Source organism: Balaenoptera acutorostrata, chromosome 13 (assembly GCF_949987535.1).
Source record: "Balaenoptera acutorostrata chromosome 13, mBalAcu1.1, whole genome shotgun sequence".
Classification (NCBI taxonomy): Eukaryota; Metazoa; Chordata; class Mammalia; order Artiodactyla; family Balaenopteridae; genus Balaenoptera; species Balaenoptera acutorostrata.
This window is the reverse complement of record NC_080076.1, coordinates 2,841,523-2,913,611: the sequence shown is the minus strand read 5'-3', so window position 1 is coordinate 2,913,611 and position 72,089 is coordinate 2,841,523. Positions and strand designations below refer to the sequence as shown.

At 45.5% G+C, this 72,089-nt stretch overlaps 1 long non-coding RNA gene across 3 annotated transcripts; it reads left to right on the top strand.

Moving 5' to 3' along the window:
* Positions 1–32,084: 32,084 nt before the first annotated feature.
* Positions 32,085–66,205, top strand: LOC130704676 (uncharacterized). Of its 3 annotated transcripts, XR_009005131.1 has the most exons (5): positions 32,854–33,693; positions 34,700–34,770; positions 36,586–36,697; positions 63,219–63,906; positions 64,038–66,205. It is a non-coding gene; the product is annotated as an uncharacterized LOC130704676 (long non-coding RNA). The 3 variants fall into 3 exon arrangements; XR_009005132.1 differs by lacking the exons at positions 32,854–33,693; positions 63,219–63,906; positions 64,038–66,205 and adding exons at positions 32,085–32,297; positions 60,858–61,411; XR_009005130.1 differs by lacking the exons at positions 63,219–63,906; positions 64,038–66,205 and adding an exon at positions 60,858–61,411.
* Positions 66,206–72,089: the final 5,884 nt, after the last annotated feature.

Sequence of the window (72,089 nt, the reverse complement as noted above, 5' to 3'; positions counted from 1 at the left end):
CCGTCTTGCTTCCAGAGCAGACGTGAGGAGCCGTGGCACGGATGATGCCCGGTGGGTCCTTCCAACCACGCGATTCCACGCGCGGAGGCTGAGCTGAGCCCCCGGCCCAGCGGCTCCTGCTGGTAAAGTCGTGCTTCAGTGGAACCTTTCAACTTTTCTCCCAACAGGGTAACTGCCCGAGTCATGTTCTAAATACACCCTCTTCCCGGGGAGACTTCGAGGTGTCAGGACGTCTCCCCTGGCACCTGAAGACTGTGCAGAGCAGGCCCTCCAGCTGGACCTGGGGGCTGGACTCTGGGATTTGGAATCAGGAGCTTCCCGCGGGACCCGTGCTGGGCAGGGTGCTGGTGGCCGGCCCGGGGCTCGGGACACACGCGGTTGGTCTGGCCACCCCGTCCGGGGTCTGCTGCAGGGCGGTGGGTGCAGGTGAGGGCACTGACGGGCACACACCCCCCTCCCCCTCCCGTGGGATGGTCCGCAGATGCTCACAAAGCACAACGGTCCCACCTGGGACTGGGGGGCGACCAGGGGTTGAAGGGCAGCTGGATGGCCATGTGCGAACTGTGACCCGGAAAGGACACGGCCAGGCGAACGCAGCAGGGAGTCCCGCCAGGCGGCGCGGTCCTCTGTGGTCACCAAGAGCTTCACGTGGACGGTGGGCCTGGCGGAGAGAGACCCCGGGCACAGGGGTCCTACCTGTCTTCTCTGTTTACATCCCAGAGCCCAGTGGGCCAGTGAGCCCAGGGCCAGGGCCCTGGGCCAGGGCCCGAGTGCAGGAGCTTCAGCGGGTAACCTTTCAGGTTAGTTACAAATGTCCTCATTCACACGGCGGGGTTGGGGGTGGGGGTGGGGTAGGGGGCTTTAGTCTTCAGTGGACTCTGGAAAGTTTGGACAACGGACTAGATCAGTGGAGACAGTTTTCACTCCTTTCATTTGTCTCATTTAACACTGAGTATCTCTTCTGCAAAAACGCTAAGACATGTTATCCTTGTGACGGTCGTGCACACGGATGCCCCCTTGCATTTATCCATTGGCTAGCTGGTCATTTGCGTTTGTTACCGGGCTGCCAAACGTGGGAATTTCCACCTTTGGAAGAGGCTGTGGACTTTTAGAAAGTCTAAGATTAGGGACAATGGTGGTGTCCCTAGAAACTGGGATACACGCGGTTTAAGGAAACACACAGTTCCTTAAACATTGATCCTGTGCAGTGCACTCTGCACCTCGTCTCGGGGATACAGCCTGGGCTCCCCCTGGCAGGTCTCCTTAGACGTGGGCGGGAGCTGAGGAGTGCTTGCATTTTGCCACTTTCTGCCTCTTCTTCCTCGGGCAAACCCTCTTTTCTCTGTGCTCCTCCCTGCGTTTGGTTTTTCTTGCTGTCTCTTTCTTCTCAGTGTACCTGCGAGGACAGGGTGGAAACCACAGAAGAGAGATGCAGCCTTTGATCACCAGCAGGAGGCAGTCCCTCAGACTAGGTGTGATTTCTTCTTTTTCTGTCAAGAGAGCACAGGACAATTCAGAGATGGCATTGAAGGTGGAGCTAAGACTGGCCTCCTGCAGGGAGCCCTCCATGATTACTCCCAGCTCACTATCGTCAACGTTCTGTTATCTGTGCTCTTACACCTACAGGATTCAATTTGTGTATTTGGTGCTTCGTAGGTTGTCAATGGAAATATGAGTTCACATCCTGAGTTTCACTTTTTTTTTTTGGCCGTGCCGCGCAGCTTTCAGGATCTCAGTTCCCCGACCAGGGACTGAACCCGGGCCACGGCAGTGAAAGCCCGGAATCCTAACCACTGGGCCACCAGAGAACTCCCCACATTCTGGGTTTCAAAACCAAAATGTCACACACTTTCTTAAAGGTAGAATGAATAGTTCTGAGGACCTGGATGCTTGATTGATCCCCTACCACCTTCCCTTTTCATTCCAGGAACCCCTCAGAAGTTACTGAGTCCACTTGAAAATCAATTTCAAACCATTTCATGTATGTCTGTATTCATGTATTTCATTCTTTCTAAATCGACCACTCCTAACTCCCAACTTGAAGGCAGAAATTATTCACATATTTTTATGTCATCCCCCCATATTGCTGGTGAAATGCATAGAACTCTGGACAGAAATAAACTTCATTAAGACAGATTCCTGGAAATGGGAAATTAGTTTTGTCTCTTCTGATAACCAATAATAATAATTGGAATAATAATTATAATAATATAATAATAATAAAATAATAATATAATAATATATAAGATTATTATATAATCTTATTATAATAATAATAACAGCTGGAGGTGTTCTTAGATTCTTTATTAAGTTAGAAGGAATTTGTTAAGGATGCCTGAAAACAACTCACAAGACTCATATGTAGGTAGTCAGACATATTTATATAAGACAAATAATAAAATACATAGACTCATTAGGAAAACAGTGATAAGTGGTCTGGAATTAGTTACCTGGGTCCTGACCTTGTCTCTGCCGGTCACTAGCTTAGCTGATCAGGAATGTCACTTTTTGGCCTTCAGTTTCCTCATCCTTCAAAGAAGGGCATAGACGTAGGAAGGCTTGGTCCAATGAAATAAACCTCACACTTAGAATCATAGCAGGTTCTCAGTAAGTATTTGTGGAATAAGGGAATGAGTTTAGGTTTGAGTCTCTGTGTGTCTTACAAGGAGTGAGAAGCACATGACTTAGTTCCTCAAGAATCTCAGCTTCTCCTCTACCCAGTGGAAACAATACCTCCTGCTTATAAGGCGCTGGGAAATGTTATAAGGGGTGGGAGATGAGAGAGCAGATGAGAGCTGTCTGTGATATAGTACATAGTGGGTGTTCAATCAATGATAACGATGGATTGATGTATCAGTACCAAAATTCTAAATATCTGTTGATGGCTTACAGATACTGGCCCTTAGTAGATTCTCGGGAGATGGTCGCTGAGGTGGGGGTGTGGGGATATTGTAGATGTGACAGACCATCTCCAGGAAGCCAGTACACTCATGGGGGGCAGGGGGCAGCTCTAGATGTCACCCTGTGGACAATCAGAGCTCATTCTAAGACATCTGAAGTGTCACCCAACTTCCTGAAATGCTTGTCTGCCATCGGGTGTGATGTCGCTTCATTCCCAGAGCAGTGGAGGCCATCGGGAGTATCTCTTATTTGCCGAAAGTCTCCAAATATGGCGGCCCTGAGGATTTAGGGTCCAGCTCCCTTTGCTTAAGATCACCGCACTGACTCAGCCTCGATGTCTCCATGCTCCCACAGGGGCCCTGCCCCTGCCCTGTGATGGGCCTCAGGCACGCACACCTCTGCTTCCATCTCCAGTCTGGTTCCAGGCGAAAGGGAAGACGCTGTCTCTGAAGCTGAAAGGCCAACTTCAGAGACAGGATGGAGGTACTCTGATGCCCAGATTAGAGAAGATCCTAATTTTGTGTGTATTTGTTCAAGTCGAAGATGTGGAAAACCAGAAAGTGGAACTTGCAGGAGTATATAAATGGATATAAGTTAGAGGTGGATTTGATGTCACAGAAAAAGACAAGAATCATTTCGTTAGGAGGTATTGGGTTGGCCAAAAAGTTCGTTCGGGTTTTTCCCTAAGCTGTAACTTACATATTTTCATGTATGCCTGTTCTAAAAGCAATTTTATAGCAGCGTGGGTCTTTTTTTTGGCTAATATGATGCTCGTCTACTGTTTTGCATGTCATAGAATCTCTGCACCTTGTACGGTTATCAAATTTCTTTCCAATCTGTCTGCTTAGCTAATGACCATGCATCTTTTGCTGAGATCACAGGACCTCTCTCTGACGATCGGCAAGACAGACCCATCTCCCATTCCCGTGGCCGTGCCGTGCTTCTCTAACAAACTGGAACTAGCTTCCCTTTTCCTCTTCCATCCGTCAGGTACATACTGTGCTTCTCTACATTGTATTTCTATTTGGAGAGTTTTCAGTTAAGCTAATGAATATTTTTTCACAGTTCCTGTTGGTAACACATATTGTTAGTCACCTCCACCCAGGGCCACTTGCTGTCAGTGACAGTTCTCAGGCCTGAAAGAACCGGGCCCCGTGTACACCTAGCAGCCCCAGAGGGAGTAAGGCACCATCTCATCACCCATCCACTAAGCAGGAGACTCACGGCCACCACTTAGCGCCCAGGGGTGCGTGTTCAGGGCAGCTCTGGCAGAGGCAAGGGGGCTGGTGGTTGAGGCAAAGTTGGGGTCTTGCAAGGGGTGCAGTCAGCACTCCCCAGACACGCCTCTGTTATATCACAGAAATGTTTCGTGATTCCTCCTTGAAGTAGCAGAGTTTCCTAATACGTGCTCAGGGCCCCTCCACCTGTGACACTCGGGTCAATGTATCTTCTCATCCTTTCCTGTTTCCAACTGATTTCAAAGGCCCCCTTCTAGTCAGAGAAATAAAAGCACTGTCGAATCACATTTTGCCCCTGTGTAACGTAACCCTACATGTTACAAAACAGCTTTGGATTGGGAGTCAGGAACTGGGAGCCCCACCCTGGGCTCTGTGGAGAAGGGCTGTTAGCCCCCTGCCCAAGTTCGTTTACATTCTCTGAATCTCGCTTTTATGCTCTTCAAAGGTGATAGAAATGCCCGATTTTCCTACCACCTGAGGTTATTGTAAGGGTCAAGATAAAAAAAAGTGAGGGGTTCCACATATAAGTGATATCACATGGTATTTGTCTTTCTCTGACTTACTTCACATAGTATAATCATCTCTAGGTCCATCCATATTGCTGCAAATGGCATTATTTCATTCTTTTTGACGAAACAAAAACAAACTCACAGATACTGAGAACAGACTTGTGGTTGCCAAGGGGTAGGGGGGTAGGGGAGGGAAGGATTGGGAGTTTGGGGTTAGCAGATGCAAACTGTTATATAGAGAATGGATAAACAACAAGATCCTACTGTATAGCACAGGGAACTATATTCAATATCCTGTGACAAACCATAATGGAAGAGAATATAAAAAGGAGTGTATGTACATGTATAACTGAATCACTTCGCTGTACAGAAGAAATTAACACAACATCGTAAATCAGATATACTTCAATAAAAATTTTTTAAAGGCAAAAAAAAAAAAAAAAAAAAAAAAAAAGGGGGGGCTTCCCTGGTGGCGCAGTGGTTGAGAATCTGCCTGCTAATGCAGGGGACACGGGTTCGAGCCCTGGTCTGGGAAGATCCCACATGCCACGGAGCAGCTGGGCCCGTGAGCCACAATTGCTGAGCCTGCGCGTCTGGAGCCTGTGCCCCGCGACGGGAGGGGCCGCGATAGAGAAAGGCCCGCGCACCGCGATGAAGAGTGGTCCCCGCACCGCGATGAAGAGTGGCCCCCGCTTGCCGCAACTGGAGAAAGCCCTCGCACGAACCGAAGACCCAACACAGCCAAAAATAAATAAATAAATAAATAAATAAATAAGAAAATCCTTTAAAAAAAAAAAAAAAAAAAGGGGGAAAAGTGCTTTGTAAAGTTTACAAGCCATGTAAAATATAAAGTATTATCTCCTTTTTTTATATCGGCTTATACTGAAATTTCTACTTCTACTTTTTAATTGGAGAAGTCTCAGAAACGGATCGAATTTTATTTATGTGGCAAATGAAGTTTCATTTTATGCAATCACAGGGGGAGCGCCGGCCGACTGCTTCTCCTAGGATGTTTACTTACCTGGCTGGCATTTGCATCCCAGATAATCTGGGGCAAATGCTTTTCTTGTTCTGCCATATAGAGGCCTCCCTGGGAAAGGTTATATATGGACCTGAAGGCCATTAGCGTCAATTATACTTATTTGGGGTTCACTGAGCCATTAGTTAATCTGCTCTGGTTCATCCTTCTGAGCAGAGAATCTGAAATGCTTCTGCTTGGGCTCTGAAGCTGGCCTTCTCTAACAAAATCGTTATGACGTGGGACAGAGGCTAATCAAAAAAAGCCACTTGTTCACAAAACAAATTGTTTTCAATGAAGCTGTAAGTTTTGTTTACTTTTAGCAAACAAGTACCATATTTCTTTTCTGCATCGAACTATATAGTTTTGTTTTGGGGTTTTTTGGGGGAGTAGTTCTGTTCAGGCAAGTTAGCTGTTAATATCTGACCACTTATACTGTCTATATCTACATACAGGTTTGAATAAGTTTTTTTGTTGCTGTTTAAAATAACATTTGGTTATCTCTAGTTTCTCTAAATATTTTACTTTACAAACTGTTTTTCTTAAGATTGTTCGTGAAAAAATTGTACATGTGCCAATCTTACAAGTATTGAGTGACATGAACCTCTCTTTTCCAACTGTGAAGATGTATATTGTGTTTTTCTTTTAACTAAACTCAAGCTACTTGGGAAGGAGAAGGATTCTTTGCTTATTTTAACCTAAATGCTCTTATTTAAGAGCATCTGACCATATGATATTTGTATTGGTCAGCGTTCTCCAGAGAAACATACAAACAGAGACACAGACAGGTTTAAGGGATTGGCTCACAAGATGGTGTGGGGCTGAAGTCTTTGGAATCTGTGCAGGCTGGCAGGCTGGAGCCCAGTGGAGACTGCAGTCCTGAGTCTGAATTCCACAGGGCAGCAGCCTGCAAACTCAGGAAGGGTTTCTGTGTTGGAGTGTTGAGAATTCATTCTTTGGGAGACCTCTGTCTGGGCTCTTAAGCCCTTCAACTGATTAGACGAGGCCCCACTACGGAGAGTGATCGGCTTTACCCAGACTACTGATTTCATGTTAATCACACCTAAGAACACACCTTCACGGGAACATCTAGACTGCTGTTTGGCCAAGAAACTGGGCGTGACAGCCTAGACAAGTTGACACACAAAATTAACCAGCACAAATTCTAAAACAGCTCTTAAAAAACTTGATCACAGGGCTTCCCTGGTGGCGCAGTGGTTGAGAACCCGCCTGCCAATGCAGGGGACACGGGTTCAAGCCCTGGTCTGGGAAGATCCCACATGCCACGGAGCGGCTGGGCCTGTAAGCCACAACTACTGAGCCTGCGCATCTGGAGCCTGTGCTCCGCAACAAGAGGAGCCGCGATAGTGAGAGGCCCGTGCACCGCGATGAAGAGTGACCCCCCCACTTGCCGCAACTAGAGAAAGCCCTTGCACAGAAACGAAGACCCAACACAGCCAAAAATAAATTAATTAATAAATAAAAATTTAAAAAAAAAAACAAAAAAAAAAACAAAAAATACTTGATCACATAAACCAGACTCTCCATGACTAAAGGTCTAAAGGGCATCTTCATTACAAGACAACTACCTGTTTGTTTGTCCCCAAAGGAAAAAAAAAAATCACATTGTGCTTGTATGTGCCAGTAACAACTTGAACTGGCTCCCCATAATCTCATTTTGGAGGACTTGCTGAGGTCACGTACTAGGCTTATGCAATGAAGCACTGACTGTCATTTTAGAGCCTGAAATAAATGCTTTTATTGTCCTTTTTTTACTTTAATTATGTGCAACACAAGCATCTTGTGCATGTAGAAGCTTCATGAATAATGAATAGCCCCATCACTAATGAAAACGAAAAGTCTCTCAACCCAGAACTAGTTCACTTCCCCCCAAATGTCAGGCTGCTTTTAGGAAACTATAAAAATGAAACAAAATACCCTGAAACCCCAAACCGAAAAAACTCCCAAATCTAATCAAAATGTTTTATCTGTAAAAATCTTGTCAAAATATTAAACTGGCCAATTCTAAAATCCAGCCAAACTTTCGAACCAGTTCTGGGAGATTTGGACAGTTGCAGCCGTACGTTCTGATCTTGCCAAGGGGTTTATGCTTGGATGGTCGCTGAGTGCTAATGGAACCTAAGGGAATAAGTCCTCCCCCGTTGAGATAGGGTTACACAGATAAGGATCAAAACAGAACCCTATCTGGGAACACTTTGGATTTACTCAAAGAGCCCCCTCTTTGTCCTCAGGGGCGGTCTCACACACAAATCCTTCCCCATCAAGATAAGGAGCTGCCCCTAGAAACCCCAGGCTGGTGGGAAGCTGTAGGGTCCTTCACGGGCGCAGAAAAGGCTTAAGTCTAAGGAGGAGTCTTGGGCTTGAAAACAGTCTGCGGAAGCAGCTGAGGCATCGCAGTAAGAGTGACCATCCCCGGGCTCAGCTGCCACGCTGGTATGAAACGGAGTTGGCCAGGGAAAAGGGACAGTGGGGCTTGGGAGTCTCTGCGGCTTCCCGTCCTAATCCCACTTTATGGACATTAAGGACCCAGGGCTCCCACCGCCTGCTTCCGGCCGGCCGCTGACTCCCAGGACACGGGGAGAATCTGAGACAACAAATGTGCACAGAGCCAGCGACCGAATTTGAAATGATTTCCTTATTCTTCTCTAAAAATGATCCCTGTCTCCAAGTTTTATGCAGTTAAATCTTTTAAAATGACCCAAAGGCGTGTGATTGATTGCCTGTGTGAACTCTGTGAAAGCAACAATTGCTTGAAACTGTTACCCCGGGAGGTGTGTGTCTTTCCTAAAATCACCAGTTTTGTGAAACATGTGCTTTCTCCCTACTTCGGCCTCTCTCCAGCCGTGCACTGAATACAAGAAACAAAGAATCCTCTATGATCTGTCCCTGAATTTCACCACGCTTTTTTTTTTTTTTTCAAATCCTGCAACTAAATTGGTTTCCAACTACCTAATAATCAAAATTTATGTCTTAACATGCGGCTGGTACCATGTTAGGGTGTAGTGTGGAAAGAAGAGGAAAGTATGGGGAAATTATAAAGTACAGTTTTCCTCTCTCGAAGAGTATATAATATTATAGTTTAGATCGGGAGATGGGGGAGGGAAGCCACACACACACACACACACACACACACACGAGACAATTAGGGAACAAAGTAAGAGAACAGTAATTATGCGCTAAACTGTGTGGCACAGATTATTCGTGCTTTAAAGGGTTCAGAGAAAAAAGGGCTCAGTGTGGGCTAAAGCCATGTGAGATGATTTCATCGTGGCCTCAGAGCCATTTTTAAATGCAAATAATAAACTGGTAAGAAGTGCTCTCTTGAGGGTTCGGCCTCAGAAGGAGCTGTGTTGGGGAGGAAAAGGAATGCTAACAGTTACGGGGACGGTCACCCCCCAATGGGAGCCAAGGAAAGGTCAAGCTCTGGTAAAATAAGAAACTTCCTTTAGGTGGGGCTTAGTTTGCAAATTTCAGCAAGGACACAGTGCTCCCAGGATTGGAGCCTGCAAGGTGTTTACCACCACGCAAGCCCCATTCCGAATCTCTTTCCTTTGCTCCTTGAGGCATATTAATTCCTTTCTAAAGCTATTAAAAGGGGTCTGTTGAGCTTCTTAGGAAGACTCACAACCACCAGTCTTATAAATAGCAGAGCTTCTGGCAAGCTCCATCACGCTCACCCGGTCCTTCCTTTTCCAGCGCTGCCCAGCAAAGCCAGGATCCCGCAAGCAGTCTCCCCAGAACTTACATTTACTAGAGGAGGAATAGACTCGAATAATTCGGTCCAGGAAAAGTGCTGAAATCGTGAGCAGTAAAATGCAGTGGGAAACCCTCAGGCCCTAACGCCCTGGTTCCTGCCGCCAGGATAGACCTGCCCAGCCCCCGAGGCCGTGGTGCAGCTGGGCACTGGGAGGGGCTTCCATAACATCCCCAGGGCGCACGCGCATCTCCAGGGCGCACGCTTCTATGGGCTGACCCCCAAACTCTAATTGCTCCAGTAGCACATCCTTGATTTCTTCCCGCCTCGTTCTTTTTAAGCTTGTCTTTAAATTTAATTTAGAGCAGGTTGCAGTCACGGCCTCCTGGTGGAATCTTCTCGGAGACCCGGCTGCCCCATCTGTCTCCACAGGCAGGTCTTTCCCAAGGCCCAGCGGTCCCCACTTCCCTCCAGACGGCAGGGCCTTTCCCAGGGCAGGATGGCTGGGCGATGGGGCATTTGCATTCTAGTGGTCAGGGTGCAGCAAGGTCCGGAACCCCCCAGGAACCCCCCAGGGAGCCCCGCGCATCCTGAGGCCAAGGATCTTACTCTCCTGCGGCGGGCTCGTTGAGGGCAAGCCCATCAGATGGCAGGATGGAGGTTCAGAGCATGGGGTCCGGGGTCAGATTCCTGTGGCCTGTTCACTTGACCTCCTCACCGGGAAGACGGGGCTGCCTGGAGACTTTCTGAAAACAGTGATACACATGAAATCCCCAACACGTGACCTAAATACTCACAGTGACATTCTTCTCAACGGCCGAAAGGGGGCGACAACCCAAACGTCCACCAGCAGACGATGGAAAAACAAAATGTGTTGCAGCCACACAGTGGAATATTATTGGGTCGTAAAAAGGACTAAAGTTCTGAGGCGCGTTGCACCATGAATGAGCTTTGTTGAAAGCATTCTAAGTAAAAGAAGCCAGTCACAAAAGGCAACAGACTATATGAGATCATTTCTCTGATATCCAGAATAGAGACGGAAAGTAGATGTGAGGTTCCAGGGGGTGGGGGGAGGTTGGGGGGGCGACTGCTTAGCGGCCTAGGGTGCTTTTAATGGGGTGACAAAGAAGTTCCAGAAAGAGATAGTGTGACGGCTGCACAACGTCATGAATGGACCAAAGGCCACTGAATTGTTTGCTTTAAAATGGTTAATTTTGTGTTATGCCAGTTTTATCTCAATTTAAAAAATTGAAAAAACCCCACGTTTGGCAGGCTGTGTGGCGTAGGTTAAGAGCTCAGGGAATGAGAGCTGAAGATACTTCTGATTTCTGCAGCTCCTTGGGCGTCTACATATAACCACTGTCGCTTTTCTCCACCTTCCCCCATGAAGCATCAAGAACAGAATCACAGGGAAACACGACTGTCAGGCCTATTTTTAAACCGCTTCTCCATTAACCTCTCAGCGGCAGCCAGTACCCTCCGACTGCACGGAGCTGCGAGGCGCTTGGATTCCTGCCCCTTTGAGACAAGGCCAGTTGGTGCTGTTTTTTGCATCGCCCCCTTTCTTCCTTCCGGGCCCCTGTCGTCTCTTCGCAGCTCCCTACCAGCTATTCTGGGGGCCACTGTGCCTGCCTCGGTTCCCCCCGCCCAAGCCCGGCCGTGGGACTAGCCTTCTGGACATAGTGACCCTGTTTTCATTGCCTGGATCTCGGGGATCCCCACTGCTCTACAGAAAGCCCCGAGGCCTCCATGCAAGACCCACCTCCCTGAGAACCTGGCCTGGCGTTCTTGGGGTTTGCTTTTCACCCTTGACTCAGAACTCAAAACTGTGAGGAATTTTATAGAGAATTGGTTTCCGATGCCTCATTTCCCAAAGGTGGGAATTGTGTCCCAGAGAAATGTTACCAGGCCCCAGAGGCCCCGGGAGGGCGCAGCCCCGTGGGTTGGCGTGAGCGCCCCAAGGCCCCGCGGCTGGCACGTTCCGTGCCGACTGGGCCGGTTTCCTGCAGCTCCCCACTCTGGGCTTGTTTGCCGTCAGCTTCAGGCCTCCACCTGGATGAGGTCTGGCGTCCCAGCTGCGAGGGCTGTTTCCTACCGGAGCTACGAGTGCTCAGCCATCAACCTCATCTCTAAATCAATCAAAGCTCCGTACAGAGACCAGCCACCAGAGCAACTTATTCTGAGAGGAGAAACCTGCCCCCGCTCAACGCCAGGCTACCAAATGCAAGGAACACACCTTCTGGTACCTTCAGCCTTTTCCAAGCCCCTTTTGACCACACCCTCCCAAGGGCCCATGTCCTCTCTGATGACCAGAGCCACCGTGGTGAATCCTTTCTGTCCCCCAAATTCCACGGGTGGTCTGGAATTTATTCGTAATTTTAGTTTGGTTCACCTACTGTGTTCTGCAAAGTGCCTTGGACTGAGAGCTGGTAGAAGTTAAAGATCCTGCTTTCAGCCTTGCTACCACATCCTGTATCAGGAGGATGGCCACCGTCTTTATCCAGCTCTTCCATGTGTGCTCGTTTCTTTGTCTGTAAATAGGAACGGCCCGTTTGTTCTCCGAGCTATCTTGAGGATTAACTTAATGAAACCTGCAAGGAGGGTGGACAGACTGTAGGAAGACGGGCATCATTAGGGTTTTCTCACAGAGGTTTGCCTTTTCCCCTGCAAAACCATTAGGTAAACAGGAAATGAGCTGCAAGACAAAGCAGTTCCCGCATCTCACAGAGGCAGCCCTGGGGGCTCAGAGGGTGACGTCTGGGCCCCGGTTGGTGTTAATTCCCAGGCAAGATAAGAACAAACCACCTTCAAGTCCCCAGTGCAGGAGACCCGCGCATCCAGAGAGAGAGAGCTTTCTGCCCCCAGGTGAGGGCCACGGGATGCAATCACCGCAGAACCTCTGTTTGTCCAGAAGTCCTGGCAGCTGGAGACCCGTGGGCCAGGAATACTGCGCTTTGTCCACACAGAAATCACCAACACAGCCAAAGACTGTGTTTACCTCCCATCTGACTCTGTGGCCCCTGGAACATTCCGGACTGTTGCCAAATGAAAATGCTTGGGAGCTCTGTCCCCTGATTTAATGGTCCAAATTGCCATAAAACTGTTTGCCCTGATTGTCAGACTATTTGCTCTCTGCTCCAGGAAGGGAGCATTTTTCCCCCCATCGAGATGGTGAAATACACAGAAAGGAAAGATGCAGCCTGTTTGGGAGCAGAATGGAGAAACGGTGCAGCTTCAGCTCTGGGGACACGGAGGACTGACTGATGGTGGAAGCCCATTTGCTCATTTCTACCGAGACTTGCCTTTTAAAGGAAATGGAGACCCATTTCCTCTTCTCGGTCACCACAAATCTTTTTCCTGTCATCTGCTCCCTTCCATACTTTTCCAGAGTCCGGGCTCTTGTGCAAATGTTTTCTGGTTTAAAGAAGATACTTTCTTTGAAAAAGAGGTCCTCTTGTTTCTTAAATGAAATCTTATCAGCTCAGATTTGCCACCTCGATCTTATCTTTTAGCATTTTTCTTCTTGTTTTAGTTCAGGAATCGCAAGATGCAATTATTGGAGCAGGTGTTTTTATGGGATGCGTTTGAGGAAGAAAATAATTAACATTGTTTTGTCCTTTAATATTTTTAATAAAACTGGGAAATACCTAACATAGTATTTGCCACCTGCCAGAGACTTTTTTGTGTTTATATGATTATATTAGGATGTTTGATCCTTACAGCTGATAAGTGGGAACCCTGAGGCACAGAGAGGTTGTGGGATTTGGCCATGGTCACAAGCCTGCAGCCGGAATAAGAACTGGGCCGCCCACTCTCACATCCCTACACTGTTTTATGGGAAGCTTGGAAAATGAAAAGGAAGCAGACAGCCTATAATTCCAAGAGATCATGTCATGGACGCCCTTCTTTTTCACACTTGCCTTGTTTACAGGATTAAAATTATAACACACATTCACCTTTGTGTCCTGAATCCTCTGTTTTAGCATGTAGTTTACATGCTTGACAATAGCTGCATGGTCCTCTCGCAAACAACCCAGGTCATTTATAGAGCGATTCACCTATTGTTGGTTATTGAGGTTGCTTTCAATTTTTCACTAATAGAAATAATGCTTCAATGAACAGCTTTGCGGTGTGTATTTTCCTATTATTTCTATAGGATAAATGGGAAAATTACTGAAAGCCATACAAAATGAAAAAATTATCAAAGATCTACCTAGTAGTTTTTTAAAGGAAAATTCTATTATATAAACCCAAGGAACAGGGATTTCCTCGGTTATTTAAATAATCTCAGAGCAGGACAATTCATTACAAGTACATACCATATAAAGACATTTCAAACAGAGATTAAAGTGAACAAACAACAAACAGAGAGAACACTTCAGATCAATATCTCTTATGAAAATTAATGTAAAAATTTTAATTTAAAATATGAGCCAAACAAATCTGCAATGTATTTAAAAAAACAATATCCCATAACCAAGGCGGTTTCATTCTTGGAAAGCAATAGTAATTCACTACATATATAGATTAAAGGAAATAAATGTTATGATCCTTTAGATAGATGTTAAAATAACAATTAAAAATTTCACAGCCATTCCTGATGAAGACCTTTATTCATTAAAATTAGAAAGAAATTTCTAGAAAGTGATTGAAGAGTCAAGAGAGAAACAGACAACAGAGCCTAGCAGTATTATTTTGATCTGTTTTGGAGGTTCAGTTATGATGACAAGAAAAAAATAATGTGAAAATACTGAAAATTAAAAGTTAATATTATCTTTTTGAGTAGATTATATGGTTGTAGACTTAGGAAAGGCCAAAAATTTAGTCAAAATATAATATTAAGTGTTTAGAAAAGTGGCTAAAGTATATAAAAATTATCTTTTTTTACATACATATAAACACATAAAATTCTATCGTATTTTTTATATATAATGATTCACAAGAGCGGTAAGGACTACGTCACAGCTGACATTGAATATAATAAGAAATGTATATGCCATAAACTAAATGATTACACTGGAAAATAAAAGCCTGAAAAAAATGAAGAGTTCTAGCTTGTGCTTACATGAGAAAATTCAATATTTTGAAAAGTCCATTCTCCCCAAATTAACCTCTAACTGCAAGTTCAATTCAAATCTCATTTTTGTGTTGAAAAGTCCTCAGTCAATTTGAAAGTGAGAATGTCCTGCAGCTAAGACAAGTGTGAGAGCAAAAGGTATGCAGGCCTTGGGAAGCCCAGCTCCAGGGGGCCAGCTGTGACAGAGCCGCTCCAACGGAAAAAGAGACAGATGATTCAGGGAACAAAATAAATGGTATAGAAATAAGCCCATGCACATTTTTAGGTTCTATAACTACATGGTAAGAATTAGATTTCAAATCAAAGGAGTGAAGCTTGATTAATAAACAGTAAAAGATATTGGATAATCTTTAGGGGAAGAGGAAAACGTTGGCTTACTACCTTACAACACTCAAAAGAAATTATATATATATTTTTTATTTTTATTATTATTTTTTTATTTTTGGCTGCGTTGGGTCTTCGTCGCTGCGCGCGGGCTTTCTCTAGTTGAGGCAAGGGGGGGCTACTCTTCGCTGCAGTGCGCGGGCCTCTCATTGCGGTGGCTTCTCTTGTTGCCGAGCAAGGGCTCTAGGCGTGCGGGCTTCAGTAGTTGTGGCACGCAGGCTCAGTAGTTGTGGCTCGTGGGCTCTTGTGGTGCACGGGCTTAATTGCTCTGCAGCATGTGAGATCTTCCTGGACCAGGGATCGAGCCCGTGTCCCCTGCATTGGCAGGCGGATTCTTAACCACTGCGCCACCAGGGAAGTCCCAAGAATTTATATTGATAGGTTAATATATATTAGAAAATAAAAATGTAAAGTAGAGGAGAATACCTTAATTTGACGGGTGGAGAAGGTTTTATTGCTGTTGTTTGAAGCAAGACCAAGAAAATATAAAGGAAAAAATAATTAATTTGGCCAAAGATATCATAAAAAACAAATGGGAAAAAATGTGTAATTTATCCAGATAAAGTATTAATCTCTCTAATATGTAAAGGTCAAAAGATTAAGAAGAAAAAGGCAACTTGAGAGAGAGATGCAAAACACACCAACAACTAGTCCCTAGAAATAGACACTCAAATCACCAATGAGGTTTAAGGACAATGAAAGAAATACAAAGTAAGAGAACTGGATATTAATTTTCACGTGTCAGACTGGCAAAGACTAAAACAATAATACGACTTTTTGATGAACATGTAAATAAGAACATGTAAACATGTAGTGTATGTGACACTACACTTCTGGGAGGAAAACTAACAATATCTATCAGAATGTTAAATATGCACACCTTTGATTTGGCAATTCCACTTTCAGGAACTTATTTTTAAAAACACTCAACACATGACAAGAGTCTTATTTTCATTACATGTATGTCTAATAACATCTCTTGCAGAATTTTTTTAACAGTACAGTTTTTGAAAAATGTCTAAATTTCCATCAGAAAGAAGTTAGATAAATAAACTATACTATTGTCATAGAGTGAAATTTTATGCAATGTTGCAAATAGAGGTGAGGTGGTTCTGTGCTGTACTGACACACACGAGTGTCCATAACATATTTGTAAGTCACAGAGCAGAATGTAGACGAACCCTTTTCCATTTGAATAAGACACTACATGTGTAAGTATCACACATACCTCCATATACTATTAGACACATGCACGTGATACACTATTAGCCATACAAACGTATATACGTACTTAAACACGCAAAGAGTTGTTGAGGACATACAAAAACTTGTTAACTGTGAATCCATGGGAATTAGAGAAAGCTTCACTTTCATTTTCTACTCTTTTTACTTTTGCATTGTTTGAAATATTTACAGGTATTCAATAGATATACCTCTTATAATGCGCAAATATATATAATGTGCAAACTGTGTAGATATTTAAAAGTTAAGATGAGAAGGCCCAAGGAACTGAACGTTTTTTATGGCATGGGCACATGGGGCCAAATTGCTTCCAAACGTGTGGGACCAGTTCGCTGAACCAGAGTTCCACACCGACCACAGCCCCTCATCCTCTTATGAGGCTCACCTCCAGGGCTGGAGTTCTCAGGACACGGCAGGGTAGTAGCTCGGTGTGCAAAGTGAGCCTCTCAATCTGTGATTTACCCTGAATTCTTTCTCCTCTTTGCCTGCTGTCTACTGAAACCCGTGTTGACCTACAGCAAGTGCATGGGAAGAAAACCCAACAGCAACAAAACCCAATAGCAACAAATCCACCGGATAAGCTTTGCTCTTTATTTGGGCCGCTCTTAGTAAGTTTAGTGACAGAGTGTTGAGACCAATGACTAGCATCAATCAAGGGAAGTGTGAAAGTTCTAGGGGTTCCGAATCCATAGAATTCCCTGCAAGAGGACCCACGGAGTCCTCATCCTCTCCATCCATCCGCCCTACCTGTCATGCCTTCTCCACACCTGCACCCCTGCGCACTGGTTCCTCCTTCATTCCTTTCTCACGGCTCTTATAACACAATGTAGTTTACTTGTTCTCTACAACTACTGAGCATCGTCTACGTCCTCCTATTAGGATGTAAGACCCACAAGATCGAGGATGTTTGTCTGTTCTGTTCACAGATGTAATCCAAGCGGCCAGAACAACGTACGGCACATAGTAGGTCCTTGGTAACTATCTAATGGATGAATGCACAGCTACTTTTCTCCCCGCGGTAAAATGATTGATGGCCATCAGTCTTTCCAAATGGCCACCCTTAACTCAAGAGCCAACGTGAAACTTTTAATGGACAGCAGGTCTTGGGCGTAAGATATCAAGTTGATAAGATTAGCATCTTTCTTTGCTCACAGTTCAGATTCCTGGGATCTCAAGATTGGGAGCCCAAGTAACCCAAACATAGATCAAAGGCTTTCCTGTGCTCTGCAGCCTTGTCAAGTACTCCCCGGCCTGGACTTAATCAAGTCCAGTGACAGAACTCTCCAGGCCACTGGAAACAAGCTTCAACTTAAAAGTCTTTCTTTTTAAAAATTTGAACATACGTTAATCTGAAACCAACCTCACCGTGACTTCCATCCATATCCTCATCCTTCTTCCCCAGCCCCCAGGCCAGAGCTTGTATAATAAGTCAGATTTCCTTCCCATGTGGAGGGATGACCTCGAATTTGCCATCGCAATGCCCCTCAGACCTTTCCCTTTCCAGGCTGACCACCTTCAGACCTTCAGGTCGTGTGCTGTGCTCGTCACCTTTTCCAGATCTTCCTCCATCTTCGTCTCTGACTTCTGGAAACGGTCCAGCTTGCTGACGCCCAGGTCTCATCCCAAGGTGAGAGCTCTCAGATGCGCCCCCTTCTATAAACGCAGTCACAGGTGACACCCCTTTTAGTTTTGTCTGTCGTTTGTCACTGACTTCATGACACTCTTCACTCATTCTCAATGTGAAAATAACCGTTTTCACGATAGCCCGGGCATGAGCGCTAGCTTGGAAAGGCTTTCTTTTTCTCACCTTTGATGCCAGAGGGAGTCTTGATGTGGAGGAGACTGACTGACATTTAAAGAGGGAGACAGCGCTTGAGCCCTCCCATGAAATGGGTGGGGACTCCAAGGTTGTGAGCGAAGGGTACGGTGGAGGGCTTGAGTGAGAGAAACTCAGGCTCTAACCCACGCTGCCCCTTGTGAGGTGAGGGCACCTGCATCCCACTTCTTCATCTTTAAAGTTGAGTTGATATGACGTGATAATATCATTTAAGGGCTTAATTTATAAGTCCTCCAATTTATTGAACAATGTCTTATTCAATAGATAATGGTTACAATGATTTCGTTTGATTTAAACAAGTGTCTGAGATAGGCATGTTGATATTCAAAATATTTAATAACCTGTACAGGTAACAACGAACCAGAATAATATGGATATGGACGATGGACGTGGGCATGGACACAGCAGCCGCAGGCCAGGTGAATAGCCATCAGCCTTGGAAGTAGGGATTATTGCCATTTTACAAACAGGGAAATAGACTCAGAGAGTTAATTGTGCCAAATAAATTTTCATGTATCTGAAATATGAGGACAGTTTGAGCGTTTGGGAGAGATGGAATTTCGTTCACTGTCTGTGCGCTGGATATTTGTGTTGGCGTACCGTGTTGAAAATTTTCCACGTCCAATGCACCCGTCTTTTAATCTTTGAAAAGGTTCAGTGTGAAGTCTATCTCTTAACAGGCTTTAAGGAGCAGCATCGCATTTTCTAAATGTGCATGTGCCTTGTGATCTGCAACATTGCGTAACAAAAAAATACCTGACCCTCCGTATTGTCACCACTGACACACTATTTCAGCAGGGTCGGACGTGACTGCCGTTTAGGCTGAGCAAGAGAGGACATGAAGACCATGAGGACAGACGGAAGTGTAATAAACGCATGCCCGACACCATGCCTGTCTCATGGAGAATGACCCAGAGAAGATGCTGAAAATATACTGTGCATCCATGAATGTTTCGAGGATAAATGTTGAAGCTATAGCTTGAATCATACACGCTGGTGTTCAAGTCATCAGCTTCAGGGAATATGTTTCTGAAATGCACAGAATTCATAAGCTACCCTGTAATTCTAGGGATTCATATTGAACGTACACCTATGCGTTTTGTAAATTTAAATGTACAAAATGTGCTGAGCCCCTAGGCATTTGTATCGAAATACATTTCTGTTCTCCTGACATGCATGCCCTCACTATTACTGATGGAAACAGACTATGGGATTTCTGAGTAATTTCCATTCATATTGTATTAAAATGTTCAAGATGCTTTTTCTGTCAAAGAAAGTATCATTTCATAAAATTATTCACTCTTCCTCCATATGGAAATGTCAGACATTGCTAATATAATCCTCAAATTATTGCAGAGAGTGTCTTTAGGCTAAGAGACGTATTTCCTACGCTGTGGTACAGAATGCCTTGTTCAGTCTACTCTTGGGTAACCAGTCTGAGTTTTGTTTGTTTTCGGTCCATGCTTATCTGATGTCATCCCTAGTGAGAGACTTCTTCCTTTTTCTGTTTCTCTTAGTTACCCTATGGCATAGAAATCAAAAACATAATAAAAATATAGAAGATGTCTTATTTCCTTTATATTGTAACACTACTCATGAGTGATTTTCAACTTTGCTATGCATAGAGAGCTTCTGAAAATGCACATTCCTGGACCCTGTTGTACAATTCTAACTTAGAAGAGTATCCCAGGAGTCTGCATTTTGACAAATGCCCCAATCTTTTTTTACATACGTAGTGTATAGGTCATGCTTTGAGAACTGTTAAGTACATTGAGTAACTCTATATTCAATGTAAATTTCCTTTCCATTTGTAAGCTGCCACTGATCAATCAAGTCTGACAGGTTTCATTCCTCTTCCAACCTGTCCCAGTGCATCCATCCATCCCTCCATCCATTTACCCATCCATCCCTCCACCCATCCATCCATCTATCCATCCATACATCCTTTTGTTCATCCATCCATCCATCCATATTTTAAACGTTTTTGAAGGGTCATCCTGTATCTTGGGATTTGGGATAAAGGAAAGACACAAGCCTTGTCTTGAAGGGGCTCACAGACTTAAAAATAATTCATAATTACCCATCTTGTTTTCTCCTCTGATCTATTACTGAAACTCTAACGCGTGCTCTGAAAGGCCCCCATGCAGCCCAAGGCTTGCACTAATAAACCACAACATCGTACCCCCAATCACCTTCTTTGTTTTATCATCTTGGGATAGATAAATCTAGTTTGGTAAGGAATTTGTGCAAAATAGCTTACATAGAGTATCAATTTTAATGTTAAAGTCAAGTATATGCATCTTTTTTTTGCATGTGGATAAACAAGAATATATCTTTTAATTAGGAAAGATAAAGCCTAAAAAAATATTTTAACAAAAATAATAAGCCTGGATCCATTAATACTTTGAAAAGCTTAACTACATGGGAATTCATTTGTGTCTAATAGAGTTTTAATTCTACCATTTGCATAACAACTTTTGTCTTCAAAGTAACTTCTTATATATTAAATTGCTATAAGTGCATCTGAAGAGTTAAAATATATTCAGTTATTACATATAATTTCTAAGGAGGTCTAAAATCTACATTTCCCCCCTAAATCAGGAAGTTAAATAAAGTTGACCACAAAAGCAGATTTTAGATGTGATTTTGGAAAAGATTTCTACTTTCTTAAAATGTTGCTTTTTTGCAAGTTCTCCCAAATCACAAAATACATCAGGAAACTGCTGTTGGAATGCCTCCCCACTAGATCCAACGTGGTATATATGTATATTTTTTCCATTGTTACCATTGTTATGTAGTACTGATTGAATTCTTGTGAACTGTTTAAAAGATGAAGAAATGGCCTGTTTTGAAAAAACTACAAATACAATTAGTTACATTCCTTAAAAAGCTCAACGTCTACCGAGCTGTCCTTGGGCATCCATCCATTTATCTGTCCACCCATCCATCCATCCTCCCATCCATCTGTCCATATTTTAACCATTTTTTGCAATTCCTAATAGCAGGACAAATGGCCATTAACCATGAAACACCCTTTCCTGGTCTTGGTTAGCGTCGGTGTTGAACTGCCGTTTGAAAACCAAAGGTGGATTTCTTTTTCACCCATCAGGTTACATCGCTGCACACAGTGGGTGGTGTACAGCCACAGCAAGGCGTTAACGCGGGTGGATTTTGTTTTCCAAGCAAATTCTGTGTTTTTTAAAATCCTCATGCATACACCCAATGGAAGGAAGGATTGGTCCCATTTTCGCCTTTTCAGTAATGTCCACATACACAAATAGCAGTCACATTCGCAAGGAGCATCTTTAATATAAACTCGTAGAAAAAGCCTCCGTAAACGCCCAGGAATGTGAAGCGGAGAATTATAATCAGTACAATCTCTCCTCTGTTCAGATGTTCATCTTCATTTCCTTCACTAGTAATGGAGACTTTGCCAGGATCTATGGAGAATGTCATGGTATCTAGTAGAATATTTCAATTATGTAAGTTTAAACATCTAAGCACTCTTAGCAAACTCTTTTTCTCCTTCTTGTTGGAAGAGAGATGGTGGAAGGAGTGAAAATAGATCTCTGATATTCTACGCAGATCTCAGAGAGACGCCGGTCGAGGTATACAGACCATGTATCGGATCCCCAGCCGCTCTGGGGGAAGCAAAGTGTCCGCACAACCCCACTTCCCAATCCTGTCTTTTTAGGACCCTTCGAAGCAATACTGACCAGGTTCAGACACAACTGGCCTTTATTAAGGGCAGCTGTGGGTCACCTGGATGGCATCCTTCAAAGAGAGCGGCACTAGCTGCCCAGGTGATGGGGCAGGTGGAGTCATCCCCCAGGGACTGGGGCCAAACACCTGAAACCTTGAGCATCCCTGCCCCAGGGCCACTGGGCAACACAGCCTCACAGACCTTAAAACACAGCAGAAAGAGAAGCACCCTCCACTGGGCAGATACTGCCTTCTGTTGTTTGCTTCCAACCGTGGCACTCAAAGGGCAACTTAGGTTTGTTTGTTTAGGTAAATCAATTCATTTTATTCTTGAATTGTTCTGGGCAAAATAAAGTGATCTCTGTTACGTGCATCTAACAAAATACATGCTAACCAACCATGGCATTCAGGTTTCCTTTTCTGTTTCTAATTTCAGTTAAGCAAAAAAAAATACATTTTTTTCGATCTCTGGGTGGCTACTTAAAATATTTTTTCTAGGGTGGCAAGACATATAAACATAAAAGGTGCCATTTTACCTTTTTTTTTTTTTTTAAAGATTTATTTATTGACTGATTGATTGATTGCTATGTTGGGTCTTCGTTTCTGTGCGAGGGCTTTCTCTAGTTGCGGCGAGCGGGGGCCACTCTTCATCGCGGTGCGCGGGCCTCTCACTGTCGCGGCCTCTCTTGTTGCGGAGCACAGGCTCCAGACGCGCAGGCTCAGTAGTTGTGGCTCACGGGCCCAGTTGCTCCGCGGCATGTGGGATCTTCCCAGACCAGGGCTCGAACCCGTGTCCCCTGCATTGGCAGGCAGATTCTCAACCACTGCGCCACCAGGGAAGCCCCATTTTACCTTTTTTAAGTGTACAGTCAGTAACATTCATTACATTCACAACGTTGTGCAACCATCCGCACTACCCTTTTCCAAAACTTTTTCATCACTTCAAAGGGCAAATTTGAACGCCACGAATACGTAGTCCTAGACTTAATTAAGCAGATAAAAGAATAAGAAGCAAGCTGTAATGGGTGATCAACATGATACATTTATTACGAACACGAAACTCTTGGGTTTTTGAACTAAGTGACAAAGCTCACAGCTCAAAGCAAAACCCAGAATTAGAGCTTGGGGTCCATGTTCACCTGGACCCACCGACTTCTGAATTTGCCCTATTCTTCTGAATGCTTTTCTATTCATTTGGTCACATCATCTGGAAGCCTTGGCTATTCCGCTTGTATTTAATTCCAGAGGGTCTTAACTTGCCCAGTGTTTGTTGTTTTGTTCTGTTCTGAAATGACTTTTTTCCCAGAGAATACGATACGTTGAATACAGAACGACAAGAGTCAGTACCGTGTTACAGCCACGGTGGTGCATTATTTCAAGTCTTAAAAACCACGGCTGCTTTTGCCTTTGGAGGGGAGCACAAGACCGGCCGAGCGAGGGCTTGCCCGTTGAGCAGAGCCTGGGGGCGGGGGGCATGCCCTGGTTCGAGTCGGGGTCAATTCCTCTGAGTGTGTCACTTTTGCCAACCTCGTACGAGTCCACATTTGCAAGTCCCCTGACATCCAGCTGCCACCCACTGAAAACAGGGAAACTGGAGGGGTTGGTTGACTGTGGCCCCTGAATTTTCCCCCTTCCACATGCCCTCCTGTTGACCTGGGGCTGATGGAGTGGACGGATCTCTGAGAAGGAGTCTGCCATCCTCGGTGGATCTGTATCTATGGTAACAGTAGGACATTATTGTGAATAACTGGGAAAAAAAGGTGTTCACGTCTCCCTTTGTAAACTGTCAGTGCATAAGTAATTTCTGGCTTCAAAACATTATTTTTAATGACTACGTACTTTTACCATGTAAGCGCTAGAGCATCCCTCTTTAGGAGTTGTGTGCTCCCAGGGTGTGTAATGGGAGGTGTTTGGTTTCAGTTACGCACTAGGGAAAAATGCTGTGAGTCAGAGGAAAGAGTAAATTATGCAAGAAAAGCAATGTGTGTGTGCACGCGCACATGCCCGTGTGTGGGTCGGTGGAGGGGACTCTCACGGAGTTACTGTTGTTGGGATTTGTATTTTTGCAGCACGGGGACACGTCTAATGCAGGCATCTGGTGCTCAGTGCCAACGTGTCTGAAGCTGTGCCCTCCGGCTGGTGGCCGGTGCCCCTGCGGCCAGTGTTCTCGCGTCCTGGCCAGTCTCGGGCTGTGCTGATTATCCCAGACAAGGGCAGGCACCCGAAACAGAATCCTTTCCTCCATCTGGGATGAGAGAGATTTCCATATTGGTATATGTGGACTAGAGTAGATGATCGTGGGCATTTAATTTGGGTGAAGCAAAGAGAAAAGGAAAGAAGAGGAAGAGAAACGTGAAGATAACAGGAGACCCAGGCAGTGCGCCCCCAGGGGCACGAGGAAGACCCCCTGCCCCCCCGGGGTGCTGCACCCCGCCCCAGCTCCCCTCCCAGCCTTACCGCCCAGACAGCTTGACCAAAGCCTTTTCAAAGGAGGCAGGCTCTAAGCACAAAGAGATTCTTTCACACTTAGATACGTATCCGCCAGAGAAGTGGGGACGTGGAGAGGAAGAGGATGCCCTCGAGCCCGCCGTCTTGTCTGTAAAGGAGAGGGGAAGGCGACCACGGTGCCCCCAGAAAGGCCGTGCCTGGTACCGAGGGACTGCTCACTACGTTGTAGCTGCAGTTGTTCCAGAAAATGCACAGCCAACCAGAGGTCATAGGGCAAAGGTGGAGGGCACGGAATCGGAAGACAGATTTGATTTCAAGTCTTGACTCGGCCTCTGTTGAGCTGAGATTGGGGCAAGTACCTTGCCAAGCCTCAGTTTCCCGTTCGTGAAAGAGGACACATGTGCCTGGCCATGGGGGGTGCTGGGCAGTTCTTGGTGAAGATGACGTGCTCCCCCGCCCCATCCCAGGAGGGCTGTCAGGAGGCCTGTGGGAGCAGGAGCTGCTGTGGATGGTGATGTGAGTTCCAGAACAGGAGGCGGGGGTGGGGTGGGGTCGGGGGGAGACCCAGGACACGAAAGAAGCGGGAGGATGCAGAAGGGGACGAAGCAGGGAAGCGGGAAGAGGAGGGACCACGAGCGAGGAGTTCGGGATTCTGCCTCGGGTCACAGTGCTGGACCACATTTCAGGTTCAATGCTGAGCGTGAGTTTCACCCACAGGTTTTTAAAAGGTATCATTCCCGGGCTTCCCTGGTGGCGCAGTGGTTGAGAATCTGCCTGCCAATGCAGGGGACGCGGGTTCGAGCCCTGGTCTGGGAAGATCCCACATGCCACGGAGCAACTAGGCCCCGTGAGTCACAACTATTGAGCCTGCGCGTCTGGAGCCTGTGCTCCGCAACAAAAGAGGTCGCAACAGTGAGGGGCCCGCGCACCGCGATGAAGAGTGGCCCCCGCTTGCCGCAACTAGAGAAAGCCCTCGCACAGAAACGAAGACCCAACACAGCCATAAGTTAATTAATTAATTAATTAAAAAAAAAAGATATCATTCCCTATAAGTAAAAGGGAGGGAGTTGAGGAGCACGGAAGCAGGGATTACGGCTGGATGCGTGTGCATCTCTGCAGAGCCCTCCTTCCCGAGTCAGGTGTGAGGAGTCTCTGCTTTGCAAAGGAGAGTCTGCACTGCTCCCCAAAGAAAACCACAGTTGACCGGCACTTGCCTGTTTCTGTCTACAGAGCCCACTGGGGGATCCAATGTCTCTCCCCTCTGGATGCAAAAGCAATATCTTTAAGGTCTTTGGAATTTTTATTTTATTATTAATTTTTAAAAATATTTATTGATTTATTTATTTGGCTGCGCTGGGTCTTAGTTGTGGCATGCGGGATATTTGTTGAGGCATGCGGGATCTTTTAGTTGCGTCATGCAGGATCTAGTTCCCTGACCAGGGGTCGAACCTGGGCTCCCTGCATTGGGAGTGCAGAGTTTTAACCGCTGGACCACCAGGGGAGTCCCCACAAAAGCAATTTTGAGGGCTTCCACTCCTACAGTCACCTGAACTCTGTTTCTTGGTTTTTAATTTAGAAAAAGATATAACAAACAATTCAGCGTTGCTGAGGCAGCTCGCATTCTTCTGTGTAGGAGCAGAGAGAGCTTGCACAATTTTAGGTTAAAAGAAAAGGTATCAGCTAAATTTGCAGTGATGGGCAAAAGCAATCTCAAAAAGGAGGGTCTAGAAAACCGGCAACCCACTATGATGAGGTCTAGGGGCCCAGATTTTCCCTTGAAAGTTTTCCCTTGATTTCCCTTGTGTGAAGATAAGGAAGTAAACTAACCAAAACAATCTGAACTTAATTTGATAGTACTGAAACATTAGTAGTTATATATTCTGGCTTCTCTTCTGTCTAAAATGATCCCTACCCTTGAATTTATACAAATGCCCTCAAAAACGTACAAGAAATCAGTTAGTCCAGCTGGGGTCTTCCTGGCTGGAAGATGAACCAGCAAAAACATTTTGTTTCACTGACATTTTATTTTGTTCTGAGTTCCTTTTTCTCTGTTTCCTCAAGCACATTTTCTGCTAAGATTCTGCAAACAGGCCCCAAGATGAGTCAGAACCCATTGAAGTGTCTTGAGCCTCACAGGTTCTGCAATTTCATTACGTGCTGCGTGGCGTTTATAAACAGCACACAGTCTCTCTGTGCGTCAGATACCACTAGGCAGTGGTCGCTGTCTCTCTGGGTTTGTTTAGTGACACGTCAGGCCAGCCTCTGCACGCACCAGGATTACGAATCCAAGCACCTTTATAAACTTGGTGTAGGAATGTGGAAATAAGATTGGGATCTGGGGCTTCCCTGGTGGCGCAGTGGTTGAGAATCTGCCTGCCAATGCAGGAGACATGGGTTCGAGCCCTGGTCTGAGAGGATCCCACATGCTGCGGAGCAACTAGGCCCGTGAGCCACAGCTACTGAGCCTGTGCTCTAGAGCCCGTGAGCCACAACTACTGAGCCTGCGCGTCTGGAGCCTGTGCTCTGTAACAGGAGAGGCCGCGATAGTGAGAGGCCCACGCACCGCGATGAAGAGTGGCCCCCGCTCGCCGCAACTAGAGAAAGCCCTAGCACAGAAATGAAGACCCAACACAGCCATAAATAAGTAAATAAATAAATAAAATTAAAAAAAAAAAAAAAAGATTGGGATCTGGTGATTCCAGGGAGGGGCTTAATGCTCCAATAGTTCCCAAACTAGGGGCTCAATGTACGATGTGAAAGGGTAATGAGGGGAAAATGCCTTTAGCCACAGGTCCAGAGCCTTGGTCCAGGGCTTGTGTTGGAGCTGGGCCCGGGGAAGGGACCCACAGACGTGAATGCAGTAGGCCCTCGGGGAAAGCCAAGATGTTGGTTGGTGGGAGGGACTGAGCCCCGATACGGAGAGCTCGGGCATGGGGGGTTTGCGGCTGTCACCAGGGAGAACCCATACACCAAAGGTAGACTCACTCAAGACAGAAAAGGCCAGGGTCTGACCAAGGATAACCTGGCCTTCTGACAACCCGCGTTCCCAAACACTGTACTAGCGGTTTCAGGACCGAACTTGTGAAGGAAGGTGACACAGCCACGAAGATCCGAGGGACCTGAGGAGTGAAACAGAAGAGAGAGGGTCATCCTTACTCGCTCTCGCAGCAGTGATGGAGGAAGGGTAGGTTCCGGGCTGTGTTGGTGAATCCCTCCTCCTCCTCCTGTTGTGGATCTATGCAGTGTTCCCTGCTTCCCTGCACTCAGGGCTGCGAAAACCCGTGGCGCGGTCCCTAGGAGGATCTGCAATGTCCAGGAACATACATGAGGATGGTCAGTGGTGGGGTTGGTTAAAATCACTGGCTGTGACCATCGGTAATGAACGGCGCGACGGCTGCTGGTGGAGAGAAACCCAGAATCAGTGAGGTGCCCGGCAAACAAAATACACAATGTGAGCACCTGTGGATGGAAGTGTGTGATGAGGTAGTGGGACGGCCTCCAGAAGGCGTTTCAAAAGTCTGAAGTGTGGGGAGAGGTCCCAGTGCGGATGTGATGGCCACTGCCACTCCACGGGCAGGCCTTTTAAGTGACCTGCCCACCACAGCAAGCGTGGACACCAGGAGATAACAGTCGAAGATTTTCCCATGCTACTTTAACAACGTTTATTGTAAAATTAGTCCATCTTATTCTGGAATTCGTAGTGGTGATAGCTGTACACCTTTATGAGGGAACTAAAAACTGCTGAATTGTACACTTCGAAATGGTGAGTTTTATGGTATATGAATTGTATTTCACCAGAAGAAAGTGAACCATCATAAGGTGGTCGGAAGCAATTTAAAAAATATTAAATGGTGTAAAGTTAAAATTGAAATCTCTTGGAACTCCCTGGAAGTACAGCGATTACGACCGCGCTTCCACGGCAGGGGGCCCAAGTTCGATCCCTGAGTCAGGGAACTAAGATCCTGCATGCCACACGGTGAGGCGGAAAAAAAAAAAAACGAAATCTCTTGATCCCTTCACTGACCTACATATTCCTTGCTCTCACTTCCCAAAGGGAAACCACATTACCACCTTCCAGAAATTCTTTCTGACCGTGAAGTCTATATGTGCACATATAGAGGATCAAACTGCAAGTAGTATTCTGCAGCTTGCTTTTCTAATGTAACAATAGATGTCTCCACATTAATACATGTAAAAATCCCTCATTTTTTAATGGGCGCGTAATAGCCTGATGTACTATCATTTCTGTAAGCAGTCCTCTATAAACAGGCATTTAAGTGCTTCTACAATTTTGCCTTGTACCTACATCTCTGTGCACCTATGAAAGTTTATGTGTGGGATGGATTCCTAGAAGTAAAACTGACAGACAAAGGACATGTGTACTTAAATTTTAATAGCTGTCACCAAATTGCTTTCCAAAACCGGTTCCTAACATCCAGTGGCCCCAGCGGTGCAGGCAGGACCCATTTCCTCACGCTCTCTGGGTCGAAATCTTTGTCCTTTGGAGAAGCTTCAAGGACCACTTGATGATGGTGGGGAGGGGAGTGCAGGGGAGAAGAGAAGGGGCAGCTGGGGAGGGAAGCCAGCAGCCTGTGTGGCCTGAGCTAGGGAGGCTCTATTTTTATTTGTATATAAACTGTGATTCTGATATAAGGGATTTCGATAAAAGCGTTCAGCTTTAAAAAAAGAGATAAAGAAAGGTTTGAAAACTATGAATTAGGTAGTCCTATAAAGCCGTGTTCCCTCCGCCTTCCAGAGGCTCATTTCACCTGCTGGGGCCCCCGAATGGCCCTTGCCCTACCTTGCCCCTAGGTATCCACGCCCTTGGTAATCCCGCCCACGCTGTGTAGCCATAGCGCAATGCAGAAAGGACATCCTGAGATGTGCCTGGTGTGGTACTGGAAGACACTGCAGCTTCTGCCTTGACCTCTGTGGTCACTAATTCTGGAGGGAGACAGCCGCCAGTTGTGGGGATGAACGAACAGCCCCGTGCCGACTTCACACCATGGGGGACCAGCTTGCTCCATGTGAGTCAACGGTCCTGGACGTGGCCTTCAGGTGACCGTGGCCTTCAGGTGACCATGGCCCCAAGCAACATCTTGATGCAATCTCTGCAGCAGCTCCGAGCCAGAACACCATCTCAGCCAGTCCTGAATTCCTGACCCATAGAAGCTGTGTGAGACAATAAATGTTTTTTCATTGTTTGAAGCTTCTAAGTTTGGGGATATTTTGTTATGCAGCAATAGACAACGAATGTACCTGGGATTGTGAGGTTTGGTGTCCCAGAGCCTACACTTCTGGTTTTATACCTGGATTTAAACCCCACTTCTGGTCCTGTCCCCTTGGAGGCCCTTGGTATTTCCAGGACACACCACCCCTTCCACAAGGAGGCTGCTTTCAGATGAGTGTCCTGCAGGTGACAGGGGTGGTTAAGGATGGACACAGTGACTTGCCCATTGAACACTAAACCCAAATGAAAACTAAACATAGGCTATTCGGTCACTCTAATCTTTGAGACAGCAATTTTTTTGGGGGGCTGTGCCGCGTGTCTTGTGAGATCTTAGTTCCCTGACCAGGGATTGAACCCTCAGCAGTGCAAGCACCGAGTCCTACCCACTGGACCGCCAGGGAATTCCCTGAGACAGCAATTTCGTACAAGGACGGAAGGATTCAGTTAGAAGCCAGATTCTAGGGGTCTAAGTCAACAGAGCCGAAGCAGGTTGGAAACTGTTCCCTTCAAGATGTTGGTGGTGAAGGGAAAGGGAAGGTCCTTCTTTGTTTGTTTGCTTGTTTAAGGCTTGGAGACGGTGCTCACTTTGTAGGAAGAAGAGGAACGAGGGTCTGGGCTGAAAATAAAAACGACATCTCTGGACGATAACTGGTGGAGAGAGGGGTAAAAAAGAGAAGGAATTTTGAGCCAGGCTTTAATCACCTCCCTGAACCAGCAGTCAGAGAACTCTGCCTCCTTTGCCCAGTGGAGATTCCAGAAACCTGGAGAAAATCGGGGAGGACTGGTGTCAGTTAGACGGTCAGACGGTAGAGCCCACCTGTGAGGATGGAGGACCCCCCTGGTCGCAGAGACTCAGGGCAGTTGGAAGCGTGAGGGTCCAGGACCCCTCCCCTGCAGGCTACATGGCTCTGGGACTTGAGCTGAGGGTGAACTAGAGAAAGGGCAGAATGTTTGAGTGGGGGTCCCCCCAATTTGGCAATGGCCAGAGTAAGCATGGAGGAAGGTCAAGGCTGGGGCTCTACGGGGTGATGGGGAGAATCCCGTGGGAACCCAGGAGGTGAACCCAGTCCTGCAGGGGTGAGCCAGGCTGGGACCTGGGACCTGGGACCCTTTGCTGTAGTGCTTGCACCAGGACAAACTTCTCCTCCAGCAACAAAATACAAAGAGACTATAAGGGACTAAAAATAACTGCGTGCATGGGCAGCTGGGGCAAATTACGGACAACAAGATACAAAAAGACCAGAAAAGCTCAACTGCCACTTCTGAAGAGCTGGGAGCAAAAGCAGGGCACCGCGCATGCCCCCTGCCCTCAACACCGCCAAAGGGGCGGGCGGACCACCTCAGCCCGCCCTCCAGCCCGACCCCTGGACACACCCCTCGGTCCACCCCGTGCAAGGAGCCAGCTCCGCCCCACTTGAGTGAGCCAGCAACGGAAACTGTTACTTTCTGTCGCTCCCTCGTGCTGCAGCAGGGGCCCCAGTAAAGCCTTGCCTGAATTTCTTGTCTGGCCTCTTCTCAATTTCTATCGATTAAGGAGGCCAAGGACCCTGGTGGGTAACGGGGATGACGGCCGGGGGCAGGGGCAGGCTGAGGCCTGGGGGTGCTTTAGCAAGAGTAAGGGGTCTGAGAGGGAAAGAGCAGGGCTGTCGCCCCCAGGAGAACTCTGCAGTGAGAGCCCAGGGGCCCGAGTGCAGGAGGGACAGAGAGGCCCAGGGGCTGGGCCACCGATGACTTTCCTTAATCAAGAGCCAATGCCTTTTGTTCCCCTCTGGAAGGTCCTTGAGTCCCTTCGAGGCCCTGGCTTGTTCACGACAGTGGCGGCTTTGTGCTTCTCTCTGAAATAAAACTTTTATCTTAAAAAAGAAAATGTATCCAATGCAGTCTGTCATAATCACAGTATTCAGATCTTCCCTGGCTCTGGGGGGGAGGGGGAGGGGTGCCTCGGGTTCACTGGGGCACAGGCGAAAAGTACCGAAGAAGCTTGTTCCTATTTCTTTTTTCCCCTCTGGATTTCCGTTGTAATGGATTGAAGCTACACAGGAAATTTAATCCCAAAACTTGGCTTTGATTTTTTTTTTTTTCCAGCTACCCCTTTCAAAGTTGGGAAAGACCTGGCTATGCGGCCAGGGAAAGTAACGTTTGGATTAGATGCCCCAGGGTTTGGGGCAGCGTGACAAAGGGGCCGGGCACTCCGCGCGGCCGCAGCGCCGGGAGCATCGCGGCTGGCGCAGGTGCGGCCTGCGTGGGAGAAGGTGCTTCCGGGTGTCTCTCCCACTGGCTGGAGGGAGGCCGGACGCACAGGCCCCTCTTTGTCCTCCGAGCACCCGGCGGGAGTGGAGGGCTTTGCACAGCTTCCCCCGAGGCCCTGGTCTCCCTCAGCAGATCCGGTCAAGCCGTGTGGACCCGACCCGCACTGAAGCCGGGCAGCAGCCTCAGCCCTCGCGGGCCGCGGGCTGGGGACGTGTGTGCAGACGGCGCGGAGGGTCTCTGCGCGGCGGCCAGGGTTTGCTCTCGCCTGGTGCGAAGTGCGAGAGGGCCCTGGGCGTCCCGCGACACAGCACCTGAGTGAGTCTGTCAGTGCGCTGGGCTCCAGTGTCGGGAAGGTGGCCTGGGCCACACAGAACTACGGTGTCTCTAAAGACAACCCGAGGCCGCCCGCGCTGCGCGTGCCTGCAAATGCCCGGGCCCGGGCGGCAGTCTCACCACGCTCCCCAGCCTGGGAATGAGGTCACCGCTGGGAGGGGCCGGCGGGGCGGGCAGGGCCGGGGAGGCAGGACCTGCCCGGCCTGCTCGCCGGGTCGGGACGCTGGGGTTTGTGCCCCCGGACACCGCAGGGAGCACGCAGGCCTCGGCGGTCCTGCCCACGCGGGCCCGGGGTCCCCTCCTTGCGGCCCCCGGTGCAGCCGCGCTGCGCCGGGGGGAAGCCCGTCGGTGACACGGGGACAGATGCCCGCGACCGCGTCAGCCCACGGGAACCATCTTAGGAAAGACACCAGGTCATCCCTCGTCCCCTCCCGGGGGGCGCCGGGCTGCACCGGGTTAGGCCCCCGGGCCGCGGGCGGATTTGGGCTGCGGCTTCGAGGGGGGGAGGGGCGGCCCTGGGAGGGGGGCCACCAGGCCCCGCCCCCCCGGCAGCCCACCTCGGCCCCGGGCGCCGCCCCCATTTCCCGGCTCTGGGCTGTGGGCCTTTGTCTCGGCGGGGCCCGCGGCGCCCCCTGCTGGCAGGTCTGGGCCGCGCCTACTCGGCCTGCTCCGGATCCGGCTCCGGTTTCTTGGGAGGCCGCGGCCACGCGGACCGAGGTGGTCCCGCCTTCCTCAGTGCAGCCGGGATGCCTCGTGCAAGTGCCCGCAGCCTTGCAGCGCCCGCAGCTCCCCGCGGACCCAGAGGCGGACAGACGGGAGGAGAGGCTGGGCCGGGAGAACCCCGTTTCCCCCCGCTTTTTCAGCAGGGCAGAAAGTCCTGTGTTTGTGTCCTCAACGGCTTTAGAAAATGGCCTCATCTAACCTTTCCAAAGATGTTATCCAAGCTGCAAAGTCTTTGCCATTGGAAGACCTTTTAAGTCCTGATACCAAAGAGCTTTAGTCTGGATTAAATGCAAAATGCCAAAATTTCACTTTTAAAAGCAAGCACAAGGGCTAAGTGCAACCTGAGCGTGTTTGTAAACCGTGCAAAACAGGCACTTCTGAGAGCCCCCCCACGCCCATTTTGTGCAAATGCTGTTTGCCCCGAGCATCAGGAACCGAAACTCCTGGGAACTCTCTTTTTTCTGGCCAGCAACGGGAAAGTTTGGGCTCACAGAGGGGATTTTTAAATCTCTGAAGGATTTAAGTCAGTGTGTGTCATGGAAAAGCCGAGCCCCTCCCAGCTCAAGGTGGCCCCAAGAGGTGGGCCAGGGCCCCCCCCCCTGCATCCCGCTGCCAGTAGTCAGCACACCTTAGGTGCTCCATGATGAAACAAGGATTCTGCCGAAGAGATCCACTGCAATGCACCTGGCTTTCTAGAAGCAATAAATGAAAGTCTCTTATAGTAAAAAGAAAAAAAAAAGATTGATGAAGTCGTGAGGGAAGGCAGAGAACATAGCATAATCCAGCGATTGGAGACTGGCTTCTGAAACTCCAGCAGGAGATGCTTTATCCCTTCCTGGCAGCTCTGCAGTGGCCAGCAAATAAATATTTCCACATGGAAGGCAATGGTCCTTCAAAACGTAGCTTGTTACATTCAAGAGAGATACAGCAAGGTCCCCAGCTTTAGTGGCAAAGGGCATTAGCCTTGCCTTTAGGATTCGTGGATGTAAACACTGAATCCCACTCCCACCCCCCTTGATGCTTCAGGAAACAATGGAGGGACCTCCGTGGACAAATTACGCCTGCATTTAATGCTCTGATTATCTGGTGAGTTAGCAACAGTCATATTAAAAGCCTGGACCTGCCTCCTGTTTAATCCGCCCGTGTTACTCTTCCCTCTCCTCCATTTCTGTTTCTTCCCCAAAGATTAAAAAAAAGAAACAATTCTGACTTGTGTTGCTTGTGCCCTGAGTTTGAAACCAGCACATGACCAGGTGGAACGCGAGGTGGGTGGGTGGCAGAAGCCAGTCACCGGATATCATCGCTTGTGATTTTTTTTCCTTAATAAAAATATTCTGATGAAGGGCTGGGAGTTAGGGCTTCATTCTGCCTCTGGCCAGGTTGGAGGCTCTCCAGGGAGCTGGGCAGTGTAGGAAACTTCTGCTCTAAGGTTTCAGAAGGACACTTTTCAGCCAAGCTTCCAATCACTGAAATGAAAGTGAATTATGCTGGGCACAGAGGAGTCATGTTTAATTCAAGTGAAATTCATTCACTCATTTGTTCTATAAATATTTATCGAGAGCCTGGTTTGCGGCCCCTCCTGAAAGGCCAGGATTCCTTGGGCGGGGGGCGACCCCGACAGGGCACAGACCCCCGGCCGCCCTGTGTGCTCAGCCTGGCCCTGCAGTGTTTCCACACAAGCCTGATCCCAAGAGTTCTAGGGCGGTGTGTTGTTTTTGTTTTAAAAATCAGACTCTACCTGCTTGTTTAATCTGAAATCTCACGCTAAACCTAGATCTATCTAAAATGTGTTAGTGGCATTTACCAGATGGTAAATACAGCGTCTTGGATGGGTGGAAGGACTAGAAAATATAAGCATTGTCTTTCCTTTTTCGGGCCTGCAGTTCCGCAGTTATCAACGTCCCCTGCTCGTTAATGAAGGAGGTTTCCTCCCCTCCCCGCTCTGTGCCCTCATTCCTATAATGTAAACAGCTGCTAATAGCTCCTATTTCTCTTTGTTCAAACAAACAATAGCCTTTATAACTAAGAAGAAAATTAGTATCAGGTGAAAGCCTCATTTTAGGGTGCTTAAAGCGTTCTCTTCTTTTTCCAGAAGAACGAAGTCCAGCAGTAATCTTGAGAAGAAGAATTCACATTTAAAGTTCGGAAAGTGACAGAACAAAGGTCTGTCTTTAATGATGCATAGACACTCTTGTGACTGAATTTTAAATATTTTTTTTCTTTCCTTCTCTTTAACTTCCTAACTGAAAAGCTGGAGCTTGGGGCAAAAGGGTGGTCAAAGGTCTGGGGAGTCCGCAGACCCTCCCCGCTTTGGGGCAGACCTGCTCTCTTTGTTAGAGCCCAGGAAAAAGCCTGGTATTGGGGGGCTGGGTTTCTTCGCCAAATTAGGGGATTATGCTTATTAACGTCTGAGGAGTGCTTGAAAATGAAAGATGAGCTAAAATACGCCCGGAATCCCTGATTCCTTTCCAGCATAAAAGGAATCTCTTCCTGCTTGACCTCAAGTGCTTAAAAAAAGCACCATGTGATTTGAAACTTACATCTGGGGGGGGGGGGGGGAGATGTAGGACGGACTTTGTAAACATTTTATGTTATTCTGTGAAATAAATTCAACCGGGGGCCAGATTTCCGGAGTAATCCACAGATGTGCATGTCGGTGGGTAAACCTGAAACATTGTGTTGTTGCACTTTTATGCATTTTGCTCTTTGTGTTTTTAACAATTATTGTTCTGGAAGTCTTTGGAACAAGACCAACGAGCTGATCCTTTGCTTATCAGTGTTTTCAGGGTCTGAAAAACCTTTACACTTTATTATCACACATTCTCTCCAAGGTTTTGATGTAACTTTTCTTCAGGTTTGTGGTAGAATTCAATATCCTCATTTTGTATTCTAATATACCCATAGAAACATAGTATTAAGAAAGAGTGAAGGTTTTTTTGGCCTCAAAATGGCATTTAAGATCTGGTGTTTGGTGAAGTTAAGCCACTCTGATGGATAAGCATTATCCTTTATTTCTTTAAGACACAGAAATTGGGACTAGGTTAGAGCAACTTCATTTTTGTTGTTGTTAGCATTTATTTTTATTATTTATTTATTTTTTAAATTAATTTTTATTGGCGTGTAGTTGCTTTACAGTGTTGTGTTAGTTTCTGCTGTACAGCAAAGTGAATCAGCTATACGTATACCTATATCCACTCTTTTTTAGATTCTGTTTCCATATAGGTCATTACAAAGTATTGAGGAGAGTTCCCTGTGCTATACAGTAAGTTCTTATTAGTTATCTATTTTATATATAGTAGTGTGTATCTGTTAATGCCAATCTCCCAATTTATCCCTCCCCCCCCATCCCCTGGTAACCATAAGTTTGTTTCCTACATCTGTGACTCTATTTCTGTTTTGTAAATAAGTTCATTTGTACCATTTCTTTAGATGCCACATATAAGCGATATCATGTATTTGTCTCTCTGTCTCGCTGACTCACTCAGTATGACAATCTCTAGGTCCGTCCATGCAACTTCATTGTTTTTTTTTTTTTTTTTTAAATAAATTTATTTATTTATTTATTTATTTATTTTTGGCTGTGTTGGGTCTTCGTTGCTGTGTGCGGGCTTTCTCTAGTTGCGGCGAGCGGGGGCTACTCTTCATTGCGGTGCGCAGGCTTCTCATTGCGGTGGCTTCTCTTATTGTGGAGCACGGGCTCTAGGCGCATGGGCTTCAGTAGTTGTGGCACTTGGGCTCAGTAGTTGTGGCTCACAGGCTCTAGAGCGCAGGCTCAGTAGTTGTGGCGCACGAGCTTAGTTGCTCTGCGGCATGTGGGATCTTCCCGGACCAGGGCTCGAACCCGTGTCCCCTGCATTGGCAGGCGGATTCTTAACCACTGCGCCACCAGGGAAGCCCAACTTCATTGTTTTTTAATGGAAAATATGGGCTACATGAGGGATGGACTCTCATACCTTGTAAATGCTTTCCTTCATCTAGAGTGAAGAGAAGCCCACATTAAAATGAGATGGGATGAGAAGAAGAAGAAAGAAGGAAATCCGTGTGATCCTGGAGGAAAACCCTTTGAATAGAACCAAGGCGGAGATTGGAGGTGAAACCCTGGGGCCCTTTAGACAGACTCTGCCCCAGGCTGTTTGGGCTGCATCCCTTTGGGGCCGGTCTCACTGCGGGTCTCAATGTGTGATCCTAAAATATGACCCGTGTGGCTCTGGCTTCCAGAAGTTTCAGGCTGCGTAAGGCCAGGGCCACTGTCTTCCCAGGTAGGACCCATTAATATGATTTTCTGGGGGAGCAGTGGGCAGACAAAGAACACTGGATGGATTGCCGAACCGGGGGACTTGCAGAGATCCCCGCCCCGGGCATGGCGGGGACATCTGGAAAGGGCGAGCCCCTCCTTCTCACGAACCCTGGAGCCAGGCCATGTCCCCGTGGCCTCAGGAACTAGGGAATGATGCAGAGAAAAAATGATGGAGCGGAGTTGGGAGCGAGAGGGAAGTTTCCTTTTGAGCTGGACATTGGCCCCTGCCCTGGGTAGTTCCGGCGGCCTCCAGGGCCCCTCTCCTGGGGCCACAGGGCAGCACCGTGGGAGCAGGGCTTGGCCTGCTTTCTGCTGCTACATGCAGTGCGGGGTGGTGGGTGCCCTGCCAGCAGGGGCGCTGTGGTGCTCTGGGGGGTGGATGCAGTCTCCTGGGTTAATGAGCAGAGACTCGCCAGCGATGGTCTTGAAACATCAGAGGCCTGGGGTCTACCCTGGATGTTTGTATTCAGTAGGTCTGGGTTGGGGGCAGACATGGGGCCGATACAGAGTTCAGGACCCCGCCTTAAGCACTAGTGGAAGAGTTTAATGAGGTCGCTTTACAAAGAAGAAACAAAAGCTATTTAGGCTCTGCTTGTCCATCTTGGAAAGCTGGAATTACCCCACTTGAGTGTAATGAACCTCGATTTGGGAAATGTCTGTATAACTCGTTCCGGAAATCAACAGACTTTAGAAGCTGTGCTATTTGCCTCACTGTGCTGAGCCAGGGGAGAAATCAGTGAACAAGCTTCAGCCCTGCCTTTTAACCAACGATGTAAACACACCCCTTGACTGCAGCCACCGTGCTGAAGGTGCAGCGACTCACGGGCGAGGCCTCTGCGAGCTCCAGGCAGCGTGTAACTTACCCTCCTTTCCACGCTCCGCGCGCGAATGGTCCTCTTTGGTTTGTAGCCGCAGCCGTCAACTGTGGGCTCGGCCTTCGCCTCCCAGGTGACAGACAGCCTTTACCCCAAACCTGAGGCCCCATTACTGAATGCTGCTTCTTTTTTTTTTTTTTTTTTTTTAAAGGATTTTTCTTATTTATTTATTTATTTATTTATTTATTTTTGGCTGTGCTGGGTCTTCGGTTCGTGCGAGGGCTTTCTCCAGTTGTGGCAAGCGGGGGCCACTCTTCATCGCGGTGCGGGGACCGCTCTTCATCGCGGTGCGCGGGCCTTTCTCTATCGCGGCCCCTCCCGTCGCGGGGCACAGGCTCCAGACGCGCAGGCTCAGCAATTGTGGCTCACGGGCCCAGCTGCTCCGTGGCATGTGGGATCTTCCCAGACCAGGGCTCGAACCCGTGTCCCCTGCATTAGCAGGCAGATTCTCAACCACTGCGCCACCAGGGAAGCCCGAATGCTGCTTCTTTTGATAACAGATGTTGCTACTTATTGAGGGCCTCCTGTGTATTAGACATTCACACACATTGTGCGTGGGGCGACTGCATCATTTATTGTTCAAAGGGAAACACTTTTGGGGAGTAAATGGGGACAATATTAAAGCGATGTCAGGGCAACAGGGACTGTCTGGGGCAAACTGGGATGCACTGTCACCTGCGTTACACATCACAGCTGCCGGGGGGGGGGTGGTGGTGGTGAGGATTCTGAGGTCGCGAAGCTAGGGAGGGGCCAATACCCTAGTTCAAGTCTGTGTGAGTCTGAACTGGGTTGGATAGTCTCCCCCCAGATTCACATCCGTCCGGAACTTCAAAATGTGATCTAATTTGGAAATAGGGTCTTTAAAGATGTCATTGGGTAAGATGAGGTCATCCTGGATTAGGGTGGGCCCTATACCAATGACCAGTATCCTTGTAAGAAGAGAGGAAGAGACGCAGAGACCCAGGGATGACGGAGGCCCACATGGGGCAGTGGGTCCACAAGCTGAGGGACCCCAAGGATCGCCAGAACGACCACAGGCTCAGAGAGAAGCCTGGAGCAGATTCTCCCTCAGGGCAAGAAGGAACCAACTCTGCCCACACCTTGATTTTGGCCTTCTGGCCTCCAGGACTGTGAGAGCATAAGTTTTGGTGTTTTTTAGCTACCACCCAGTTTGTGGTGTCACCCAGTTTGTGAACCAGCTCTAGGAAACTGATCCACACACTAAAGGCCAGTGTCCAGGCCCACGACCGTCTGGTCCAATAGTGCCCAGGACTGTGGGTGCTGGAGCCTGCAAACCTGAGTTTACGCCCAACCATTCACTTTTTATGTGAACTTTAGTAAATGACTTACTCTTAAAGATTCACTTTTCTTGTTTGTACCACGGGAACGATAATAATTATACCTGCCTCCTAGGCTATAGGATTGTTATTCTCTTTTTGCTTCAACACATATTTATTTTATGTGGGGTTTTTTTTTTTTTTGCGAAATAAAAGACACAGTCCCTTAGGGAAAAATGCTTCTTACAGAGAACTGCAGATAAAAATGTTGGACAAAGCGTAATACTTGCTTTTAGGGAACTTACAGACAAGTAAACAGTTATCCCCATTTAGATGTAGTGAATATTATTAAAAATATAGTGAAAACCTGTCACCTGATGCAGAGTCCCAGCTCCTGATACCAAAGTCGAAAGGAAAAGTGAGCCTGCTCTCCTTTTCCCAGATAGTGAGAGCTCAGACATGGGAACTGGACTTGGCCAGCTGGACACCCACACCAGGACTTTGGAACTGGAGAATGCAAAGCAACAACAAAGGAACAATTGGAGTCTGTTCACAGATGGTGAGGTGAAGCCATCACATCATGTCCAGGGCAGCCCGAGCTCCTTTTCTCTGGCTTCCTGTGAGTTTTACAAGTCTTGTTCTTCAACCTCCTGTGAGCCCCTGCTATCATTTTAACACATTCAAGTGTGTCCAAGAAGCTCAAACTTATCTTCAAGTTCATGTGGAAGTGCAGGGGACGAAACCGGCCAAAATCATCCTGACAAATTAAAATAAAGGTGGAGGACTCACAAATCTTCATGTTAAAACTTAATAGAAAGCTACAGTAATCAAGACAAGGATCAAAAGAATGCCCCCGGGAGTTCAGAAATAATGCCAGCCATCTATGGCTGATTGATTTTTCAACAAGGAAACTAAGGCAATTCAATAAGGAAAGAATAGTCATTTTAACAAATGGTGCTGGGACACCTGAAAAAGAATGAATTTGGATTCCTACCTCACACCATATACAAAAATTAACTCAAAATGGATCAAAGAGCTAAAACTATAAAAGATTTAAAAGGAGACATAGGTGTCGACCCTCATGGCCTTAGATTAGGAAACACTTTCTGAGATATGACACACCAAGCAGAGGCAACCTCCAAAATACATAAACTGGCCTTCTTCAAAATTAAAAAAAACTGTGCCTCAAAGGACACTCAGAAATTGAAAAAATAAACCCACAGAATGGGAGAAAATATTTGCAAATCATACATCTGATAAGGTTATAGGATACAGAACATATAAAGAAGAGTTACAACTCAATAACGAAAAGACAAAGAACCGAATTAAAATATGACCAAAGGATCTGATATTTTTTTCAAAGGAGATATACAGATGAGCCAGTAAGCGCCTGGAAAGATGCTCGCATCATTAGTGGTTAGGGAAATGGATATCAAAAGCACAATGAGATACCCCTTCACATCCATGAGGACGGCTGGAATTTTAAAAAAACCTCCGAAAAGGGAAGTATCAGCTGAAGGCCTTTGGACCTGAACTGCGGCATCACCTGTCTCTGGCTGATGGTCCACTGTGCAGATTGTGGACCTGCTAGCCTCCACAATTGTGTGAGCCAATTCCCCAAAATACATCTCTTTCTCTATATACACACATCCTATTGGTTCTTTTTCTCTGGAAAACTCTGACTAATACAATCCTCTACGGACAGGACCAGCAAACTCTCAGATTCCTCAAGAACACATATTTGGGAAACCCTCGTGTATAAGGACCTCAAGCCATTCGAGATGCTGGCTGAAGGCGAAACAAACACGATGGTAGAAAGAGGGTCATAAACATCAGCTCTGGCCGCTGCAGAGATCATGCTGGAGCCGCTATGGGTATTCCCTTCCTCGCTGTGTCATGTAGATATTTATGAGTTAATTAATTTCCATTTTTCATTCCTCTCCTCACTGTTGTATACACAGTTTGTTGGTAGCTGGCCATAATTTAGTGCGCAGATTTCAGAATCGCAAGACAGCACACAGTGGGACGTGGGGAAGGAGGAACACTGGTGCTGAGGCTGGCCGCAGAGGGTGACCATCGAGGCTTTGGGTTGTTGCCCGTTGGTGAAGGAGTGAGCGTATCTTCTGTTTGAGATAAAGAGAGCAGCAGTGTGTTAAAGAGAACTAGTTTGTTGTTGGAAGTGAACATCCAGGGAGAAAAGTGTGTGTGTGTGCGTGTGTGTATGTATAAATCCAGAAGAGTCGAAGGAGTCAGTTCAGTGGGCATTTGTCACTCCTTGTGTCCTGGCAGAATCCCCAAGATGTGCTGTGTTAGTGGAATGCAGTGCATGGCCGTCCCCACCAAAGCTGGACCGGGAGTAACTCCCGTTCTTATCCCTGTGGCATCTGAACTTGGCATTGACCCGCTGCGGGACCTGCTGCGTGCTCCCACGCGGGAACTCATTGACTCACTGACGGGAAGTGGTACTTAGAATCCATTCACAGTCACTGTATTGTTGGCCACTGTATTGTTGGCCAGACTTTTCATGCAAAGAGAGAGAGCCTTGCTGCTTCCTGCTCCTTGACCTTCCAGAAATCCGGAGTTCCTGGCAGCCTTCTGAGTCCTGGGTCAGTTCTGTGACCCTCTCTGCATTCATACCCCACCAATAAATTTCTTGTACTTAAAATAGCCAGACGTAGTTGTTCTGGTTGCAGCCAGAATGCCGACCAGCAGATGGGTTTGCACTAGGGGCTGTGGGAGCCCCCAAGAGGGAAGCACCAGGAGAAGGGGGTCTGATCGTGAGAGAAGGTAAGCTTGCTTCCTGGAAGTGACCTGGCTATTCTACTTCCTAGGACACAACCAGAAGAAGTGTACTGTTGGCAAAGATGGGGCTTGAGATGTTTTCCTAGGCACCTTCTTTTTAAAGATTCGGGGTCACCCTTAGCCCCTACCATCTTGGTTTCTTCCTTGTGTAAAGAGTGTGCCCTCTGGCACTGCCGCCCCAGACACCTACTCTAGGCCTTCTCACCTGGACAGTCCAAAGCTGCAAGGTGTTCGTAGGAGGATTAGCACCCAATAGGGTGCTGCCAATAATATTGCAAGATGGAAGGATCATGGTATTAAAAGGTACACCTTTGGAGACGAAAGCCAAGCAGGCATCTGCCGTTGCTTATTGGGCTACACTTGGGTCACATTCGATTTTGCGCATAAACCTTTGTATTTGTTGTCGAATCCAGTTGGGAATTTTGCCCACTCACCAGGGTATTAAAACATACCATCCCACAAATGGAGACAGTTCTTCTGTGGCAGGTGGCTGAGATTGTGGATTATAGATTTAGCACTTAAACCTAGATCTCTTGCCTCCCAGATCAGTGCTCTTTGTGTTAGAACAGTTGCCAGACTCCAAGTGGTCCTCCCTCTCATAGTAACGTATCAGAGGGGAGAACACAGGCGGGGGGATGGTGTGGGCTGGCCCCTTATCTGGGAGACGGGGGCTTAGACTGAGCCCCTGGCGACACTCAGTGTTTTACGACCTTAAATAAGTTTCTTTACCTCCCTCTGCCTCAGTTCCAAATCAGAGGGGAAGGGAAGTTGTAGGATACTCTCTAATTTGATCTTGTTGTATTCCAGAAAAATCATATAAAGGAAGAGAGTCAATAAAGATCATCTACTTTATTTTGTATGATTTTGCCAACATGTTCTGTTGAAAAATATAGAAATCATCATCATCATCCTGGTTCACAATTGCTTTTTTTAAACAGAAACTCACATATTTGTGAATTCAGCCACTTAGTTATACTTATTATTACTGGATTGTAATCATGGGGGTTAGGAATCATTTCTAATCCCGTTGTACAGAGCAGTAGAGAGCATGTCCTCTGACCCAAGCGAGTGTCTTCTGTGAAGATGGGAGGCCTGGACATCCCTGCTTGGCAGGAGCAAGTGCTGGGACAGCCCTGCCGGGACAAGGGGAAAATAAACGTTTGTAGGTAGAAAAAGAAAAGCAAGTTGATGGCCATTACTATGGTTCGTAAATACAAAAGAAGATATTAAAAAGTATACACAAGATACAAGGAATAATATTACAAACACCCCAGACCAACCATTCAGCTTAAGCATTAGAACTGGACCAATATTGTTAAAGGTCACAGTTGATATATTCATGCATATATATATATGTGTGTGTGTGTGTGTGTATTTTATGTTCCTTATTCGCTTACTTTTGTGTTCCTTATTCACTTAATTTCCTTTGTAATTTTTGCACATAGCAAAGTACCCTTAAATCATATATTGCTTAGTCTTGCATAGTTTTGAAGTCTCCATAAGTGGTATAATATTGTAGGCATTCTGCTTTTTCCTGCCTGTTTGTTTGGTATGTTGTCCATGGGTGTTGATGTATGTAGGTCTAAGTCATTCATTTCCACTGTGATACAGAATTCCGTTGCCTGAATACACAGTAATTCATTTACCCATAGGAGGATATTATTTTTTCTCTTTTTTTATTGCTCACTATTACAGTATTAATATTATTTATACATACATAATTATTATACATTATTATTCCTAAGTTGTAAACATTCTCCGAATATAGGCTCCAATACATAAAAGACTGAACTGTGAATTAGTTAGTTTTCGACATAGTTTCTTTGGAAACCAGAGATTTGCGAGCCAGGGTTATTGACGATCTCCTCCTTCGGCCTCATTATGCCTCCCTTTAAAATCAGTCACCTGTTCTTCAAATAACATTTCCTCTCAACTGTGCCACCAACTAGATGTCAAAGCCTCAATGATATCAAATGGTATCTTTTGACATCAAAACATCAATTTATGTCAACTGTAATTTAAACTGAAGCTGAGTTTCCATTATTAGAATGATAATGTCATTTCTCATAACGTCTTTTCTTTCACTTTCCCCGATTTTAGTTATTAAGACAACACCCGCTTCCTGTGCACGTTGTGAGGTGGTAGTGCCATGACTAATGGGGTCTGTTATCAGAGTACCCTGCGAAGATGGTTTCAGAATCCATTGTGATGAACAGAGTGTTCTATAAATGGGTATTGAAAATAATCAAGACATTCATGAAGCCAAACAGGCCACAGAAATACCATAGCAACAGATGAACCATAATTGCGGCATTACGGGCTATTTCCCCAGCTACACTCTCATGGAATCGATGTTCAGGCGGCGTCCTCAGGAAGAGCCAAGGTCAGGTCTAGCTGCCTCTGTCCATGAGGAGGCAGGGGCTCGGCTGCTGGGCCGGGAGGAATGGGGGCGTGCTCCCCCTTGCCATCCTCTCTGCTTACTGCCCACTTACGCCCAACGTGTCCTCAGCACCAACGGAGATGTGGAGATTCTGGGCACCCCACACCCCAAGTCAGTTAATCCAAATCACCCAATAAGATTTTGCTCTCGAAACAAAACTACGTGTTGGCCCAAAGTTCTTATCTTGGTGGACATGCAGCTAAGACCAGAGCAGCAGATGGGGCTGTGCGAGGGCAGTAAGGACACCATCCATCTCTCTCCAGGACCAAAGTCAAGAACGCAGGGTGAGGGCCTTGGCTCCTTGGGCCTCGGGGAGTCTGTAGAAGCTAAAACAGCTGTTTTTGCAAATGGACACAAGTAGATGTGACCCCAGCCCTGCTTCCCTAAGGCACAGAGGCTAGAAAGGATTCCCAGGATCCACTGGATTTGACCATGACTCTCAGTCATAATCCGAGGAACACCCAGGAAGGTGCCAACGTGAGAAGGAAGGATTGCATTTTCCGGGGACGTCCCTCGGTGTGACCTGTCTTGCCGAGGTGTCTGCTGGGAGAGACAGGTTGAAGGGGCCGTCCTCTCTTATGGTGAGAGGGCTGTGGGAGCAGAGCTGCTGGGAAGGGTGGATTCTTCCCTGTGGAGTTCCGGACGGGCACATCCTTCTGGAAAGACAGAGTGAGCGCAAGACGTGTGACGTGAGTTCGGGAGAGGGGAGAAGGCTTCCTTGCTGCTCTTGCTTCCGTTAGAGGCTGGGGACTGACTTATCAGACACTTCTGTAGGTCACAGCTCTCCCTGTCTCCTGAGTCAGCCAGAATAATTGGTTTCATTAAGGTCTAGATATTTTAGAACTAGTTTCCCATGCATTAAGTGACTTCAGAGCCTTTCTCCCCCTTTTGCCAACTTTGAAGGGTAATCTGGATGCTGGAGGCTTGCTCTCAGGCTTCTCAAACTCAGTTTGTTTCCATGGTTACAAAACACTGTGCTCTCTCTGACCCACAATGCATCAGGAGGGGCACGCCGGCTGCCTGGTAATGGCTATATTGTTTTCCAAATTTGCAGACCTCCTTAACTATCCAAATGTTAGAAAGGTGGGTACCCTCCTGTTGTTTGTGCTAGCTGGCAATCATCATTTTTATTTAAGTATTTTTCAGGGAGCAAGGTAAAGGATATTTGCACTATAAATTACAAATATTGAAGCATAGTCTCCCAATAAGTGGACATATCAAGGACAAAGGTTGGAATGCAAGAGAGTGTCAGCAATTGCCAAGGCGTCCCAGAGGAATTTTCTCTTGCCCAGGCTAAGTCCATTAGTCTAGCTCTGTACTTGGAGAGAGGAAACCCTGTCAGGGAGGCCAGATGCTGTGATGGTCAAGGGCCAGGCAGCAGATCTGAAAGATCTGGTTGTAAATCTTTTTCTTACTGGTTGTGAACAGTTTATTCTCTTAACTCTCGAGGGCTTGTTGGGAGGATTAAATAAGTAAAGGATTCAGTACAGTACATATTATGCACTCAGTAAATGAGAATTGCTAGTCTTGGCACTATTATTTCAAAAATCATCAATTCCTGTGATACAAAACAGTGCAAGTATGTTGGTGTACAGTATATAGAGAGTGTTTGGTGGGGATTTGGAATTAATGAATTGATGATGGTAATGAGGATGAGATGATATGATGATGATGAAGATGATGAGATGATGATGGTGATGATGATGATGAGGTGGTGATGGGGATGATGAGGGTGATGGTCATGATGATGAGGTGATGGTGATGAGGTGATGGTGATGAGGTGATGATGATGATGATGAGGTGATGATGATGAGGTGATGGTGATGATGATGATGATGATGAGGTGATGATGATGATGATGAAGATGAGGTGATGAAGAGGTGGTGATGATGGTGATGATGAGGTGATGGTGATGAGGTGATGATGATGAGGTGATGATGGTGACATAATGATGATGATGATGAGGTGATGATGTTGATGAGGTGGTGATGATGATGATGATGATGAGGTGATGATGATGATGATGATGAGGTGATGGTGATGATGATGATGAGGTGATGGTGATGAGGTGATGATGGTGATGATGAGGTGATGATGATGATGATGATGAAGTGATGGTGATGAGATGATGATGATGATGAGGTGATGATGATGAGGTGATGATGGTGACATAATGATGATGAGGTGATGATGTTGATGAGGTGGTGATGATGATGATGATGAGGTGATGGTGATGAGGTGATGATGAGGTGATGACAATGGTGGTTGGGGTGGTGACAATAATAAAATTATTGAGGTATAGAAAATATGGAGCCTTTAATGTAAATTTGGTTGCATTTGCTTCACTTAATGAGAAGTTACAATAATATTTAATCACTTAATAGTGATTAAGTGATTAATTAATAATAATCACTTAAAAATGGTTACAAGAGGTGGTCCTGGAGCCAGAATGCATGAGTTCAAATCTTGGCCTTGCCTCACCGTAGATGTGTAATCTTGGGTCACTTACTTGACCTCTATGTGTCTAGGTTTCCTTCCCAGTACACTGGAGATGATGATAATATACCCATGTACCTCACTGGGCTGTTGAGAGCACTGAATGCACTAATATTTGTCGGGGCCTCAGACCAGGGCTGGGATCTCAGGAACATGCAGCATGGCATGGAAGAGCAGGACACTCAAGACACAAGCAGGAAACAACCATATTCATCTCGTCCCTCACGTGCCTCTTAATCTGCTTTGCCAGCTGTCTCTTTCCTGCGTGAAATCTCAGGCTGGTCCTCATAACTTTTCCAACCACTCTTGAATTACACAGTCTTCTGGTCACTTCTCAAAGTAATAATAGTCTTATATCAGAAATTACAGTGCCCAGTCCTATATGGTAAAATACCAAACTTCATTTAGAATGACAGTGTCTCTCTTCCCCCGGTTTATCCTGGCTTAAAAGTGAATTTGTAGCTTCTGCTAAGAAGGTTGATGAGGGGCAAGAATCATGAAATTGACTTTCACCACCTCCTTTGAAAGCGCCCCAGGAGATTAACCAAGATGGCGGAGTAGAAGGACGTGCTCTCACTCCCTCTTGCGAGAGCACCAGAATCACAACTGGCTGCTGGACAATCATTGACAGGAAGACCCTGGACTTCACCAAGGAGGACACCCCACGTCCAAGGACAGAGGAGAAGCCACAGTGAGACGGTAGGAGGGGCGCAATCAGAGTAAAATCAAATCCCATAACTGCTGGGTGGGTGACTCACAGACTGGCGAACACTTATACCACAGAAGTCCACCCACTGGAGTGAAGGTTCTGAGCCCCACCTCAGGCTTCCCAACCTGGGGGTCCGGCAAAGGGAGGAGGAATTCCTAGAGAATCAGACTTTGAAGTCTAGTGGGAATTGATTGCAGGACTGTGACAGGACTGGGGGAAACAGAGACCCCACTCTTGGAGGGCACACACAAAGTAATGTGTGCATCGGGACCCAGGGGAAGGAGCAGTGACCCTGGGGGAGACTGAACCAGACCTACCTGCTGGTGTTGGGGGGTCTCCTGCAGAGGCGAGTGGTGGCTCTGTTTCACCGTGGGGATAAGGACACTGGCAGCAGAGGTCCTGGGAAGTTCTCCTTGGCGTGAGCCCTCCCAGAGTCTGCCATTAACCCCACCAAAGAGCACGGGTAGGCTCCAGTGTTGGGTTGCCTCAGGCAAAACAACCAACAGGGAGGGAACCCAGCCCCACCCATCAACAGTCAAGTGGATTAAGGTTTTACTGGGCTCTGATCGCCACAGCAACAGGGAGGGAACCCAGCCCCACCCATCAACAGTCAAGTGGATTAAGGTTTTACTGAGCTCTGACCGCCACAGCAACAGTCAGCTCTACCCACCACCAGAGCCTCCCATCAAGCCTCTTAGATAGCCTCAACCACCAGAGGGCAGACAACAGAAGCAAGAAAAACTACAATCCTGCAGCCTGTGGACCAAAAACCACAGTTACAGAAAGACAGAGAAGATGAAAAGGCAGAGGGCTATGTACCAGATGAAGGAACAAGAAAAAACCCCAGAAAAACAACTAAATGAAGTGGAGATAGGCAACCTTCCAGAAAAAGAATTCAGAATAATGATAGTGAAGATGATCCAGGACCTCGGAATAAGAATGGAGGCAAAGATTGAGAAGATGCAAGAAATGATTAACAAAGACCTAGAAGAATTAAAGAACAAACAAACAGAGATGACCAATACAATAACTGAAATGAAAACTACACTAGAAGGAATCAATAGCAGAATAACTGAGGCAGAAGAACGGATAAGTGACCTGGAAGACAGAATGGTGGAATTCACTGCTGCGGAACAGACTAAAGAAAAAAGAATAAAAAGAAATGAAGACAGCCTAAGAGACCTCTGGGACAACATTAAACGCAACAACATTCACATTATAGGGGTCCCAGAAGGAGAAGAGAGAGAGAAAGGACCAGAGAAAATATTTGAAGAGATTATAATCGAAAACTTCCCTAACATGGGAAAGGAAATAGCCACCCAAGTCCAGGAAGCGCAGAGAGTCCCATACAGAATAAACCCAAGGAGAAACACGCCGAGACACATAGTAATCAAAGTGGCAAAAATTAAAGACAAAGAAAAATTATTGAAAGCAGCAAGGGAAAAACGACAAATAACATACAAGGGAACCCCCATAAGGTTAACAGCTGATTTCTCAGCAGAAACTCTGCAAGCCAGAAGGGAGTGGCATGAAATACTTAAAGTGATGAAAGGGAAGAACCTACAACCAAGATTACTCTACCCAGCAAGGATCTCATTTAGATTTGATGGAGAAATCAAAAGCTTTACAGACAAGCAAAAGCTAAGAGAATTCAGCACCACCAAACCAGCTCTACAACAAATGCTAAAGGAACTTCTCTAAGTGGGAAACACAAGAGAAGAAAAGGACCTACAAAAACAAACCCAAAACAATTAAGAAAATGGTCATAGGAACATACATATCGATAATTACCTTAAACGTGAATGGATTAAATGCCCCAACCAAAAGACATAGACTGGCTGAATGGATACAAAAACAAGACCCATATATATGCTGTCTACAAGAGACCCACTTCAGACCTAGGGACACATACAGACTGAAAGTGAGGGGATGGAAAAAGATATTCCATGCAAATGGAAATCAAAAGAAAGCTGGAGTAGCTATACTCATATCAGATAAAATAGACTTTAAAATAAAGAATGTTACAAGAGACAAGGAAGGACACTACATAATGATCCAGGGATCAATCCAAGAAGAAGATATAACAATTATAAATATATATGCACCCAACATAGGAGCACCTCAATACATAAGGCAACTGCTAACAGCTATAAAAGAGGAAATCGACAGTAACACAATAATAGTGGGGGACTTTAACACCTCACTTACACCAATGGACAGATCATCCAAAATGAAAATAAATAAGGAAACAGAAGCTTTAAATGACACAATAGACCAGATAGATTTAATTGATATATATAGGACATTCCATCCAAAAACGGCAGATTACACGTTCTTCTCAAGTGCACACGGAACATTCTCCAATATAGATCACATCTTGGGTCACAAATCAAGCCTCAGTAAATTTAAGAAAATTGAAATCATATCAAGCATCTTTTCTGACCACAACGCTATGAGATTAGAAATGAATTACAGGGAAAAAAACGTAAAAAAGACAAACACATGGAGGCTAAACAATACGTTACTAAATAACCAAGAGATCACTGAAGAAATCAAACAGGAAATAAAAAAATACCTAGAGACAAATGACAATGAAAACACGACGACCCAAAACCTATGGGATGCAGCAAAAGCGGTTCTAAGAGGGAAGTTTATAGCTATACAAGCCTACCTAAAGAAACAAGAAAAATCTCAAGTAAACAATCTAACTTTACACCTAAAGAAACTAGAGAAAGAAGAACAAACAAAACCCAAAGTTAGCAGAAGGAAAGAAATCATAAAGATCAGAGCAGAAATAAATGAAATAGAAACAAAGAAAACAATAGCAAAGATCAATAAAACTAAAAGTTGGTTCTTTGAGAAGATAAACAAAATTGATAAGCCATTAGCCAGACTCATCAAGAAAAAGAGGGAGAGGACTCAAATCAATAAAATCAGAAATGAAAAAGGAGAAGTTACAACAGACACCGCAGAAATACAAAACATCCTAAGAGACTACTACAAGCAACTTTATGCCAATAAAATGGACAACCTGGAAGAAATGGACAAATTCTTAGAAAGGTATAACCTTCCAAGACTGAACCAGGAAGAAACAGAAAATATCAACAGACCAATCACAAGTAATGAAATTGAAACTGTGATTAAAAATCTTCCAACAAACAAAAGTCCAGGACCAGATGGCTTCACAGGTGAATTCTATCAAACATTTAGAGAAGAGCTAACACCCATCCTTCTCAAACTCTTCCAAAAAATTGCAGAGGAAGGAACTCTCCCAAACTCATTCTATGAGGCCACCATCACCCTGATACCAAAACCAGACAAAGACACTACAAAAAAAGAAAATTACAGACCAATATCACTGATGAATATAGATGCAAAAATCCTCAACAAAATACTAGCAAACAGAATCCAACAACACATTAAAAGGATCATACACCACGATCAAGTGGGATTTATCCCAGGGATGCAAGGATTCTTCAATATACGCAAATCAATCAATGTGATACACCATATTAACAAATTGAAGAATAAAAACCATATGATCATCTCAATAGATGCAGAAAAAGCTTTTGACAAAATTCAACACCCATTTATGATAAAAACTCTCCAGAAAGTGGGCATAGAGGGAACCTACCTCAACATAATAAAGGCCATATATGACAAACCCACAGCAAACATCATTCTCAATGGTGAAAAACTGAAAGCATTTCCTCTAAGATCAGGAACGAGACAAGGATGTCCACTCTCACCACTATTTTTCAACATAGTTCTGGAAGTCCTAGCCACGGCAATCAGAAGAAAAAGAAATAAAAGGAATACAAATTGGAAAAGAAGAAGTAAAACTGTCACTGTTTGCGGATGACATGATACTATACATAGAGAATCCTAAAACTGCCACCAGAAAACTGCTAGAGCTAATTAATGAATATGGTAAAGTTGCAGGTTACAAAATTAATGCACAGAAATCTCTTGCATTCCTATACACTAATGATGAAAAATCTGAAAGAGAAATTATGGAAACACTCCCATTTACCATTGCAACAAAAAGAATAAAATACCTAGGAATAAACCTACCTAGGGAGACAAAAGACCTGTATGCAGAAAACTATAAGACACTGATGAAAGAAATTAAAGATGATACCAACAGATGGAGAGATATACCATGTTCTTGGATTGGAAGAATCAACATGGTGAAAATGAGTATACTACCCAAAGCAATCTACAGATTCAATGCAATCCCTATCAAATTACCAAGGGCATTTTTTACGGAGCTAGAACAAATCATCTTAAAATTTGTATGGAGACACAAAAGACCCCGAATAGCCAAAGCAGTCTTGAGGCAAAAAAATGGAGCTGGAGGAATCAGACTCCCTGACTTCAGACTATACTACAAAGCTACAGTAATCAAGACAATATGGTACTGGCACAAAAACAGAAACATAGATCAATGGAACAAGATAGAAAGCCCAGAGATTAACCCACGCACCTATGGTCAACTAATCTATGACAAAGGAGGCAAAGATATACAATGGAGAAAAGACAGTCTCTTCAATAAGTGGTGCTGGGAAAACTGGACAGCCACATGTAAAAGAATGAAATTAGAATACTCCCTAACACCATACACAAAAATAAACTCAAAATGGATTAGAGACCTAAATATAAGACTGGACACTATAAAACTCTTAGAGGAAAACATAGGAAGAACACTCTTTGACATAAATCACAGCAAGATCTTTTTCGATCCACCTCCTAGAGTAATGGAAATAAAAACAAAAATAAACAAGTGGGACCTAATGAAACTTCAAAGCTTTTGCACAGCAAAGGAAACCATAAACAAGACGAAAAGACAACCCTCAGAATGGGAGAAAATATTTGCAAATGAATCAACGGACAAAGGATTAATCTCCAAAATATATAAACAGCTCATTCAGCTCAATATCAAAGAAACAAACACCCCAATCCAAAAATGGGCAGAAGACCTAAATAGACATTTCTCCAAAGAAGACATACAGACGGCCACGAAGCACATGAAAAGATGCTCAACATCACTAATTATTAGAGAAATGCAAATCAAAACTACAATGAGGTATCACCTCACTCCTGTTAGAATGGGCATCATCAGAAAATCTACAAACAACAAATGCTGGAGAGGGTGTGGAGAAAAGGGAACCCTCTTGCACTGTTGGTGGGAATGTAAATTGATACAGCCACTATGGAGAACAATATGGAGGTTCCTTAAAAAACTAAAAATAGAATTACCATATGACCCAGCAATCCCACTACTGGGCATATACCCAGAGAAAACCGTAATTCAAAAAGACACGTGCACCCGAATGTTCATTGCAGCACTATTTACAATAGCCAGGTCATGGAAGCAACCTAAATGCCCATCAACAGACGAATGGATAAAGAAGTTGTGGTACATATATACGATGGAATATTATTCAGCCATAAAAAGGAACGAAATTGAGTCATTTGTTGAGAAGTGGATGGATCTAGAGACTGTCATACAGAGTGAAGTAAGTCAGAAAGAGAAAAACAAATATCGTATGTTAATGCATGTATGTGGAACGTAGAAAAATGGTACAGATGAGCCAGTTTGCAGGGCAGAAGTTGAAACACAGATGTAGAGAATGGACATATGGCCACCAAGGGGGGAAAACTGCGATGAGGTGGGGATGGTGATGTGCTGAATTGGGCGATTGGGATTGACATGTATACACGGATGTGTATAAAACTGATGCCTAATAAGAACCTGCAGTATAAAAAAACAAACAAAACAACTAATACTAAACTTTCATTGGGTTATTTGTATGGAAATATGTTAATATAAATGTTTCAGACATTACATGAAATTTCTAAAAATCTTATATTTGTATTTGTATGGAAATATGTATGGAAATATGTTAATATAAATGTTTCAGACAGTACATGAAATTTCTAAAAATCTTATATTTGTATTTGTATGGAAATATGTATGGAAATATGTTAATATAAATGTTTCAGACATTACATGAAATTTCTAAAAATCTTATATTTGTATTTGTATGGAAATATGTATGGAAATATGTTAATATAAATGTTTCAGACATTACATGAAATTTCTAAAAATCTTATATTTGTATTTGTATGGAAATATGTATGGAAATATGTTAATATAAATGTTTCAGACATTACATGAAATTTCTAAAAATCTTATATTTGTATTTGTATGGAAATATGTATAGAAATATGTTAATATAAATGTTTCAGACATTACAGGAAACGTCTAAAAATCTTATATGTTCTGGTATAATGTTATAAGTAATAATCCTAGTTATTACTTTAAAATGTATATCTCAGAAATAACTAATTTTCTTGTCAACTGCATTATTATGAACTTTCATCAAATCTTTAACCATGGTCATTTTTAAGTCTTTTGTCATTTACAGACAGTTCTGGGTGTACTCTGATGATTTTGCAAATATGTTCCTATAAAAGAGTTTCATCTTCAAGAAATTCATGGAAAAGACTCTGACAAGTACAGGTTTCTGGTAACTGACTGTACTGCTGAACTGAATGAATAAGCATTTTCAGAACTCTAATGAAAAACTGATGAACTCATAAAAGTGCTAACAAAAGATCAAGATGAAAAAAAAGAAATTAATTACATGGGACTGAGTGAACTGATGAGGATGAGTATAATTTTTGTGACTTTCTGTCTGAATTAAAAAAAAAAAAAATCCCACAAGGACTCAGAGGAAAAGAATATACAAATCAATTTTCACTGCAAAGTAAAGGAGCTGTTACAGTGGAGGATTACTGGACTGAATGTCAATGTTATGACATAGTATAAGTGTGTTTCATGTTTGGTAATTGCAATCATTGTTGCTTTTGTTGTGGTCATCCATGTACAATGCTTGGTGTCAGTCTATCTATCTCTTGTAAAAATAAAATACAGTGTGTGTGTGTGGAAAAAAATAAAAAATAAAAAAAATAAAAAAAAATAAAAAAAAAAAAAAGAAAGCGCCCCAGAGGTCTTGCACCTGCGTGGGTATAGGACTAGCTGACACCTATGATCTTGAGGCCTCGGCGGAAACTGGAATAAAAGACTCCCATTTTTAACACTGCTATACATACAACAAATATGACATTATGACTGTTAGAATATATTTTTCTTAAATGATAAGTCCTTAATTTCACCCCTTCCTTGGGAGTTGAGGCATATGTGATGCTAATTTTCAGTTACCATATACATCCACTCCCATTCCAATGCAAGGTTGCCAGATTTAGCAAATAAAAATACGGAACCCCCAGTTAAATTTGAATTTCAAATAGGCAACAAATAATCTTTAGTGTAAGTATGTCCCATGCACTATTTGGGGCATACTTATACTGAAACATTATTCATTCTTTACCTGAAATTTAAATATAATTGGTTATCCTGTATTTTGTCTGGCAATCGTGTTCCAATAATTCTTGTATCTGAGATAGTTTGGATTTGCAAGCCTATGTCAGTTAGGGCATTTCAGTTGCAAATAACAGACTACCAGGTAAAAGTGTCCTTGGCAAGAGGCTGGGGAGGGTTTATAAAAATCCCCCAGTGGAGACGACCTCCCCAAAGAGCCCCCCAGTTGGCCTCTGCTCCCTTCCAGCCACTTCACAGCCCTTGGCTCCCTTGATCTCCTCTGAATTAGGCTGTGCCTTCCCAAAATCTGCCAGCAGTTTTTAGTTTTTGATGTCATTTTTCAATTACATTTTGTAACTCTCTGTTATCTTCCACGTATAATATGAGCTGACTAAAGGGAAAATGAAAGATTTGCAGTCTGGCTGGACACCCTTTCCATGGGCTCTTCCCATAGATGACTGTGTCTTCCTAACCCTGTTCCTTCCAAAATCCATCCCCTCCCTCCATCCTCTCTCAAGCTGTTGTCTGCAAGGAGGTGTGAATCTTAGCTATTTGAAACCACCCAGTTAGTGAAGAATGTTGGAATCTACTCAAGGCTAACCCCACTTTACAACTTTCCAATGTCTTTCATCTGGTGTCTCAAACTTGTTTAAAAGGAAAAGAATTTCAGCCCTGAAAATGGCACCAGTAACTAGCAAGGACTTTCCCTGAGGAGACAAAGCCGCTTCCTATCTGTAAATTAGCTTTTTCAAGACCCCTGCCCGTACTACCCATGCAAAATCACTTGAGGACAAATGGTATGATTCATGTCTGATAATGAAGCAGAAGCTCAGACACCACTATACTTGCTCATGTCCCAAATTATGGCATAAATGTCTTTACTTTTGGAAGCAGAAAGGGGCCTCAGCTGTCTGGCCATATCCACCAGGAAAGCCTCAACCATCACAATTATCTGGGTAAATCCAGGTTTTCCCTTAAGTAGGAATAACAACCAGTTGCTGTGTTAAGTGATCTTGCACACGTTCACTCACTTAATCCACACAACAACCCCACGGGGCGGGACAGGTTTATCTCCATTTCACCCTAAACTTTGAGATAGAGTGTCTACACAGCCAACTGATGGTTGGGCCATGGTTTGAACTTTGGCGTCTCGCTGGACAGTCTGTGCCATTCTGCCTCCTGCTCAAATCAAGGCTCTGGGGTCCTTCCCATACTGGCTCGGAAAAGTCTCAATACAAAATGAGTGGGATCGTGTAGAGTGAAATTTGGAATAAGTTTAATATTCATACACCTTAAACTTGTACTGTGTGTCTATTATATCTCAATGAAGCTGGAAGAAAAAGTTTTCAATATTCTCTTAGCTACATCCGGAAAAGACAAAAGCTCTCATTCAAAAAGGTACCTGCATCCCAATGTTTGTAGCAGCACTAATTTACAATAGCCAAGACATGGAAGCAACCTAAGTGTCCATCAACAGAGGAATGGATAAAGAAGATGTGGCACATATATACAAGAGAATATTACTCAGCCATGAAAAAGAATGAAATAATGCCATTTGCAGCAACGTGGATGGACCTAGAGATGATCGTGCTAAGTGAAGTCAGTCAGAAAGAGAAAGACACTTATACCTGATATCACTTGTACGTGGAATCTAAAAAATAGGACAAATGAACTTATTTACAAAACAGAAACAGATTCACAGACATAGAAAACAAACTTATGGTTACCAAAGAGGGGGGAGGGATAAATTGGGAGTATGGGATTAACAGATGCACACTACCATATATAAAATTGATAAACAACAAGGATTTACTGTGTAGCACAGGGAACTATACTCAGTAAATTGTAATAAAATATAGTGGAAAAGAATAAAAAAAAAGAATATAGATATATACGTATACGTATATGTATAACCGAATCACTTTGCTATACACATGAAACTAACACAATATTGTATATCAACTTTACTTCAATAAAAAAATTTAAAAAACTCCAGTGACCCAGTTTAAAAAAATATTCCCTCATCAGCAGGACATAAATACCTATGTTTCTAAAAAATGTTGAATATTAAAAAGCCATTGCTTTTATTTCAATAATGATCTATACCCACATATACAGAAAAAAATTCCAGATGATAGCAAGACCTACAGCTCCAAGAAAGACATCACTTACTATGCTATTTTTCTCCTTCTAAATGCAATTGATCCTTTTGCGTTCCATTTAGGAAAATAAACTTTCTCCCTTACCTGAACACTTACAATATATTTTTAGAAGCAACTGATTATACATTGGGCATAAAGGTGAAATATATACTAAAACTGTGACTGTGTACTGCTACTGAAACATCTATACAGGGGAAATTTGTTGGTGATTGAATTATTTTGGGACTGCAGTTTGATAAGCACGTCAGACTTCAGCTGTATTTCCCGTAGTCAGGAAATGCTCAGAAACAGAAGTCTGCTGACTTCACGGGTTAGTTCCAGCCTCTCACTGCTCAAGGAAGAGCAGAGAACCTTCCAGTCGCCCGTCAACGGGTGAGACCAGCATGTGCACCAGACTGCTCTTTTCACATCTTCTTTTCACTTCTCCCCTTGCTTGTTTGAAAAACACTCCGTTCTCACTTTTCAGATTAAGCAAATGATCTTCAAACACTGTTATGACCAAATAGAGCACAAAATAAATATAATAGGATGACACAGATCAACGAATTTGCCTAAAAACGTAGGTCAACTGCTTTTTCAAACATGTTCCAAATGTATGTAGTGGAAGTAATACTTAATTTTTTTATTCCAAAAGATTAAAAGTCTTACTCTATCTTACTGCACCTTTCTTTCAGCACCTCTAGGATGTTTTTTGGCCTAAATGTAGCTGCCATTTATTGTGATTGGTGTCAGGCAGGAACGCTTTGTTCTGGCCGTGCAGTTATCTGGGTCTGGGTCGTTTGCTTTACCGCGGCCTTTATTGGTGCTCAAAGGGTGAGGCTGGGCCCTTCTGGCTCAGAGAAAACAGAGCAAGTGAAATACAGTTGCCAAAGATTATGAGGAGCCTGGCTAAAACAGGAAGTGATAATAATCCCTGCATGGGCTTTTGAGAGTTTAAAGTACTTGAAGGAAGTTTGAATCATGGCCCAGTATGTATTTAACCCTTTTAGTGCCAGGATGGAAAGAAAAGACTGTGAGGATGGAAGGGGTGCCAGTGTCCAGGAGAAGCACATGCAGAGCGACTACTGACATTCAAAGTGTTTTGGGTTTTATCAGCGTCCTCCCTGTTTCCCGAAAAAAAATTATTTTTTTCGTTTGGAAACTTGAACAAAAGACACCATTTTTTAATAGTCATCATTTCTTTTCTCCCCGCCCGCCCCTTCTCCTCCCTCTGGTAGCTTACTTTTTTTTTTTTTTTAATTTTATTTATTTATTTGTTTTTGGCTGCGTTGGGTCTTTGTTGCTGTGCTCGGGCTTTCTGTAGTTGTGGAGAGCCGGGGCTACTCTTCGTTGCGGTGCGCGGGCTTCTCATTGTGGTGGCTTCTCTTCCTGTGGAGCACGGGCTCTAGGCGCACGGGCTCAGTAGTTGTGGCGCATGGGCTCAGCAGTTGTGGCTCGCGGGCTCTAGAGTGCAGGCTCAGTAGTTGTGGCGCATGGGCTTCGTCACTCCGTGGCATGTGGGATCTTCCCGGACCAGGGCTGGAACCCGTGTCCCCTGCATTGGCAGGCGGATTCTTAACCACTGCACCACCAGGTAAGCCCCCTCTGGTAGCTTTCTGAAAAGACCAGACCTGAACAATTTGATGATCATAAAAATTTCTTCAAGTTAATGAGAAATTCAGTTCTTTCCTTGCTGGGGAGAAAACCCTGCACATTCTCACATTCTACCATCATGGCAGGAAAGCTCCGCGTCAGTGGGGATAAACGCCTGATCCACGGAGTAAAATCTCTCAGGAAACCTGAGGCCGTGAACCAGACAGTGCTAAGGCCAAAGAGATTAAGATTGAGGGCCATGGCTTGATGGAATCTATTTATAGGTATCCACACCGAGAAGAGGTTGAGGAAACCTTTTTTGGTCAACTTGCCAAAGCATTCAGTTACATCTACTTACGATGGGGCGTTTAATTCCATTACATTCTGGAAAAACAATTCAGCTGACCACAGACCACCAAATAGCTTTTTGGACTACACTGGAGAGAATTTCCTCTTTCAGAATGTTGGAAGAATCGAACAGCACAGAGGCTGTAACTGCTCCTTAACAGGGAAGAAACAGTGGGAGATTTAAAGATAAAGCAGGTGGATGGTTTGGAGGAATCAGTCACACGCATAACCAGATGCGATATTTCAAGGGAAGGAAAAAAGTGAAATCAGAAAAATAAAAAGAACTCTAGGAAACAAACAAATGTTCTGTTTAACATGGTGGATTGAACAGATGCATTTATCTTCTCTCTACCCAACCCGCTGCAAAAGAATTTTAAAAGTTTTATTCACAGTAACAAAGAGGATGGGAGAAAAGACAGCAGCAGGTGAGGTATTTCAACAAGTATATGGAACTTAGAGGACAGAGTGAAAACTGGTAAAGGCTTTGAGGAGCTGAGAAAGTGTCTATAGATGGAGACATTGACGGAAGAGAGGTAGTTTATCTCAAGGAACCCACTGAGAAGGGTCCCCTCCAGCATTCTGAGTAGCAGGTGAGAACCACTATCCCTCGCTTCTGTCTCGCAGGAAACTGAAGGTTTATTCAGTGGAGAAAGTGAACAGTAGGTGCTCTGAATGTGGGACCCCAGACACCGCCAAAGGTCGGCATGGGGACTGGTATCCACGCAGGAGATTTTGGGAAAGGCCCTTTGCTCTTTGAACCCCTTCCCCACGTACTCCCAGACCTTCAGAAACCAGGTGTGGCGACTCTTACCCATCCACAAGCCCCACCATGAGCTCAACCAATCTGGGTTTTAGTACCTCAGTTATCAGTATGAGAGGATAGTCAAGCATTACTAGAAATTTGATGGGGAAAACATAAAATAGAACAAATTAAGCTAGAGGAAATAGTCAATGAACATGAAGGCAGCAGAAATAAACCTTAAAAAAATCAACATTAATATTAGATAGATAAGCAGAGGCTGCATTCATGAAACAGAAACAGATGAATACAGACACCCATGCACCCGCACACATATGTATGGGCAAGGAATAAATAAAAGGCCTTGGGATTTGTAGGTGTGAGAGCTAAAATAAAACACAATTTCTATAAACAGTTTAAAGGATAAAGTGAAGGGAAATTTCTCAGCACTGAAGGATGTACAAATGTAAAAAAAAATACAGGGTCCACATTTGGGTCCATCATCATGAAATGTGGGGATACCATCACCAAATAGAAGATCTGAAGGGCTTTGAAACGGGAACAGCAAGCAAACATAGTTCACACACAGAAACGGTAGAATGAATAGGACTCCTCAGCACAGGGAAGGGAGAAGACAAAGCCTTCAAAATCCCGAGTGAAACGCAAGATGGTCCACGAACCGGTCATTGTCTAAGCTGGATGATGGGCATACCTGTGGGTCTCATATACTACTCTTTTTTATGTATGTTTATAGAATTTTCAAAAATAGAAATTTTACAAGCTGCCGTGAAAATCAACCAACCAACAGCAAAACAACAGTAAGAGAAAGCTGAGGAACCAAGAGTTACCAGCACGCATGTATCATTTAAAAGTGTGTCGTCCATGATCAATGCCAAAGAAACAGCTACACGTGGGGCTGGGACACACGGTTGGGTCAGGGCCCTGGCAGTTTATGTTATCAGGCCATTTGAGATTTCCCTTTATAAAAACAAAAAGACAAAAATAAAAACTAGGGAAATTGCAAGAGGAAAATTATGTTCAACCTATAATTTTATCCCCGACCAAACCATAAAATATGAGGGTAAAGTAAAGACATTTTTAGGCATGCCAGAACCTAAAATCTGTGCTTCTCTGCACCCTCTTTAGAACACTCATGAAGGACGTGCTTCCTCTTGGAGAAGATGCAGCCAGGAAAGAGGAAGACGTGAGACTGAGGACACAGGGGTCCCACCCGGGACAGAAGTGGAGGGAACTCCCAGGAGGGCTTCACCTGTCGTCAGACCCAGACCGCTCTGCCCCTTCACCCGGCCTCTCGTCGCCCCCCCACCTTCCTCCCACCCGACGACGCCACCAACGTGCCGGGGAGGGTAGGGGAAGCATGGGGTGTGACTCACTGGCCTGGCAGGCGTCACGTGACTCCCAGTGGTGTCTCCTTCCCCAAACCAAGATAATGGGATTGCTAAGCCAGCGGGGAATTGCGGCAGTTTTCAAGCCGGGAGTAGAAGGCTTGCTCCTCAGGAAGATGCCCATCAACCAACCCAGGTGTATTTGAGGGAGAGACCTGAACAGGAGAGAGGAGCAGGGAGAGGCCGTCCAGAGCCCCTGCCCTCCCGCTGGCCCAGCGGTGAAGATGGTTCCTTTCCCTACGACTGGCAGACTACACATACGGTAGCCAGAAGCTATCCAGGAAGGCTACCTGCTGGGTGAAGAAGGCCGGGCAGCAAGAGCCGTGGGGTGTGCGGACCCAGGCAGGGGGCGCAGGACCGGGAGGGGGCTGGGATGGCGTGGACTTGCCTCTCCGGGACCTGAGCAGTGGGCCTGCCCCTCCCCCCAGCGTATCCACACTGAAGAATTCATACTGTGCCCGGGAGGGACCAGCGTTTAGACACCTGTAGAGCTGACGGTACCCCCATGTTATCTGGAAGAACAGCACTGCAAACCTGGGTATTAAAACGGCTTCCTCATAAAGTCACAGTCACACCAGATCATAAAGACAGGTCTTAGTGAACAGTAGTTACAGAGTAACAAGCTTTAGACGATTCCACAGCACAGGAGAAATAAGAAATCTCAACAGTTTTCAAATATATTAAATGAAGGGGAAAATAAAGGAAAACGCCTTCCCCTAAAATGGAAAGCAAAAGAACAGAATATGTATTTTTCATGTTTGAGTTCATTATTTTTGCTGAAGACTGCTTCTGTGAACAGTCTTGCACAATCCCCGTGAGAGATGGATGGATGGAAAGGAAAGGTTGCAGAGGAAGAGGAATAATGGACCATTACCCAGCAGAGGATCGGTTCCCTTAGGCGTCTCTGGGCCACTTTAGGCATTGGCAGGCGTCACAATGGGGCATGAGCCGTCATGTGAGAGGTCCCAGAGGACAGAAAAAGTCTCCTGAGGTTCCTCGAAAAGAACAGTATTGCCACCTTTTAAAAGGGATGGCCTAGGACCTAGTTATAGACTGTTCATCTTGGAATCAGTATCTGGGAAGTTACTGGAACAAATCATTGAGTAATCCGCTGGCCACCCACCAGGAGGGCAGAAGACACTGGGAAGGAACAACAAATGTTTCTGGAAGAGCAAATGTAATTGGCAAAATCCAAGGCCCCCCTCCAAGTCTTCAGGGTGCAAAGGGACCCCGGGAGATGGGCCTGGGGGTCGAGCACTGTGGTGACTAGGGAATCTGCTAATGTAAAAAAACTGTCCCAGAGTATTGTGAGACACACTTGAGTGAGTACTAATAGTGTATTTAGACACGATACCAGTTTCAGCAAATCTTTCCAAATGAGAAAGAGAAATGCCGCATGTATATAATAGGGTATGAAATTTAAAGGGCAAAATCCGGGCAAGGCTGACCCTGGACAGCTTGGGACAAGAAGCTTTAGGGCCACGCGGGGGGCACCAGTTTCCAGACGTGAAGCTATTTGTTTTCTACCCAAATCCAGAGGGCCCTACAAATCAAAATCCAACCATAGCAACCAAGAGGGGGAAGGCAAGTTGTGGCGCGAATGTTGGAGAAGAATTGCCTGGAACACTTTATTATCCTCCTTAATCACAGCGGGAAAATGGTTCACGTTCTCTGCCAAACAGTGTTCTAAGGGCTTCCATCTTCTAACTCAAGTGATCCAGACAGTAACCCTCTGAAGGTGGGACTCTTATTATCTCCATTTTACAGACAGGGAGACTGAGGCTTTGAGAAGTAAAGCAACACGTCTGAGATCACACAGCTAAAAAGTTGCCAACAGGAAGACCGTTATCGGAAACTCAAGAACACAGTGGAAGTTTCTGTTCCTTAATGTTTCTCAAGCTCGTTCACGTGGACTGTCAACCTATCCAACGAAGTATCATTAAATATGACTTTCTGTGCGAGATCAAATAGTATATTTGCTTTTACTCACCTCTGCATAAAAAAGCAACAGGTATCAGAGAAAAGTAAAAGGCATTTTTGTAGGAGAAAGACACAGAAATGAAAGACATCCAAACCATTACCTTTGTGTTTTCCTACACAGGCGACGTCCGCCAGCTCCGATTTCAGCGGCAGGACAGGCTGCCCCAGAGCCAGGCTTTGTACCACGGAAGCAGCGAGCCTGAAAGATCTGAACCTGAGGACGGAGGCGAGCGCGGTTCTGCACTCACATCCTCTCGTGGCGAAGGAGTCGTGCGTCCGTGCGCGCTGCTGGCCGGCAGAACGCAGAGGCAGATGATAGAAGCAGCGGGAGGGAGGCCAGGCCCTCCCCCCTGGTCCAGCACGAGGTCCCCCGCGTGCCCTGCAGGCCACGCTGTGCATCCACTTGTGCCCAAGTCGCTAACCCGGCCGCCCAGCGGCGGCTCCGAGCTCGCGGCCAGCACCGTCCGCGGTCGCCAGCTAAGAGCCCCTGTGCGTGTCCTCCAGCCTGGGAGGGGCTGCCACGGGGGGACACCCACAGGCGGTGTTCTGAGCCCGTGGCAGAGACCCCGTCGGGGTAAGATGTTGCTGCTATGTGTTTGCCGCGCTTCACAAGAAAACTTGATGGGAGATGTGGAAGGCGCTCACTCACCTCGGTCAGTGTCACACTTCCACGGGGCTCTTGTCACACAGCGAAGCTTCTGGAACACGCAGAGCAGTTAGTGCTAGATGGAGACGACGCCTGCCATCGTCCGCTGTGAAAATCCCACCGTGTCCGCGCTGCCCGCGGCCGGCCTTCCGTGCTGAGACCGGTAGGTGCCTGGGTCAGTGGGCCCCCAGGTGCAGGGGGCCTGTGTGTGAAGCTTTTACTGCAGATGTCAAATCACAAATAATTGTCCTTTGAAGATAATGTTTGCGTGTGTGTGTGGTTTTTTTTTTACAGACCCGATATTAAACTGTGGAATCTGATGCCAGCGTAAGGGAGAGTGTTGATATTACCAGCTCCCACTCTCCGAGAGCCTTCGGTTCCACGCACTGTGCGTTGCTATGAGTGCTCCAAGCTTACGAGACCGGGAGCGTCGTACTCATTCACAGAGGAAGCGGTTGGCATGTAGGAGGCCGGCGGTCTACCCAGATCACACAGCACCGAAGTCACAGAGCCGGAGTGAAACGTGAATCTGATTGCAAAACGCACGTTCAATCTGGTCCACTCTGCTGCAGAAGGTCTCAGACAGGACATGCTGAGCTCTGGAAAATGGGAATAACCAGGGAAAGAGCAATTTTTGACAATGAAAGACAATGATATGATAAGACAGTGCAGGGGGTTTGCAGTTCAGGACTTGGATGGGATGGACACATATGACCCTGTCCCCCCTCTAAGTACAGCCAGAATCCCTGCACGTGATGTGAAACAAACATGCAAAGACTCTGAAAAGTGAAGAGAACAGGCAGACCTGCCAGGCGCGAGAGTGCGCTCCTAGACCCTGAACTGGATACAGGGAACCAGCAGCCCAGGAGCCCCAGTGGGCACAGGCCAGAGGGCCCAAGAAGAGTCTGCTGTCTCTGGCCAGAGGGGCGGCCTAGCAGGACAGAGGATTTTGACTCAATTACTGCCCTACACCTTCCGAACTCCATGGAGAAATCCACGAGCATCACTCCCACCCCCGACCCCAGCAAAGGCTGAGGGGGGACCTAGGGCCAGAACGTTTACTACCGTCTAGTGGGAAGACAGCTGACACCAGCACAGCCGGGTCATCAGAGAGGCCCAGGGCAAGGCTGGGTACCACCTTGCACCCCTTCCTCAGGGAAACTGGTCGTCCCCTGACCCAGCAGCAAGAACGGCACCCCTCGCCCTGTTAGTGTGGTATCAGAGGAAGCCTTCCGAAGCAGAAGTCATCATAACAGAATAATCCAAATATCCAGGTTATAATAAAAAGGTTACTCATCAGACCGAGCACCAGGAGAATCTCAGCCGGAGCGAGAAGAGATGTTCAGCAGATACCAACACCAAGATGACCCAGATGTTGGTTATTTGACAAGGATTTTAAAGCATCCTCAAAATAAACTGCTTTGACAAACCATGACAAACACACTTGAAACAAACAACAACAACAAAAATAGAAACTCTCAGCAAAGAAATAAAAGACACAAAGAAGAACCAAATGGAAATTTTTATAACTGAATAATGCAATCACTGAAATGAAAACCTCAGTGGATGGGCTCAGAAGCAGACTGGAGAGGACAGAGGAAAGAACCGGTGAACTTGAGGATGGACAGCAGAAATTTCCCCATCTGAGGAACAGAGAGAAAACAGACTGGAAAAAAGAACGTGGGCAGAGCCTCAGGGAGCTGTGCACCTAGAACAAAAGAGCGAACATCCTGTCATCAGAGTCCCAGGAGGAGGAGAAAGAAGTGGGCCCAGAAAGGCATTCCAAGAAATGTGGATGAAAAGTTCCCCAATGCAGCAAAAGACAAACACCTACACATCCAAGAAGCAGAGTGAACCCCCAACAGTATAAACCCCAAAACTGCCTGACAGGAAGATCATACTCCAACTCCAACCCCCTTGCAGGGCTTCCTATTGCTAAATGGTAAGAACATTTTATTTTTTATATCACAGAATTAAATAATGACATAAAAATTCTCCATTTAAGATAGAATAATTTTCTATCATGTATCTAAAAGCATATTAACTAAGTACATGTGATAGTGGACATATAAAAATATAAATATTATAGACACATATCAATTGGCTTTTAAATAACAAAATGCAAGAATTCCAAATAGACTATGTGCTTTTTGCTGTTTTTGATATTATGACATGAAGATATATGTCCATCTACATTTTAGGATATGTAATGAGCTGAAACCAAACACGATATAATATCTTATTTGAAAATGCATTTGTCAACAAATCATGCTTTTACCACGTAATTATTTTAAAATAAATTAAATGGAGAATATCACTGTTGCCATAGGGACAGTTGAAATGCATCTTTATGTATAATCAAAATGATCAACATTTGTGTTAAAATGAACGTTATAATGAAATCTTTAGTGACATACCAGTCAAAAAATGCTTTTTTAACTTACTGCTTCTTCATTATGTACCATGCAAAAATAATCATATGATTAAAAAAATTCTCCCAGGGCTCTCGAGATTAGATATTATTGTAGAAGAAGTTGGCAGGACCAAAAGAGGTTGGGAAATTGTGCATGTCTGTTTAATCGTGGGCTCCTTCATTTTTCCCCAACCACAAATGTGCTTTCACTTCTTCATCTCCTTGCTGGGAGGTGGGCAGATGTTGCTTAACTGAGCAGGGGCCCTGAGATGCTCATCCGAGGTTTCAAGCCAACTTCATAGTCAACAGCCCAGCCTTCTTACCAACCCGAGAAAAGGGTGCTGTCCACTCAGCCCTGGTGACGGGGAGCTGCAAGATTGGGAAAGAGGAAGTGAGGAAGTGGCGCCTCTAACCGAACCGGCTTTGTCTGAAGTAGTCAAAGTTGGTGCGGTTTAGAGGAACATGAATTTACCAAGGCAGGTAATACAGCATCCCCACAAACAGAGCTGGGGTTTGACTTCGGCTCAGTTGAGGTGACTCCACAGTACATCCTTGCTTACCGCGTACATGCACGTGACTGCCACGTACTCACACCCGGGCACGGGGTCATTTTGGTTTTTTCTTGCATTTATGCAGATAGACTTAATGACGCTTTACATCAACAGCAGCAGAGCGGGTAGGTTTGCCATCCATCTCTCCCACTTCCCAGCTACGTGGCCTGGGTGAGCTACTTTTCCAGGCTGTGCCTATTTCTTCATCTGCAAAGCAGGGTTGGTAAGGGTGCTTACCTTTATCCTAAGAGCAGAAAACAAGCGAATATCTGCAAAGCCCTGAGAACAGTGCCTGTCACATGATAAGCACCACAGAGAGTCTACTATATAAACTAAAAATATCTGACACAGATGCAATCGTGTCCGGAAATGCTGGAAACGCGAGGGTGTCGGGAATCGGAGTTCAGCCCAGTGAGGTCGTCCAAAGGGTTTTCTGTAGATTTAGGTCTCCCTAGAGTCTAATCTTTGACGTTCTCGTTTCCCTACTTTTTACTGTTTCCCGTTCCTATTCCGCTGACTGAATTAGCAGGGTGAGCTGAGAGTGTCACAGAGGAAACAGAAGGGTCCGGAGGGAGAAGCAGCCCCCAGACTGGGGGTGCACAAGGAGGGAGGTGTCCACTGGGGCACCATCTTGGTTCCAGACTGCCGTGGAGCACACCTGTGACCTCCTGTCTCCAGCAGGGAGCTGCCCTGAGGGGAGCCCAGGGTCTCCTTTCCCCCAGTGGCCCCCCCCCCGGCCACCAAGGAATCTGTAGACAGGGTGAGGGGGGCCTGAGGACCAGGGGCCCAGAACTCCCCCCTCAATTCCCTGCTCTGCTCGGGACCCAGGAGGGAATGACAGGCAGCTTCTGCCCTAAGAACACTTCCTCATGTTCTAGAAAGGAGCTGTCATCTCCCCTGCCCCTCTCCTCTCCAGACAAAGCAATCTTCTTTGATGTTTTCTCAGCCGCCCTCTTCTCCAAACTTTAACGAAACATTAGTTAGGAACACGGTAGGCATTAATATTTATCTCCTCAAGACTTCGAGCTTTCGGCTTCCTTAGCCTTTGAACATCTTTATAAATTTTGTTCACCATCAGAACTTCCGATTACAAAAATGTTAAAGCTAAAAGCAGAGTTGGGTGGGAACAGGGAAGGGACCGCCCTCTTCAGAAACACTGTGTCTTCAAAGGATCGTTTCCCGCTGGTTTTGCCAAAATTCCCTTGGATGCGGTGGCCTCTCCCCATTACTCGGAGTGGTTCTGGAACCGAAATGGGGTTTCCACAGTTTCCTACCTACCCCATCCCCTGGGGAAGGGGCCGGGACATCTCGCTGAGCTTCCAATGAGCTGGAACTGAATTTCTTATTGCTAGGCTCTCAACTGCAATGTAAACATCTTTTTATTAACTTTGAAAACATATGCTACTTAAGTTTTGGAAAAATATCCAGGGAATCCAAGCTGAAAGAAAAGCCATCATCCTGCTCATGGCTACATTCAAACCATATCTACTATCAGGGTGATTCGTCCAAAAATGAACCCCCATCTTCAAATTCTCGATTTCTATTTAAATTTACAATTTAATGCCATCATCAGGGAAAATGCAACCATGTGTAGGATATACCCATGCTTGGAGGTCTGTAGGTTTTAAACAGAGCTGATTTACGATTGATTAACATGGTGAGAATGTGTTTATTTGCTTGCTCAGGGAAAATGAATTCTTAAAAGCACTCTTCTTGGGCTTCCCTGGTGGCGCAGTGGTTAAGAATCCGCCTGCCAGTGCAGGGACCACGGGTTCGAGCCCTGGTCCGGGAAGATCCCACATGTTGCGGAGCAACTAAGCCCATGCACCACAACTACTGAGCCCACGTGCCACAACTACTGAGCCTGTGCTCTAGAGCCCGTGAGCCATAACTACTGAGCCCGCATGCCTAGAGCCCGTGCTCCGCAACAAGAGAAGCCACTGCAGTGAGAAGCCCGTGCACAGAATGAAGAGCAGCCCCCGCTCGCCGCAACTAGAGAAAGCCTACATGCAGCAACAAAGACCCAACGCAGCCAAAAATAAATAAAATAAATAAATTAAAGAAAAAGAAAGCACTCTTCTTTGTTTTTACTACTCGCAGGTAAGTTTCGGTCCATGCTGTCAATGCCATGTGAGTTTTGAGTTGTCTTCTCCAGTCTCCAAAGAACCTCCACGTTCTGTTTCATTTCCTCATCCTGACGGTCCCGGGAGGATGGAGAGCAGTGGTCAGTCATCCTGCTACTCAGATGAAGACCCCACTGCCCAGGGCCACACTGAGGGACCCAGAGCCCAGGTCTCCCGAGGGCGAGCCCTCCAGGCTGTTCCCTCTTGGTTCAAATCCTCATAAGGTGGCTCTTTTCTTATTAAGCAACGTATCATGTCAGATTCTGTCCCACTTTATCTAGAGATGCAGCCCCCTCGTCCAGAAGCCCCAGCCCAGCATCTCCCCTGCCCCGCGTCGTGGTCCAGCCCTGCTGTGTGGTCCTGGGTGGGTGCTTGCTGGGTAGTAACTGCTTTTCCTTTTAAATATGATTTATGGTGGTGTATAAACATTTACTTTTAAAAGTTTAAGAGCATTCATAATCCTATCCAAGGATAGGAGACTTTTTGAGTTTTCTCTTTCAATCCTTGTGCCGACGCCTATTTTACGTTCTCACCCTGATGCACTGGAGACACGCCGTTAGTGTCCTAGGGCCCCAGCCGGGCACGCCTGTTCCTGCCTCAGGATCCCACCCCTGCAGTTCTTCCCCAGTGGACGTCATTCACGTCATCCTTCAGGACTGAGCCCAAATGTGCCCCTCCTGAGGCCTCCTGCCCCCTCCCTCTCTGTAGAAGACTCCAGTGCTTCCCTGTTTATTGTCCGTGTGCTTCCACCAGAATGTCCCCTAATAGTAGCAGGACTCCCTCCCAGCCCAGCGCTGTCTCTCCAGCGACTAGGATGGGCTCAGATACACGACTTCAGGGAGGAGCTGGCAGTCGGTCTCGCGCACGCCCGCCTCTCGGCAGTTCCATTGTTACAGTTCTCATGTCAAACACAAGTCAGCACGCGCTGGTCTCCCGGGATGAAACGCGTCCCGGCGTTCACCAGCCTACCTACCCCTGGTCCAGCCCCCCAGGGTGGACATTTGCTGCTTCAGGCCACCCGGCATCATTGCCTACCACGGATAATGGCCCCAGTTCACTCGGGGAGTTCATCCTCCCCCCTTCTCACTCCTTGTGCTTTGGGTGGCACTGAAGGCTGGCAACTCACTTCCCACCCGGGGACGGGAGCACCTCGAGGGTAGACACAAAACCCAGACAAGCCAGGGACGGTCAGGAGGCTCAGTTCCAGGACGCTTATAAGAGCTATTTGGTGAGCAGGTAAAAATAATGAGAGTAATAATAACAATAATAATGATAGTTGACACGTATTAAGTGCTTTTTGTATCCCAGACGCTGTCCCAAGCAACTTGCGTAAACTAGCTCATTTAATTCTGAACCAGCTCGCGCGAGGTAAGCCACTGTTCTCCTGGGGGTGGTAGCGGGGATGCTGATGGATCTGAGAGGACTGCTTTGAAACAGGCGTTATATTTCCACGCCCTACAGTTTGTGGTTGCAACTGGGGCTCCTCTAATGTGTCTTTTTGGGCAGCTCATCTCGGAGTTGTATGCCACAAGATGTTCTTTTTACCATAAATAGTTCAAAGACCCAATTGTCATCATGTGGTAATGTTACTTTCAACATAATATAGACATTTTTCCTCCCCTGCTTTTTACATGTAGTGTCCAAATTGCTCAGTGAAGGCGAATTTTGCTTTCATGACGCTTAAAAGCAAGGGATCCTGCTACCCTGACATCTAAAATGTTCGCAATTACCGAATCCACCTACCCATCAATATCCATTTACCAATGTCAATATCACACTCCCACTGTGTCACAAATAGTGTTTCCTAATTTAGGAGAATTCTAAAAAGAGTTGTCAGTACAGTAGCATTTTTATAACTGTGGGTATGGATGAGACGTAGGAGAGAAAAGTGAAGGTCGTGAAAGGAGCTGTCAGTTAAGGTTCTTATCTCAGGAAGACTGTTACTGAAACATGAAATACTTTTTCACTTTGACTCTAGCAGAAGCTGTCTGACTTTGTAAAAAAAGAAAAAACATCCTAAATTGTCAGAGTCCCGGACCCAATTATTTGGATAATTATCAGAAAAAAAAAAAAAAAACATGGAAATATCTTAAAGGAAAAGATTCTTGAATGTAATGATTCTGAGCTCTTTGCAGGTAGGACCTGGGGTGCTTAACTTCACTGAGATACATCATGGCATGCGCGCACCATTGAATTCACCCACTGAAAGTGGACAATTCAATGCTTTCAAAAATACATTCACAGGGTTGCACAACCATCAGCACCCTCTAATTTTTAGAACATTCTGTCCCTCCTGAAAGAAACCCTGACCTATCAGTAGGCACACCCCACTCTCTCACCCCAAACCCAGTCCCAACAAAGCATGTTCTGTCTCCATGGATTTGCCTGTTCTGGACCTTTCACATAGAAGGAACCATGCAACCTGTGGCCTTTTGTGACCGGCTTCTTTCACTCAGCATTCACATTAGCCAGGTTCATCTTTTAACACGTGTCACACTTTATTCCTTTTGTTAGCCTGATAATATTCCCTTGTATGAATATACCACCGTTTGTTTATCCATTCATCCCTTGACAGACATTTGGGTTGTTTCTACTTTCTCACAATTATGACTAATGCTTCAGTGAACATTCATGTCTTTGTGGGGACATGTTTTCGTTTCTCTTGGCTACATACCTAAGAGTAAAGAATTATAATTAGGGAGAGAAATCTTCATCTAGTTACTCTTGCAAACTTGTGTATTAGCAATAAGCAGCATTTCAGTCTTCATATAGTTCTTGTTTCTTTGTAGGAGAACTGGGAAAAATAAACAGGCATTTAAGTATTGAATAAAGATTTCTGTTAACATTTGTTCTCCTTCATTTGAAAAAGCACAAATGGGCTCTTCTTTGCTTGCAGACACATGCATACACTTAAAGAGATGCTTTTAAGCAACTTTTACTTTATCTGATGTTCTCAAGAAGGTTCTAATAAATTTTTCAAATAACTCAAGTCCTCACCTTTTAAAATTTCTACCATTTTTTCATGAAAATAATAAACAGATACTTATCTTTTAGAGGCTTATTGCCCCTAATGATTTCTTGTTACGAACCCTAGCATTTATTGATCATGTTACTTGCACGCATTCGTAGCACAAGAACTACTGACGGCTTGCTTGGGATCTGCCCAGTTCAGGGCAGCCTCTACTCCCCAGATCAGACCTTACTTGAGTTCTTTTCATTTCGGAGGCTCTATCAGGACTCCCAGGGCCTGGAGCCTGTC